Raw genomic sequence first — 72,089 nt, forward strand, 5'->3', positions numbered from 1 at the left:
TGTTCATTTAAATGCTAGTACATTATTACCTTCCAACAAAATGGAGTATTAAATTAATAAACTGTATCTCTGAACTGCAGCTAATTTAGAATAAACGTTGCTCCAATAAAGAAGCTCAGAGCGTCCCACTTTTCCTGCTGATACTTTGACTTTTTTTTTATTTTGTAAAATCAGCAAACTGACATACAAATATTAGATTTTCACCATATCCTATCTCGGGCGCTGTTGCACAATGTAATCATTATGTTGCATAACTTAAAATAATTCCTGCAGCGTAAGTATTCAAAGCAGTGCCTCTGTCGCTTTCTGCTTATTTTCATACAAAGCAGGGATTTTCATTAGGCTGCAAGGAAACCTGAAGATTGATGTTCATTTAAAAATGTTACACTGCAATATGACTAGGCAACAAAATGGTTAATTTTCCAATTTACATACTGTATATGTTAGAATAATGACCTGTTTCTGAATAATTAACAAAATGAAGTGGAAGAGTTCAGGAAGCAGAAGAAATTATTTTTTCTGCCTTGCAGTTCTGGGATGTTCCTGGGATTTGGTTCCCAATTTTTGGGCTGTTCCCAAAAATACAAATCTTAATTTATTTTTTATTATTTTTTTTATGAAGATGTCTGAAAGAAGAACATTGATTAGTGAGGGGATCCACAAAGACTCCATTCAGTCCCTTTATTGACGTAGTGCTGTTCTGGTTGATGGGTGGCATCAACATATGTGCATTTGCAACACATGGGAACATGGAATACGAAACAAAAAGCAAATAGCTTTTTTTTAATTTTATTTTTTTCAATTTTAAAACAAGATGGCTAATCAGGGGAGGATAACTGCTGACGAACGCTGGAAAGCCAGATTTGCTTCCAGACCATTAACGATTGAAGACATGACCCACAGCTTGGGATGAGGTTTAAAAATAAAGGTATAATAAACTCTGTTAATAAAAATTTGCCAGTGAATGAAAATTTGTGCCACTTGTTAATATGGACGACTGGTTGACAGTAACACGGCCCAGATTTTTATTTGACTTTATTTTCTTTTTGGCAGCTAAATCATCACTGAAACAATAACTATGTATGAATGTTTCCATTTAGACAGGTATATAATAGGACTGTCTTGAAGTCTTCAAATAATGAAAAAAAAAATGTTTATATTGTTTATTTGATTAATAAAGCAGATATTATTAGCGTGCTATAAGCATTCCCCTCTTGAAGAGTGAGACTCGTGTCCATTAGAGATGTACCTGCATGAATCGAAATAAAATAAACATTAATGGATGGAGTTTTGCTTTTAAACATGTTCGGTTGTGTTATTATCCTGTAAGGAGGAATAATAACAGTTTGTAGTTTTTACAAACATGCTATTTTTTGTCTTGACCTTTCCTCTGCAATAATGAATGAAGCACTGGATTAGGATTTGCTCAGATTAAGAGATTTAAAAATGGTGTAGAAGTTGCATGTTAGACTGGAATACCATCACATTATTTCACTTCAATCGAAAATAAAATTCACATTACATAAATTCATGGCGCTCAAAGCGATAAATCTGAAGTATTTCTGCTATTTGTGATGTGAATGGCTTACAACTATTTTTCTTTTATTTAAATATTAAGTAAGACAAAATAAAAACTTATTTTAGAGAAAAAAAAAAAAGTCTTACAGAACAATGTGACGTGGCTGAGGTGTTAAGAAAGCCCAGATTGCAGTGATGGTGTCTCCTCCATGCTGGGGTTCAGGTCAGGCCAATTTGCTGGCTTAGTCAAGCAGAGTGTTGCTCCGGTCACTAAAGCAGCCGGTGGAACTTTTGAACAAGTGACATGGCCTGCTTGGAAAATGAAACTGGCTTCTCCATAAAGCCCATCAGCAGCAGGAAGCAGGAAGTGATCTTGGTAAAGGAGACCGGACAGAGCAGACAACATGACTCCCTAAATCATCTCAGTCACACTGGACGTCTGTGCCTCTCCACTCAACATCTACACTCTGGGAACCTGGGTTTATGAATGAAATGCAAAGAGCGTTTTCATTTGAAAGGGGAATGTTGAACAACATTCCAGTTCTTTGTCTCTTTGCTTCAAGTTGCTTCTGATGTTGACTGATTCAGGCGTTGATTAACAGAAGGAATGCAACAGTTGGAGCAAATGTCTGAGAAACATCTCTTAAAATGTTTTTCTACTTAGTTGTCTGCCTTTTTCCCCTTTTACTTAATTTTCCAACAGCCAATAAAAAGCCAGCTTTGACAGACCTGTGGAGGATATCGTTGACTGTACTCTGGATGATTGTGAGGACAGCAGTCTTGGACATGATTGTGGGCCACAATCCAGTGTTCTTTGTTAAACATCCCTGGGTTTAATTAGCTGTACGCCATAATCAAAATTCACAGAAATAAACCGTCTATCTAATGTCCGAGTTTCCCAAGTGGCAGAACACATGTAACTGTGAGCTTTTCATAATTTTACGTTGGTGAAGCAAAAAATCTGATTATTTTCGGAGATACATTTAAAAGACGAAGCGTAAGAATAACAAGCAAAAATAAAAATCGAAAGGCATTTATTTTTTTTAATTATTTACTTTATTTTACTTTTTTATCATTTTATTTTGCAGGAAGAGATCGGACATGGATGATTCTTTAAAAGTAATAATGAATGGGATTGTGGCGAGAGAGAGAGAGAGAGAAATGCGAGCGTGAAACCACAGAGCCATGAATGAACCCGCACGCGGAGAAATGGCAGGAAATAGGACACGGGCTGCTTTTCCACATCGCAGCCACCAGGCGGCGGTGTTTCTTCCCTCTCCGTGTGGAATCGCTCCACTTTGGATTGTTTGATCACACGCTGGGAAGGTTTGAAGTGGCGGCTCCATGTCACACATGCGTACCGACAGAGTGAATGGCGCGCGGGAGCAGGAGTGACTCCGAGGGAGCAGAGAGAACGGAGAGCCATACCAGAGCTGATCCTCGGCAGCTGGGTAAAGCCTTCACAGGGGGTGGGAGGAGGAGAGAGAGCGGAAAAAGAGGCGCTCGTGGAGACGATGAACATGACACCCGTGGGAGGTTATTGTATTAAAACCACCGGTGTCCACTGTGTAGGACTCGCGGAGGAGTCACGGGAGATGTGAAATCGGTTCAGCTGGGGGAAAAAAGTTTTGCAGCTGTTTATTACAATGGTCATAAATGGGTCTCACCTGAACAGCTCCGCTCAGGACCCCAGTGACGCCGCGTTGAGCCGCCCGCCGTGGGTCACCACAACTTTGGGCTGCTTTCTCATCTTCACCATCGTGGTCGACATCCTGGGGAACCTGCTGGTCATCTTCTCCGTGTTTCGAAACAAGAAGCTCAGGAACGCAGGTGAGCTTCAGCAAGTGTGGGAATCAATAAGTGGAGAGGGGGAGAAAAAAGTGACGGTATGTTGAGCGCGCGTGGCGCCCATGAGCGGCTCGCGCGTGATTACTCAGCTGCGACACAAACAAAACAAGCGTCAGCATTTCAAAGCGATGGTCGTGGCGCGAGCCCACTCCACCAGACCACGTTTATTAATTAGAAACCAAGTTTATTACGCAGGCGCTGGAGGTGATAGAAATGTTAAGCGTCAGTTTGGTGAACACAAACTTCAGCTCGTGACATGCAGCCGACATTGTTTACTTCGTAACCTCCACGTATTTATTTAATTTAATTTTACGTTATATTTATTTAGCAGCTTGTTATGTTTTCCATTTATTTTCATATCTTAAAAAAACAAAAAACAAACAAAAAAACAATGAATACCGATCCAGAATCGCACAGCGATTAAACTGTGGATTAAAGACCTGTCCTGTTTACTCCACAGTTTACAGCTAGCAGAAATGAAACTGTCATCAGCTCGCTTCGAGGCTGGTAACATTTCAGCGACCTCCACAAAGTTCCAGACAGGTAACAGCCGAAAGGACGTATTTTTAAATGTTTTTTTTTATTTTTATTTTTTTTTTACGATTCTTGACAGTCTGAAACCGCAGGGAATGCCTCGCGCTGCACCAAACGCCCCCAGGCTTCCTATTTATTGCGCATTTAAATACACCATCTCACTGTGAGGATCATGGTGATGTGAACTAGATTGTGCGCGCTTTGTGAGCCACCCTGGTTGGACTGGGGCAGTGGAGGCGGTAAGGCATTTAACAGTCAGAAGACAGAGCGCTGTTGAGAAAACCCAAGAGGCTCCTGTCGTACTCAGGTCTGCTCACTCTGACCGGCAGCCGCGCTCATCACCGCTGGCAATGAGAAACATGCAACCTGTAATTTGAGTACATTTATTCGTTCTTAAAAGCCCCCTGTTAAGAAATAAATATCTTTGTTAAAGAAATGAACCTGCAGATTTTTATTTTTATGTATTTATAGATGGTCAGGTTTTTAATAAGTTCTTATCGGTAATTCAAGACTTAAACATGCTGTAACTTACAGACTCATTTCCTTTTTTCTATATTCAAAATGACTAAGGCAAGAAACACGTAAGGTATATGTGTGCAGATTTATGTAAAAGAGGCGGAGAACACTTGCTGGTAGGGCTGGATGATATGGCTGAAAAACTTAAAACGATATAAATGTTTCATATCTGTCTATATCGATAATTATTGATTATTGTTTTATTTTAAATATTTGAAATACTGCCAAACTGGTGACATGACGTTTCCTGTTTAATCTACAGTTTTCACTCCAAGCTGTTTTTCTTAAGAAGTTATGAGGCACAGTGGCAACCTTAAACACTACATTACTCAGCAAGTTGTTGCTAGGTAACCAATGAATGAGTTAGTTAGTTAGCTGATGCCACCCACCTTTGTTAGCTGCCCATGGGAGGTTGAGGGTCTAAAGCCTTTCCTCTGCTAACATCTCCCAGAATGCTGTGCGATTCCGGATCGGAGGATATTCTATATATTGAATATCATCACCTTCCTAAAATAGCAGCGGTTTAATGGTTGGTAGCACTGTGGCCTTGCAGCAAGAAGGTCCTGGGTTTGATTCCCGGCCTGGGGTCTTTCTGCATGTTCTCCCTGTGCATGTTGGGTTCTCTCTGGGTACTCCGGCTTCCTCCCACAGTTCAAAAACATGACTGGTCTGGTTGTTTGTCCTGTCTGTCTCTGTGTTGCCCTGCAATGGACTGGCGACCTGTCCAGGGTGTAATGTGTAATGTCTCGCTAGAGATAGGCCCCCGCCTGGCCCCAATGGGATAACGGTGTAACGAAGATGGATGAAAGAAAGAGGTGGTGATTTTTTTTTTGCTTTTGACAAAAAATGACTTGGGCCATTATTTTAGGAAGGTGATGATATTGAATATTCCATCAGATGTATTACCCATCGATGCTGATCCCATGTCTATTGCGATATGCACTGCTAATGAGTTATTGTCCAGTTGTCAATTTCTACCTAATTGGTTAGGAATGATCTCACATGCAGTTGTATGGACTAGATGTGGAAATGGAGAAGAACGTCTCTGGATAAATGAATTCCGTTGCTAAGTGCGGTAGAGCATCAGTGATACTCTGGGCCCATTTCTCTTCAAGTCCATTAGCAAAAGGTGGTTGTTCATAGTATTGACAATAGAAAAATGAACAGAACCTGGCAATGTCTGAATACTGAGTGTTATAATTTGAACATTGATATGCACTGTTGCTTTACTTTGTGATGATCAGCCACTAGTGAAGTCCTAAAAGAGATGCTGGTTGTTCTCTGTTTCTTTTGCTTGCATCTAGAGGTAGTTGTGTTATGGAAAGTGAGTGAAAAACATGTCCGTGTAATGCATGGTAATTTTTGGAACAAAGGACAGCACAAGAGATGGGGCAACTTTAAGAAACTGCATCTTAAAAAAATGTTCCCTTCATTATGGTTAATTACATGTAAGGAGGTCATAATCCAGCACCAGGAATTTAATCAAGCATGTACGTTAGCCTGAGTTATTCCAAGACTTCAGTGTCTACTTTGAGTAAACTTTCCAGTTCATTAAACAAACTATTTTCACTTGTTATCCTGAGTGTGGGTCCAATATTTAAGGATATTAAAAAAGAAATGCCGCTTTGTAGCATTCTTCAAATAGCATCCATGAATATTGACAAGGGTTGGGTAAAGTCCAGACAGTTGCTCAAGATCATGCTTTTGGTTCACTGTCGCTCCTCTCCCTTCAGAGCTCTAAAGATGTGCATGCCTAACTTGAATCTGTTCTGATTTTGAACTCAAACAGCTGCTGGCAAATTGTATGTGGATTGGCAGAAGTATCGACTGACATAAACTCATCGCCGCTCGCAGGAATCTGATGCTTGTTTGACCAAATGTTTGACTCCACAGCAAAAAAAAATAAAAAAAAATAAAAAAAATCTCTGGACTGTATTTTAGCCGTTTCATTTTACAGCCAAGAGAAATTTAATTTCCCTTTGGCGAGTCTCTGTTATGGCTAAACAAGTAGGCATACATTTTCTTGGCATGTGCTAAATGTTTTTAGAAACTGCGGGGCAGTCTGAGTAGAAGGGGATAAATTAAACAGCAAGTAATGAAACGTACACGGTAGAAAAACCTGGCAGGCATCATAAGACGCATGCAGCAGCAGCAGCAGCAGCAGCAGCGCTGCCGTCTATGCATGGCCAAATCCTCTGTCGGCGCATGAAACAGCCCATGATAGAGTGAGCAGGGAGCCAACAACACATGGCGATTACTCTCAGCTGCACGAGTGAGCACAATCATCATTGTGGCCTCAACTCACTGCCAATAAATAATCTTAAATGTACCGTTTCTGCTTGTGACGTGGGAGGTTTTGCTTTTGTGCTGGAGCTGACGTGAATCAGGCCAACACAGACTCGTCTTTGCTGATATCGGAGCAGCAGAGTTTGGATGATCTGAGAAAACCAAATCTGACAGCTGGGTGTGAGTGCTGACATGCCACCTTGCTGGGCTTTTTCCTTCCATCCCACAAGACTTGAATGATAGGTGTCATCATCTGGTATTTCAGTGGACAGTGAAACAGAGCAGACTTTTTTTTAGCATAGTACAAGCTGCCTCACTGAGCGTGGTTGTCAGTTGTTTCTTTATAATGGAATCATATATTTTTAAAACACATTTGCTTGCTTGTCCTCCGCTGGAGTAAAGGAATGAAACAGGAGTTAGTGACAGCCGTGATGTCAAGTGTCTAGCCAAGGAACCAAGAGATTCAGAACATCAGAAGCGATGGTGGCTACCTGTTCAGAATTCACATGGGACAAAAAGTAAACATTACTGCATGGAGCAGTTGGTAGCGTTGTTGCCTTGCAGCTAGAAAGTCTTGGGTTAAAGTTCCAGTGTGGAGTTTGGATGTTCTTCTTGTGACTGCATGGGTTCTTCCCGGGTTCTCCAGCTTCCTCCCACAGTTCAAAAACATGACCTTTAAGCTAACAGGTCTGTCTAGGTTGTCCTTAGTGTGTGTGACTGTTTGCTCCTCAGTAGAAAAATACACAATGGAGGAAATGAATAAGAGACACCAGTGGTTAATTTATATCTCCACTCTTAAAACTGTTGCATGTAACTTTTATTTAAAAAAAATGTTGTTTTGCATGTTTATTAAAATAGCCACATTGTTGTAACAGTATGTTATGTGACAAATAAAAAATAGAGCTCCTCCACCTCCTTCGAGTTCTACGATAGCTGTCTGAAGAAATGCAACGCTCCCAGTCAGCAAAATCCAATCAGAGCCAGGAGGAGAGTCTTAGTGCTGTCAATCATCCTCAGATATGAGGATTTGCTAATGGTAGAGTGTAGTAGTGTGGCAGAGAAAAGGGAAGAGCATGACTGGTGCATACACAAGAATGATTGACAGCAGTAAGATCCTTCGTCTGGATATGATTGTTTCTGACTTAGTGCTGTATTTCTGGTATTAACTGGGAGAAAGCAGAGGACTTTGATTTTTTCACAGATGATCTGTGTCATATTATCAAGTCACAACATGGGGACAGTTTTAGCAAATATGTAAAAAACAACAAAAAACTTTTTTTTTTAATGAAAGTTACATATTACAGCTTTAACTTTTGTACTTCATTAAATAGTTTGGTTTTGCTTTCAGAAGCGTGATTATCCATCAGTCTTCTTGAGAAGGCTGCCAGCTCTGTGAATGCGTCTTTTTGTCTGTTTGGTTTCTTAACCTCTGAAATGATAGAGAACAATGAAGTTTTTTTTTTTACATTTTTCTAAAAATGCAAAGTAATCACCTCCAGCAATCAGCTTACCAAGTATTCTACGTATTCTCTTTTATCAGTGTTCTCTCCAACACCTTAAACCAGTCTAGCCAGTCTTCAGCGCCAACACAGAAGCTGTTTCACCGGGACATCATTCACCATTCTCTAGATGTCTTTTTCTTTATCGTTTATGGGCATGTTTTGAATATTCCAGTGGTTCAAATGTTTTTGAGGTAGCCAAACTGAGCAGTCACATGCTTCTCTTTTATTCTCCCTCCTGATGTTTGGCTCAGATTTGATTGGATCAACTTGACCTGCTCTTTATGCCTGGATATGTCCTTCATAAAACTGCTGTGGTTCATAAAAAATGTTTCTTGATTGTGGCGCTGTTACTCAAATGGAGCAGTACGGGACAGTTCAAACAGTGACTCATCTAATCATCTACAATCTGTAGTGACAGGTGGAGAAAAGCCTCACAGACCTGATACCTCTGTGCCCAAAGCTTTGCCTCCGCAAAAACTAAACCAGAAGTTCCATACTGCACTGTCTGTTTTGAAATAAGATTCTGTGTTCATTTTGCTTTGGTGCTGCGTGATTTGGCTATGCGCCACTACAATAATATTTCACCTTTTAGTCTCGGTTTTGTAATTATTGGCAATTAATATTTCGCGGCGTTACTGTAGCATTAGGACGTATCTGCGTATGTCACTAATTAAAAGGAATGTTTTAGCTTTGTGAATACGCTTCAGCTGTGTTGTGAGCAGAAATCGGCTCAGCCTCATGGAGCTTAATAAAGAGAAAAGAAAACAAATCCACGTATATTATAGAGCAGATGTTGATTTCACAGCTTCCTGTTTAATTTAGGATCCTTATGCTGTGAGAAAGTGTGAGCCTTTGGTCTGAGCCTCGCCAGGGTTGGAATCGTCTCTCACTGTAAGACATGAAATGGGTCTTGGATTTTATTTGTCCTTTCAAACTTGTTTACTTATACTTTTTCATATTTGGCCCCATTATAACCACAAATGTTTGTACATTTAATTGGGATTTTATGTGAGAGATCAGAGAAGTGCACAATTGTGACTTGGAAGGAAAATGATACATGATTTTTAGACATGGTATTACAAAGACAGATCTAAGAAGTGAAGTGAGGATTTGTAATCAGTCATCTGTACTCTGACACCCCTCAATAAAATCCAGGACAACTAATTTTCTTCAGTTGCCACCTAGTTAGGGAATTAAATACATTGTAGAACAACCATGTGCTTAAATGAGCAGAAAAATATATATATACTGTAGAGAATTCCAGTTCCTAGTCCTGGGAATTCTGAATTGATTCAAAATGCTCAAAAATTGATTATAAAAATGTTCAAGTACATCTTTCCTGCTCCTCTCTGCAAGTATACTGTACATCACATTACGTGTACACTCAGCCACCATAGAAAGTCATCCCACTCGCCATATGTATTTTGAATAATTCTTTGATATTATTTTATTTAAAGGGGCAGCATTATGTGTTTTCCAGGCATGTGCTGCCATTTTATAGCACAATCAAGTATCTATGTTACCTTCAGTTATTATAAAAATGTCATGATCCTGGGTTGTTTTGAGTTTTCTTTTTTGTAATTTGATTACTTAGCCATCTTGTGTCATCCTTTCTCTGTTATTGGTTCCAGCTGTTTGTAAATTCCTTGTTTGCCACTGTGTGTATATACTCCTACCTGTTGTTACTGTTTCCCTGCTGGATCCTTGCGTTGTCTACTGTGTCATTTCCTGTCCTGTCCTGTTTCTAGACCCCTGTTTGGACTTACATTAAATCATTATGTGACTTCCATACTCCTGCCTGTGATTTGATCCACTGCTCACGTCACAAAATGTGACAAAAATGCAAAATGGCTTACCTCACTTTGAAATTGGGCTTCTGTCTCTTTAAAAACTTGTGCTCTTTCTGAAACTCCGCCTTCAGGAAGTCATCATAACATGGGTCCTCTGTTAGCCCTTTTTCAACAATTTTACCAGCGTTGCACTGAGAAGTAGCTCGTATAATGAGTAAGTTGATGCACAGTTTCATCCGGTGTTTGCTAATTGTTGCTGGCAATTTTGATTCATGGCAAACACCTTAAGCTTCAATAACTTTACCTCTACTGTTTTTAAGCATTTGTCAACTTGAGCCATCCTCTTTCATCTTCCATAATCATATTGTTACTGAGGCTAGCTTCAGCACTTCCTGTTTGAATGGCAATCTGTTGTTCATTGTAAACCATAACATTCTTTCCTCCCCCACACCCCACATAAACAAAATGTACAAAACCCAGAAGGTCAAAGTGCTATTTTAAAGTTCTAAAAAGGTGACAGCTTGGAAAAGCTGCACTGCATGAGGTGTTCTCTGCTAGCCGTATCGGTTGTCAGTTGGCTGAATAATGTGCTGCTGCTTTTGATGACAGCGACGGCTCTTTGCAAGCCCTGCAGAACAGCCCAAAGCTTCAGTTTCACTAAAACTGAGGGAAAGTTCCTATGAGTGACCAATGCTGGCCTAGAACCAGAGACCTTTATATGATGTAACAAATAAAAAAAATCTTTTTTCCCCTTACCAGTTCATCAACCAGATTGCCTACTTAGTACATTGTTTTTTGCAAACTGAAACTTCAAGAAGGGAAAACAAAAGATGGTCAACATACGTTTGAACCCATTTCCCCACCTTTGCTTCCATAGAACGTCTGTGATTATTAGCATTTTCATGGACGTCTGATGTGCAGGAGTTCAGTTGTGAAAGATTTCAAATATTGATTTTGTGCCTGCCTTGTGCTTGACAGTTGATGTGATGTTTGCATTGGCTGTATTATAGCAAGTGTGACCGGTGGACTTCTGCGTTGTGTGTTGATAGGATAAACCATAAAACACAGAGTCTGGGTTTGGAGGCGGACTCCGTTTATTCAGCCTGTCAATCGGGAGATATTAGCATTAGCACGTAGCATGTGCTCCAGTTCTCCAACCCGATCTATACAAAATAATAATGTTAGCATGCATCAAATCTTATAAATGCATAATAGCAACTCGAATGAAAATATTAAAACACCTAACATTAATACAGAAGGAAAAAAATAAACATTTGGACAATATAAATGAAAGGATTACAATAGATTATAAAACTTGCCTCTTCCCAGTGGAACGAGTAACAAAAGGGAAGAGGAAATGAACAACTTAACATTTATAATGGTGCTGGAGGACCCCAAACAAAAGAAGAAGAAAGTAGGGCGGAGCTGGAGGACCAAACCCCTCACAGCAGACACAGAGGAACACAAAGACAGACAAGTATAAGAGGACAAATAAATTAAAGAAAACATTTTGTGAAAATATACAACTAACAATATAGACCCAGTTACACAAGATTAACAGTATTAGTATAATAAAAGTACCATTAGAGTCAACATCGATTCTTATCAGTGACTTTTAAGATGTTGGTTAAGCAATGCCCAGGATGTGTGCACTAGTCATCTTCTGTGAGTTCTTTGTCTTGATGTCGATAACTAGACAATCGTGACTATTTTGGTGGTTATGCATAGAGCATGTGCAGCATATAAATGTTATTTTATTTTGAAACGTGAAAATGTGTTGAAAATCGTACAGCTTCCAGGTTAAATATATATGCATGGAGGAGATCTGCAAAGTTTCTGCATTATAAATGAAGCACTTTCAGCATAGGCAGAGTTCAAGTGGACCTGGGAGAGTGAAACAGAGTATGTATGTACAGTACCTTGCAAAGTATTTCCACCTTACAAATTCTAATGTATTTCCTTGACATTTTTTATGACGGAGAAACCCTACGTAGTACATTGTGCAGTAAAAGAAACATGATGCTTGTTTTTCATGTTATTTTACAAATAAAAATGTGGAAAGCATGCCATGTATTTGTATTTATGCTTCCTGACTTTAAGCATTGTATCTGTAAAGAGTGTTATTCTTCTTTACATGGTCAGGATGAGAGATTGCTATAAAGTCAAGGACTCAATTCAAGTGATTGTTTGCTGTCTTCATTCAGTAAAAACTGTTCTTCCAGTAATTTTTGCATTTTGTGGTGTACAAAAAGTAATGTCCTACAATATTTGTGGAATTTCTAAATATTCAGTTTTATCCTCGACCTCGGTCTTGGTCTTGGTCTCGGCAGAGTCGGTCTCGACTCCATCCCTATTTATTTTTCCATGATTGCCTTGGATTTAGGTGCTTCCATGTTCCTTAACTCTTTCTCACCTCAGTTTAAAATGTCCGATTGGATATTTTTGCTTATTTTCATTGTACGCAGTTCTTTAAACGTCCTTTGAGTAAATGTATTTTACCATTTATCCATAACAACTGGAACTTTCAATGTCCAGATTAATTTCACTCCCTGCTACAGCAGATGTGAAATTACCTTAATAACCACTTATTGGCTGGAAAGTGCAACGTCTTCCCTTTCAGAAACCATTTGAATTTTTCAGATAGCGCCAAGTGTGGCGGAATTACGGTACTGCAAATTTGGCTGTGTCATCGGCACTATGTTTGTATGTGGAAGGGTTAAAGCTGATGCTGTTTGTTCACTGATGTCACTCCCAACCTTCTGAGGCCTCTAAAGGTGGACATATACTATCATTAAATTAAGTGGTCCATATTTTTAACAAGGCGACGTTTGAAGGCAATTGCTTGCATAAAATTTTGCGAAGAGCATCAATTTTCTTCTTCTCTATTACACCCCGTTGTGTCGGCCTTTCAGATAAAATTGCAATAAAACATATTGAAATTTCTAGTTGTGAAGTTGAAAAATAATGGAAAAGTTCAAGAGAAATTATTAATATTGGAAGCATATAGCTAAACAAACGTAGGTGTTTTCTCTTTTCCAATATGTTATGATTATATATGAACTATATTGCTGGGGCAGTCTCATATTTCATGCAGCTGATGGGGAAATTTTAATTCTGATAACTCAGGAAGCCTGTGTAAAGGTTATGTAAACCTTATTCTTGGTTCATATTTGTCTCAGTGTCTCATGTTTACAGTTCTGTATGAGAGATATGTGAAGGTGCAGGAGTCATAGCTGCTCAGCGGGTCACAGCCGTGACGACCATGATAAACATCAGACTGGCACAGTGTGGACGAGCAGCTTAACGTTACGTGAAAAGCAATGAAAAAATTCATTGGGAGAAAAACAGTCAGTAATTAGGGAACCATAGTGGCTGGGGGTCATGACTTTGGATTTAATTAATAGCTTGTCCGAGCTGAATAACAGGACAATGAGTGTAACACGATAAGGATCTCTTTTCTTTTCTCAGGGCACTTAACTCCTCAGCTAACGTCTGAGCCGCAGCCTGGACATGGTAAAACAGAGCGCTAGAGGCCTACCCAAAGGCTCCTCCTCAGCTGGTAATTTATGGACAGCATAAGCGCTTTCTCACTGTGCCCTAAAACATGTCTTAGCCTTCATACTGTTTCGATAATCACATCTTGTAGATCTTCTTGATTTGCTGTCAGGAGCCTTTCTCGCTCTTACAAAGGATTAACTCTTAAACATCTGATCACATCAACTTAAAATATGATTACCTTGCACATATTTTATTTGGCGCTGGGATCAGATTTATATTGCTCTGCTTTAGGCCTGTCACGAAAACAAATTTTGCTGAGTGATTAATTGTCTCAAAAATTATTGCGATAAACTATAATATTGTTTGAAGACCTTATTTTCAAAAGAAAACTTAACACTGGAACTGATAAACAAAATAAAACAACCAAAAACAAAAATAAAATGGATTCTCAGTCTCCATTAACAAAAATGTACTTGAATAAAAACTAAACAACATGAAGCCAAAGTGGAAATAAATACTGCATTCAACCTAAAGACTGCAGATTATGAAGTCTGTACATAATATTACCCTTCAGTAATAATTAGATTTAAATAGAGAAAATGGGCACATCTGACTACCTGATGCAATAGTTCACACTACACAATTTTTTGCCTTGATTTTCCCCTTACGACAATCTTAGAATGTTGGTCGTTCTAAGATTGTCGCTTGCAATTTTGTAACCGATTATCCTGTAGTGTGTGGTGTGTTACGGTAGATCGTCGTGGCCGCTCCAATCTAAATCAGGGGTTTTCCCCGACTGGGAGCTTAACGCAGCCTGTTGAATGTGACAGGTAGCCGAAATTGCTACCGCAGTTGATAAACCCGGTAACTTTTCAGTTGCTCTTCATCAACGTGACATAAATAGGTGATAATGATTTTCATTCAGTCAGGACTGACACTAACCACATGCATTGCAGGTAGATTGTAGTAAAGCATTGATTAATGTCTGGTTTTAAAATTAGTTCACTGGACTTGTAGCCATTATTTTGTGCCCATTGTTGGACACCACACGGCAGGAACGAACCGATCGAACCGTTGTACCTAGCATTTCTGTCGGCTAATGTGTGGTCTCTCACGTTTTGAAAATGGGCCGACAACGCTAAGATCATGTAGTGTGAACTGGGCATTACATTAAGGAAATGAGGAAGGGAGGGTCAGTGGAGAGCACCGGAGTTGAGCCTTTTTTCATTCAGTGTCATGAACAGAAAGAGAAAAAGGCCGGAAGAAATGATAAAGCCGATAATTAAAATGAGGTTGATAGTTTTAATTTATCGTACGATTAATTGATTTATCGTTTATGGCGACAGGCCTACTCTGCTTGTTGTTAGTGTTCTCAGACACAATGTATGAGGTGAAGGCAGGTGGTTGTGTTTCTAATCTAAAAGATAAACATACAGGAGAAGTAACTGACGTGTGGGCGTGCGTGTGTGTGTGTGTCTGCGTGTGGGGGCGTGCGTGCGTGTGTGTGATAAGTCTAGTACTCTGGAAGCAAATATCGTGGGATACCATGGTTCATGTTTTAGGATTCTTGATGTCAGGACAAGCAATATTCTAGGATAAGTTTTAAAAGAAAAATCTAACCAACAATCACTAATTATATACAGATGTTCCTTTTTGTTGGAACCAGTAGGAGTCCAGACTTGGCTATGAATACAGTAACTGTAATAATTGCTTTGGGCAATTACTGATGAAACTAGTAATTTAGATCAACATTACCAAGTCGGGGCACTGCCTGATTATCAGGAAAATAATAGCCAAATAGATCTGTCTCCGTTATTGTCTAAATATTTGCCTTATAAGGCGTTGGTTTTAAAAGAAGAGATAAAGGCATAAGTCCCACACCACACACTCTTTGAACAGCAAATATTATACCTAAAATAAATACAAAGAAGTTCTCTCACTCAGATGTGATTTTATTAACAAAGTAATTCAACCTTATAGTTAAACACTCTAATCATCAAACTCGTTATGCTGGTAAGAAAAAGATAAAAGTTTGATGAAACTAAGACAACTAACGGCTAGATTTAAAAGTGTAGAAATAGAGCCAATAAAATGATGTAATGAAATCAGTCCAGTATGGATTATGAATATTGAGAAGCCAGATTTATTTAAAGACCAGTGACTGTATTGAAGAGTTTCACTGATGAGCAAATTAGCTTTTAAGCTAAATAAGATCAGTTGGAGTAATTGCCATACTTGGTATGTATTCCAAATACCATTTCACAATGCAAAAAGACAGAACTTTATTTTGAGAAATGTCCATATTTTTAATTTTTGAGTGAATTACAAATCAATAACCTTATCAAGAGTTAATTTCTGCAACTATTTATAAAGAATATAATGTTTTGCTGTTTGAATAATCTTTTTTTCAGTTCAAAGCACCATAAATGACGAGATAAATTGTTTACGAGCATCAGCGGTTCACCTACAGTTGATGGCACAAACATGAAGAAGCTACTGTATGTTTTAGCTACTATTTTCTTTAAGAAAACAGGATATTTTAGAATGATTTCAGGACTCTGTTTCTCTACTTTGTGGAAAAAATGGGAAGGAAATTACCCATAAAAGAGACAAGCTCAACTTACCGTTCTGTCAGTGATTAAAACAATCATTGGGATACAGTTTGAACAGTCTGAATATTTGGTGGCTTTAGCAGCATCACTCTTCTATTTGGAACGGGCTCTAAGTATCAAGTAATGCAATAAAAATCCAAATTTATAATCCTCAGCTGTTATTTCCGTCCAGAACACAACCTGTTGTGAACAAAGTTCCAAAGGACGAGCTGAGTGTAGGCATTCAGCTGGCTCTGTGTGACTCTGGAACCAGGAGACAATTAGCTGTCCAGCCAATGACTTGCAGTATTGTCAGTTAGCACACATTAGCTTAAAACATGGTTGTGTCAGCTCTGGTCAGCATGCCATCAGAACTTGGTCAAGTCAAGTTTTTCTGTATAGCGCATTGCAGCAACAAAACAGTTGAAAGTGCTTATAGCATAAAAATGTCACACAGACACCCATTATGAAACAAGGAAACTTAAAATTTAGTCATATTCCATCATCAAAATCATCAAGAAAATACACATAAAAAATGTTGATCAATGTTGCCCTTTGCTAGTAATCAAAGACAACTTTAAATCGGTGTGTTTTGAGCCTTGATTTTAAGGAATCAACAGCCAGTGTCATGTTGTGGACAGCAATCTTGGGAAACCTGTAATTTCAAGGTTCCTTCTGCAGGATTCTGAATAAAACCAGGATCCAGGATGAAGAAAGGTTTATTTCTTCAGCTGTGAAGTATAGATAGCTACTGGATGCACAAAACAGCAACTAATATATCCTTTGGATTCAAACTCCTGGACATGGCAACAAATGTCTTCTCTCTGCCAGTAGGAGAAAGTGGAAGGTTGTGTGTTTTGTCCTTGCAAGAAAAGAAGTTTATTGCCATGTTTTATGCAGAAATGCGCTTGGACAGCAATGTCGATATTTCTCTTCAGCTAGCCCGCTTCCTCTATTTGGTTTTTGTCTTTGCAGGAGACATGGACACTTTTGCGGAATCTTTAGCTAACACAGTGAGGAATTATGTCAATTTGTACAGTTCTTCACTAAATAGCTACAATAATAATAAGACTGTAAAATGGTTGAAACCTCCTGACTGGAAATTGTAACGTCATTTCCCACTAAGGAAGTTTAGTCCAGGATTAAACTCAGGGGTCCTGAGTTTCTTTTGTGAAACTTGTCCTCTGGACCCAGAGTGGGCTAAGAAACTTCATTGTTGAATCACATAGTTAGGCCTGTCACGATAGCAAATTTTGCTGAGCGATTAATTGTCTCAAAAATTATTGCGATAAACGATAATATTGTTTGAAGACCTTTTTACACTGATTTAATGGAAATGACATAATAATCCATGCGATTTCTTGCCAAAGATAGATACACTTTATTTTCAAAAGAACACTAAACACTGGAACTGATAAACAAAATAAACAAAACAACCAAAAACGAAAATAAAATGGATTCTCAGTCTCCATTAACAAAAAACGCACTTGAAAAAAAAAAACTAAACAACATAAAGTAAAAGTGGAAATAAATACTGCATTCAACCAAAAGAATGCAGATTATGAAGTCTGTATATTATGTTGCCCTTCAGTAATAATTAGATTTAAATAGAGAAGATGGGCACATCGACTACCTGATGCAATAATTCACACTACATGATTTTTTGCTCCTATTTTTCCCCTTACAACAATCTTAAAACGTTGATCTTTCTAAGATTGTGTGGTGTGTTAAGGTAGATCGTCCTCCGATCTAAATCAGGGGTTTTCCCCGACTGGGAGCTTTAACGCAGCCTGTTGAATGTGACAGGCAGCCCTCCGCACTTTCTGAGGGGAAATTACGTCGGGGAATCCCAAACAGCTGATACTGCGCAACCCGAAGTCCAGCGGACATTGGAGATGATATGTGGAAACAACATTAATGTTAATTCAACATGCAAAGAATATAGAAATGACAAGAGGAGGAGTTGGAGCGAAATTGCTACCACAGTTGATAAACCCGGTAACTTTTCAGCTGTTCTTCGTTAACGTGACGTAAATAGGTTATAATGATTTTCATTCAGTCAGGACTGACACTAGCCACATGCATTGCAGGTAGATTGTAGTAAAGCATTGATTAATGCCTGGTTTTAAAATTAGTTAACTGGACTTGTAGCCATTATTTTGTGCCCATTGTTGGACACCACACGGCAGGAACGAACCCGATCGAACCGTTATACCTAGGATTTCTGTCGGCTCATGTGTGGTCTGTCAGGTTTTGAAAATGGGCCGACAATCGGCCGACAGCTCTAAGATCGTGTAGTGTGCGCTGGGCTTTACACTAAGGAAATGAGGAAGGGAGGATCAGTGGAGAGCACCGGAGTTGAGCCTTTTTTTCATTCAGTGTCATCAACAGAAAGAGAAAAAGGTCAGAAGAGACGATAATGCCGATAATTAAAATGACGTCGATAGTTTTAATTTATCGTACGATTAATCGATTTATCGTTTATCACGACAGGCCTACACATAGTTATACCAGATTTATACCAGCTAGTCAGTTCTTCATGGCTTGAGTCACACAGCACTTTCAACAGCTGTACATTGCATAAATAGAAATATATAAGTATAAAATATAAATATATTTGTAAATGTGCATGCCTTCTAATTGAATTTCTTTTAATGGTGTTATGAATTGTTATCCATTTTTGATTTTGTTATTTAAAGTACAAGATTTACTCATTGGTTTGTCATCACTATTTTAGAAAAAAACACCAGTATTTGTGCCATATGTGTGTAAGTGGGTTCACAATTTTCCACTAATGAGCAGCTATGTGGACCCCTTTCCGAAAAGGTATTATTTGTCATCACACATAATCTAGAAAATACGTTTTTCCAATTTACCCTTGAGTTACAGAAAAGCTGATAGGCACATCGTTTACTGGCAGATTTTTCACACACTGTACTGGAAGTTTGACAGATGTCCTTCTGAATTTTTTTTTCTTTTTCATTATATGCCTTTGTCATTCACTCAAGAAAGTATCATTGCCTTTCTTCATAATAATATAATGTGTTGTATTACATCACAGAGTTGGGATTGAATCAAAGCATTAATATTTATCTTTTTATTTTGATAAATTAAAACAAATGAAACCAATCCTTGCCTCTTATTTACTGGATTGTTAGTGGTGCATCAATACAAAACATATTGGCTATTAGTAGAAAATGTAGGGGCACAATAATGCTCCCTCTGGCCAATACTGAGCGACTATGACAGCTACACGTAATATTCCGAGGAATCATGAAGAGTAAAATATGTGAATGTGTTTGCTCAGATTGTTATAAAACTCTTATAAAACAATAAAGAATGGCCCCATAAGCCCTTCACATGTTTTACAGCTCCTAATCTCTGTTGTCTCATCCTTTTCATCGCTGGTCTTCTTTGCACATGATGGTAGGTTCCGTGATTATTACAAACAACAGCTATAACCAACGCTTGTATCGGGTCAGGGTGGTGTCGAAGTCAGCCAGTTTCTGTAGTTTTTCCGGTTGCCATGCCTGAACGTTTGTGGAAAAATTGCTCCTCTAACCAAAGGGTCTAACCATGTCATTTGCTTGTAGAAAAAGTTATTTAAAAAATTGATGGATGTTGTTTGATGTCAGTTATGATTACTCTAGTTTTCTGATTTTTTTCCTCAATGCGGTGACCTTATCTGTGTTTTTTGCATTTTCATTTTCAAAAGATTGTTTATTGAACATGAATAGTCTCGTTTTGGAAAGTTCAGAACCTTTGAGCAAGTATTAAGCATATTTTTCAGTAAGCCCACATTTCTGATATTTTTTATTGGTCTGACGTAGTATTGTAAGTTTAAAGGTCATGTTTTCATTAACTGTAAATGTAAAATTATCATAATAAACAGAAATCAAGGCTTTCAAACTTCTGTGTAATTAATTCATTAGTGATAAAGTTCCTGAAATAAATGGACTTTTCATTAATATTATAGTTTATTAGAATATTAGTGAATTTATTGTTTTGGTCTTCCCATCAGGGGTGGTCACTTAGGGCACTGAAGTCCATTCCAAATTCAAAATTTGTAAGATGACTACCATTCAAGTGGGAATGACAAAAGAACATGGCTTTTATGTGTGTTGGCCTCCCTAAGCCTGGGAATGGATTCAGAGAAATAGCTGCTTAACTTAAATTGCTGATATTTACAGTCAGAGCAATATTTAAAGTGCTTAAATCATCAGGGATTGATAATTCGCCTGGCTGCACAATATAATTTTATTGTTTTTAATTACTATTCCGATAAAATTGTGAGGTAAAATAAATCCTCCAGCGTCCCCACTGAGTCTGGGTCACCAAGTCTCCATAGCAACCATTTATTTTAAGGCAAACTGTACACACAGATGTATATTTTCCATTCAACAACTGCACTATTACAGTAACAATGCAGCAGAATCTATTAAAGTTAAAGAAGAGTTGCAATTAAAAATACATTTTATAGAAGCAAAGTCTCACAAGTCCAAAAGATGTCAGTGCCTGATTGGACCTTTAAATGTTGATTTCAAAAGATCAACATTTCTCCCTACTTCCCCAGAGAAGTCTTAGACTTTCAGCTTGTCATTTCCTGGATTATGTCATTGTTGCCTATCATTTTCATTGGCTATTTTTTAAAAATTTTGTTAAATAAAAAAACACAGTTTTTATACATTATATTTTTTATATTATTTATGTATACAGTATTAACCAAGTCTTACTTGTTAGTTCCCCACCTTTTTAATTCCACTTCTTCCCAAGCTTTACCCATCCTGGTACAATCGATGCCTGATGTTGTTTTTTTTTCTCTCTCTCTTCTCACTTAAATCTGACCTTCCAGGCTTCATATTCCACGACACCCTGTCTGTTTGTATCACTTTGATTCAACACCCCCACTGTTCTCTGAGGATTTTAGGTTGTCAGGCTACATACCTGTGGAGGAATTCTGCCAATAGCGTTTTGCATCAAGCAAGTCAGGCAAGAAGACATTTTTTTGTAACAAACCCTGTGGATTCCAGATTAAAGAATGGCCTGGTGGGCAGAGAGAATCAAGGTTCTTTATTAGTGTGAAACAGTGACCCCCCTTGATGTGGTCAAATCTAACAAGAGCAGGTGTTTAGCATTGCGGAGACCCCCTGTTTCTCGTTTCGCATGCTCACCGATCAAAGAGTGCTTTGTCTTGAGGCCAGAATAAAAAAAAAATAGTGTTAGTGCTACAAGTGCATTTCAGTAAATGTGTTATTTTTATAAATTTTTGTCAATGTATTTCTGAAAGTCATTTAAAATAATGAAACTCATCTTACAGGGCTTCATTTCAAATTGTTAATTTCAATGTTTATTACAATCTGCTAGGTTTCCTCATACAGACACTTTTTACGCTACTTTGAATAATTGATTGTCCGTACTGTACACTTTGATAACTAGAATCCGTTGGAATGTATGGGATTGAATTAAAATGATTTTTTTGTAAAGTGCCTGGAGACGACAGTCGCAGTGCATTGGCCCAAAGAAATAAACTGAATTGAATTGAACTGAATTATGGCCTACAGTTAACGAAACCCCAAAGTTCAGTTTCTCAAAACAAAAAACAAAAACACATGAATGTTGTGCTTCTACAATATTCATGTAGAAACCATAATCACGGAGAAGACTGCTAACTTGCCAGTTGATCAACAAGTAATCACTGACACTGATAAGGAGAGTGAGTGAGAAAGGTAACTGCTAAAGAAGCTGGATGTTTAGAGTGCTGTAGTGAACATTTTAACTTTAATGTCCAGTGGAAGGAAGAAATGTGGTAAAAGAGGGAATAACAGCAACAAATGGATTAGATTAAAAAGGCATTGGATACACACATGTAGGTGACTGAGAAAGAAACTCCAGTAATTTACACAAACTGAGAGCATAAACTGAAATGTACAGTCTAGGTTGATATTCCTATAATTAAAATATGATCTACTGTATATTTGTATTCATGTATATTGTTTTGCTCTTATTTAATATTAGGGCTGATACAATAACAAATGTTGCTGGATGATGAATTGTGATAGAAGTTATTGCTCTTCACAATAACATTGTGGCATGGAAACCATGTTTCAGGTTACATAATAGTAATGGTGTAATAAAGCCACTACGCTCTCACCAAAGATCAATAAACATTCATTTCTAACAAGCATTTAATCGGAACTGGGAGACATTTTAAATATTCAAAATAAAAAAGCAAACCAACAGGAATAGGAAATAAACGGAATTATGAAATCTCTGTAAACAAAATTGTCCTTCAAGAAAAGAGCTAGTTGAGACCAAAGCACCAGACTGAAGACTTTTATCATCCAGTGTTTGGTAGAAAGAAAGAAAAGAGAAAAACTCTAAATCATGCAAATGATTGAGGAAGTTATTGAGCTTCTTTTCATTTATCACATGATTATTTGATTTATTGCTTACTGTGACAGGCCTAACAGCAACATGCAATTTCAAATTTTGTAGTTTTGAATTTGAAATCAAAAGAATAAACAGAACTTGACTGCCATGTTTAATAACTGGAATACATTGGAACATATGTAATCGACTCAATCTATCTGTTCAGATTAAATTGATGTTTGTGTAAAACACGTGAGCATTTTGTGAAGGGCCTTCAGACAACATCTGTTATACAAGTACAGTAATTATACAGTGTACAAATAAACTGAACTGACCTGACACTCAATTTTAATAATATTTATTGAGATGCTCCGTACATGAGATCACGTTGCTTCCATTCGCAATTCAAGTCCCGTCTCAAACAAACTCCATTTGTTGCCCGCCCCCTCACGTTTCCCTGTGCTATTTTTAATCATTCATTATATTATTAAGTGAAAACTTCTTTGTGCTTGGAGTTAGCTTGAGATGACGTCCCTGTGGACCATTAGGGCAGTGAGATCAAGTAAAGCCTTTTGCTTATTCAAGGGGAACTGTGCATAACACATACATACTGTAAAGTGCCTGCAGCGCAGTTTTAACTATTTGATTGTTACACACATGCAGGGATTTGGAGGACAGAGATGATGGCAAGTGAAAAGGGAGGAACCCAATTTTTTGGAGAAAGAAAACATACAAAAAGAAACGCATCCTTCTGCTTCCAAGGTGACCTTGGAGGAAGCTCTTTGGTCCACCACTGCTGGTCTACAGTAGAGACGAAGGTTGGACTCTGCAGCTTCTAGCTGTGAATGTGTCAGACCTCATGACTGTTAAAATGCAACAGTAATGACGAAATGTAAAAAAACAAAAAGAAGAAGAGGTACAGTTCAAAAAATAGAATCAAATACTTTGTTTAATCAAAATAAACCAAAAAACGCCACAAAAGGGAATCACTACTTAAGTTTTAGGTTTTTTTGTCATTAATAGGGTTTTAAAAAAATGTCCAGAGTTGAGTCATTGGACTGAAAGGCAAACAGCACAATCAGGAAGCCTCAGCAGTCTGCATGAGGCAGCGCAGTGATTCACTGTAACAGGATGTAATGATGATTATTATGGCAGACACATGAATGCCATTTGATGCAGCCTTGTGAACACGGCCTCACACAGCCTTATCAGGCCACTCTCTCGGTTCAGCGCTGCAGTTTATCATACTACACTAACTCGCATATACACGCACTCCAGATGAGTGCACCATTAAAAATTAACTATTTCACAAAGTGCACAGTAAAGACATGGGGGCAGGGGGAGCGTTACGTTCCAGGGGTTAGACGGGGCCACGCTGTCCGTACAAATTATGGATGAAGTTCATACTAAGGCGCTTCTAAAATTGGAAAGCAGTTCTTAGGTTGGTACTGTTGACTAAATTTGGATCAGAAGTGGTACTATTTAAGGAAAGGGTGAGCTCTGTCAAGACTTGTTGGAAATTTAAACCTGTTGAAGTATTAAAGGCTTTATTTAGCTGCATGAAGTAAAAATATGAAAGAACATGCTCTATTGTTTTATGTTTGGTGAAGAAATTGCCTGGTCTTTACCATGTGGTAAAATCATTTTTTTGTTTTAACTCTAATTTACAAAATATGAAGCTAATCCCACCATCTACGCAGATCCTACCGATCTGTGTATCGGTGTATAAATGTGTGTGTGTTTGTGAGTGCGACTGGGTGAATGTGACTCTAGTGTAAAGCGCTTTGAGTGGTCAAAATGACTGGAAAAGCGCTATAAAGGTTCAGTCCATTTACCATTTATCTATTATTGAATAAAGATGAAACCAAAGCACAACAATAAAACTAAATACACCTCATGATTCAAATGCTTTTGATTTTCCTTTTAGTAGTAATAACTTGAAGTAGTTTCTATATAACTTCATTTGTTTACTCCACTTTGGCTGGATTCAGAACTGCAGCCATTTCACTTGCAAGGACCACGCCACAAAGATATAGCTTTAAAGATTTATTGTTGAAGGGATGGAGGGATGAAGGGATGAGGATGAAGGGATGAGGGATGAACCATCCAGACGAAACATGCAGTACAAAGAAGCAAAACATTGTTATGAATGAAGACAGATGAAATGAAAGAGTTAAAGGGTAAGGGAGGATGGGGTTGACATGGGGGTAACAGACTGAGATGAGTGGGTGAGCAGAGTATAAGAAGAAAAATTAGAGGTGTGGTTTGGGCGTGGCCCTGCTCCTGAACTGAAGTTAACACATTAACTCCATTTGTTTCTGGACAGATCTCCTTTACGTGTAGTGATTTTTTTTAATATTATTCCTCAAGTTTATGTATACAAATATGACAAATAATGTTTTGGAAATGTAAAGATGCCATGGTGCAGGCTCCCAGTTGCAACATTTTTTATTTGAAAATTACATTTTTAATGGACCTGACCCAGAACTTTGTCATCACCATCTGACAAAAATAATATAAAATTATTTTTTAATGACCCTATTAGCGATATTCTTACTCAGTTTTTCAGACAAATACTTCTCAAGAAACAAAAGAAATATTATTTAAAACAAAAAACAACATAAAGAGTTGACAGTGCATGACAGAGTTGACACAGAACTGAAGGTGGTGACAAACTAGTGAGTAAAAAGAAATACTTGATACATGTGAAGTAATGACATTTATGTAAAAGACATTAAACCTACTATAAAGTTTAAAATAAAAAAATATTCAGCAAACACCAGGGATACATATATTGTTGTGCTCACATGGTCCAGGTCAGTTTAGTCAGATATTTGAAAAAATTATATTTTATTCAAACTTGGTGCTTTATCCATAGGACCTGTTTTGTCCCTCTTCTCAAGAATCACTATTTGAAGCAGACTGAGAACTTTGACTACACCTGTGATTCTCTTCTCTTTCAGCCATTTTGTTGTAGATATGCTGCTTTTGTTAACTTTGACCTGTTGAGGATTCTGTTCACACCAAGCTTTAGCTGTTAAACCGACGCCTCTCACATTTTACTGGGGAATACTTTGGTCTACAGAAAAGTTACCTGTCCCTGACAACTGAAATTAGCTGAAAAATAACAAATTATAAATACATTTATGAATAGAAGAAGGTCTTGAAACATCTAAAATAATAATAATAATAATAATAATATTATTATTATTATTATTGTTAGTGGATCATTTTCAAGTATATTTTAACTTTAAATGCCAAATTTAAAACTTTACTTAGACTAAAATATACTGGAAGAAACAAAATGTGTTAAATTCCCATTTCTGTTTCTGTCAAAATAAATGTAGCTATGTAAAAATTTACAAAATTTTCTGACTGATAAAAATCTTAAACCTTTGGTTTTAAAGTGGTAAATATCCCTCAATTTATATATTAAGATTATAGCAAAGTATTTCTTTATTTTAATGCATTAAAACCATGTTGTCCACTATGTAGATTATTTCTTATTCTGAAGGTTGTGTACGACTACAGATTGGACACAACACTAAGGTTTGTTTTTCTGGAGGGCTTTAGGAGAGCAACAGTTTGGGAACAGTCGTGTTTTGACAGTGCAGTTGCCGTGGCAAAGGTGTAGGATAATCCCAAAGAGGCGGATTATTTTCCTCTTTATTTTCTGTTTTCGTGTGTCTGTCAAGTTTGTGAAGTAATTAGCAGAATCCACTGCATCCCTCTAATGAGCAAGAGCTCGGCTTCCTCAGCACAGTATGCATTTTTTTTAATAACCCATTAACATGCTCCCTGTGATTATTATCTGAATGAGTGTGTTTTGTCACACTCTCGGACATAACCACTCAGCATTTGGGTTTGCTCCAGCGTTCTTTGGGAGTTGTCCAAAAGCAATAGAGAATTAGGCGGTTCATGTTCCTGTCCATGCTGTTTTGAGCAGCGAGAGCCTCATTTTCTCTAATATTTGCAGGACACATCCACATGGCATGCAGCATGATGGAGAAGTAATGCACCATTTTGTGAGAAATATTACACTGTAACAACTCATTTTCAGATCAGTGTATGAATAAAAAAGCTGCTGTTTTGACAGCTTTACTTTGCAATAAGTCAATAATTTCTCATTTGAAACACTAGATGAGATTAGATTTTTGCTTTTCTGTGGTTGTTTTTCAGATTGTTGCAGATAAAGACAGTCAGGTTCAGTAATCTCACTGAATTATTCTAATGCGGTACATAAGATCACAGTGATTGTTGTAGCTCTTTGGTTCTATGTGGCTCCTAAAAAGATGACATTTGACCACTTGTGGAGAGTAACCTGTTGCTCTCCAACATGACCTTGTAAACAGAATCATTAGCCCATACCTCTGGTTGTAGCACTACTGAAGCTAATAGTAGTGTTTTATAATCCTAACGTCATTAAGGGTGTAACTTATTTGCCAATTTGATTCTTAAAGACGCTCACCCCTAGAGTGTTGAACATTATTAAACATTTGCATCAGGCACACCTGATGTTCAAGCTGTGTCTGTAAAATATCTCACACTACTAAGGTAGTTGGTAGCTACCTTAGTAGCTACCAACTATGTTCCAAATAAGCACTCTACATCCTGACTGGAGCACTGGTGCAGTGGGACTTTGGCTATGCTGCCATTCCTTAGTACACCAGGTGTGTCATTGAAAAAGAATTTCAATGAAAACCTTGCAGGTTAAAGCAAAGTATTTCTTTATTTTAATGCAATAAAACCATGTTATCCACTATGTAGATTATTTCTATATAACAGAAATAATCTACATAGTGGATTCTATTTTGTTAGACCATCTTCCACCTCAGTCATGAACTCTTCTCCATCTACAGTACAAGTTGGTCTTCAACCAAATCAGGAGATGCTGCTGCTCCCTTTGCCTCCCCCCATGTCTATCTTTAGTAGTCAGGTGAAGAGGCAGCTGGACAGACTGAACCGGAACAAGGCTGTAGGTCCAGATAGTGTCAACCAAAGAGTCTGCAACATCTCTTCAACCTTAGCCTGACCCACGAGAAGGTTCTGTTGATGTGGAAGACATCTAGTCTGGTTCTGGTACCAAAGAAACTCACCTTCTGTGGGAAACTCCAGGAGACACAGGTGGAGGCCTCAACAATCATGGGAGGGAGAAGTTTCTGGAGATGATGATGGTCACAAACAGACCATGGTTTATGTCTAACCTGGTGGTCAGCAACACAGGAGCAACACAGGCTACTCTACTCTCACCATTCCTTATCACTGTGTATACTTTAGACTTCCAGCACAAGTTCAACTTCTGTCCTCTACAGAAATACTCAGATTACTCTGCAGAGATGATCAAGAAGCTGCGTACTGAGAGTTGGTGGACCACTGTGTGGCATGCTGTGGGAACAATCTCATCTTGAACATGAACAAAATAAATGAGATTCAGCTCATCAATCTTGCATTTTGCCTTTCTTCCATGTACTTGAACAGACAATGCGTACATTTAGCTATTTTGACCATGAAAATCTTTAAATCATACAGAAAACACAGTTATAGAGCAGTCAATTGAAAAACTCAATTTTCTCCTTGTTAGTACCTATTTCAGTTGACAAGATGATGGGTGAGGCACTGCTTGACTTGCCTCCCCTGACTGCATGTCACTGCTTGGCAGTGACACTTGACTGTTGTCATTAGGGTCAAATGTTGCTCTCACAGGTACTATCACTATCACCAAATCAGTCCTGCACAGTTCCAAAGCCATAGTTTACACCATCATCCTGCTCTGTCTTTTGTCTGCTGGATGACTCATTAGCTTTGGCCATGCTCTGGACTCCTTCGCTGGTTGCTATTATTTTGAAAATAATAGATCAAATATCTCCTCAGTCACAGTGAGTGAGGAACATTTCTATGTTTTAGAAAATGACTTACACTTATATTCAGAGAATAGTGAGAAAGTACAAATGCTTATAATCAACTCCCCTGGGCCCTTGATTAGATGGATATAATTTTTGGAATGTAAAAGTTGAGTTTGTGACTTTGCTCTGAAAATGCTTGGCATTGCTGTGTATCTCAGAACCTGCTCTGCTCCTCCGTGGTAAAGTAGATCTCCAATGCGGCAGCAGCAGATGGTGTCATTTAACGCTGTACTTGGAAAGAAATAAGGTGCAACTTGGTCAGACAATATGTCATTCACCCCTGTCAGTCGAACGCGACAATTTTACCTGAATCATCATGTGAAGGTGCTAAGTTACTGATGTCTCCACTCAGGTGGGTTTGTTATGGCTTGTGTGTGCTTTACTAAGTGTGCAACGGCCACTGTCTAAATCAATTTGAGTGTAAAGCTAAGAACATATTTGCAAAGTGGGCCAGTTCACCAGCTACTCCCTCCTGTGCAGTTAAGGGTCAAGGGAAGGATTAATGACTAATGAATTAACCTGAGGCCTCGTGCATATATGTGTGTGCTTACAAAATAAGCAACCTGGGACTTTTGACCAGAATTGAGAAGTTTCTGGCAATAACAATGCTGAGTGTCTAAACTGAGTCTTGTGGAGGCTGTTTTAGTCACAAGAATTTACTCTGTAAAACTGTTGTGGAAAATGTCCAAATAATCAAAAGCATACAAGGGATCTCCAAGATTAAAGGCCATTCCCTTTCTTATCGGATTACAAGGATGTGAAATAATTTAGGCATGTTTTACATAGTAAAAGAGCGGCTGTTTGAATAGTTCATACAACTAAATTGTTTTAAATTTTTAGTTCTATTCCTTTTCCAAGTAGAGGTTCTGCTTTTTGAGGAAAAGTTGTAAAACAAGTAAAAAAAATTAGTTGATTGATTATATTGGAAGGATTACTTCACATCCTTCCCACCTATAAAGATGTAAAGTTGTCTGATTATTTTTCGATGCAAGACTTAGAGATTCAAAGTTTAAGTTAAACTTTAAAGTAAAACTTTTATATAAAGCTTTCTATGATGGTATACTCCTCACAAGAATTATTTCATATTTGAAATATTTTTATTTTTAATTTTTGTAACATTTGTAGAACAATTTGTAGAACATTTTTTAAAACAATGAAATGACAATTTTACAACAGGAATGGAACAATGTAAAGGCCCATTATGTGTGTGTGGGGGGGTGGGCATGGGTGGGTGCGCTTTGGTGTGTGTGTGTGTGGATCCTCCTCACCCACAGTTCAAAATAGATCAAGCAGATGGCTTAGAGCCAGTTTCTAAATGTGACTGATGTGTGTCTAACTTTTGGAAAAATACTTACTCTCTTTATAAAATTACTTTTATTAATTTATTAGTTCACGAGTATTCTCATAGGTAAAATTTCAAATTTTTGCATTTATGTATGAGTTGAAAAACAGGACAAATACAAAACTTAAATTTATACACATTTATTGACTTACTAGTTTAGATGTCTACACAATCATTTTTAATTGACAGTAATCTCACCCCATACATAACTACTTGTGTTTCCATAGCAACTAAAACAAACAAGAACCTGACACAGGTTGTTTGACATCATCATGTTGATGAGAACCTCTATGTTCTCATCAGTGATGTCATAAATGTTCAAAGAGATACAAGAAATCTCAGTTTGCTTTTCAACTTGGTTGGAGGTAGATAGATCCCAGAGAGACGACTTCAAACTGACTTTACAAACCATTTTAACTGAACACCAAGTCAAGAGGATTTTTACTTTTGGTTGTCAGTTTTCTTTTGGCTTGTCGTGACACCAGTGGAGCCATGGAGAAAGAAGGAGACCATCTCTGGTTCATCAACTCTGATCATGATGAGTTTCATTTTATCTGTGCTGTAAACTAATAGCTGTGTCCCAGTTTGTGAGTTATTGTAACCATAAAGTGAAAACTTCACATCTTGTCTAGTATTGCTTTGCTCATAGAAAAACATTTTTTGACAATTTGAAACATTTAAAACGTTTCTCTTTCCTTTTTCTTGTTTATTGTAGATGCTTTCTGTCATTTCTGACATATTTGTGAGTAGTGTAAATTTGACTCGTAGCTTTAAATGTTAAAATAAGTAATATATAATTATATAAAAATAATAAAAAATAAATAACAAATAAATAGTAATAACAAATAAAAAAAATAAAATGAAATACTAAAGTATGAAATAAAGTATTAAAGTATTCTTTCAAAAAGCAAAAGAAATTTAAATGACATCCCAACAGAACCTTAAAGCTGTTTGCTGAGTCTTTATAGTGACCAAGTAATACATTTCCACCTGCCAGTAAAAGTCCTTAAACAGTCTTTCATAAAAACAGCCACAACCTTTTGTTCTGTCTGCTCTGCTCGTTGTGGTGCTCAGTTTTCTCACTTGAATATTTGGCATCACTTCTGAATGTGATTTTTATCAATGTGCTTATGCGTTCAGCACATACAGACTGGCTGCCCAATAACAAATCTGCCAGCTGCACATGGACTGCCGGGGACGTGACACGCCCACGTGGACTGGTGCAGATGATGAAAATTGTGTGACACTGGCCTTGCAGTTGAGCAGACAGATGAAGATTAGTCAGCTTTTAAAGCCCCAGCTGTGTCATTGGCATTTGTTTCTTTGTGTCTCTTTATATATCTGACATCTAAAAATAAAAAAAATGATTTTGAATTAATGTGTTAAAACTTAGGATGAAATTTAGATAGTTAAAAAATACTTTAATAACATATTGACATGACAAACAGAAGCAACAGCAAAATAATTTTTTTTCTAAATTAATTTAAAAAATTGAGAAGAAATTGAGACAAAATCTATTCTGAGATAAAGTTGAGAAGCCACAATACAAAAGTAAAATACATTTTCAAAAGGGAATCTGAATCTTACCATGCTAGAATTGATCTGATACCGATAACGACTTGGTATGGATATTATTGATATTTTTGATCGGCCTGCCCACCTCTAACAGTAGCCCTGTCTTAGAAACATGAGGATTTCCTACAGGTAGAATATCTTGCTGTCAAGAAAAAAACATATACACAAAGGTTGCCAACATTATTGGGGAGTGAGTTATTTTGTTATGATAACAATACATATGAAAATCATAAAATACTAATTAATTCGCTTTGACTTTTCCTAAATGATTCCTATCAGTACTGGAGGAAAGAAATAGAGAAAATCCTGATCAGGTCATTTTTACTACATTGTCTATGTTTTCACTAACCAGCTTTTTCAAAATGCAGTGGTCACCCATGTGTTTAAAATGATGCTTATTTTCTGTGTGTAGGGGTACAGGGGTGTGTGTGTGTGGGGGTGTGTGTGTGTGTGTGTGTTTCCTTTCAGAGTTCAAAACTTCCTGAGAACTGCAATTATTTAGACTCTGTTCAAAAGAGTTTAATCCTTTAGCCAGTGGAGTCATATTTCTATATGAAATATTTGAGAAAACAACCACAGTCGAAACAAGAAGAAAGAAAAGTTGATGTTGGATTAGTGGGAAACTGACACAAAATAAGGTTTTAAAGAAGGAAACTAAAAAATTGTCCATCTCATAAACTCGGATTGTTTGGGGAAAGAATTGTGTGATAAGCTTTTATGAAAAGAAATGTATTTCATATGTTCAAAGCCATCATTCACATAAAGTGCACCATATCATCTAAAAGAAGACATTAGAGAGGGCAGAAATTATGGTTTTAGAAAATATTTGTATGCTTTTAAGAGTTTATGATATGATTGTACAGGTCAACTGGGGTCAACTGTACAGTAGAAATAACTACTGCAGAATCTTAATAATCATCATAAAGCTGTTAAAACAGCATTCTGGCCTCAGTTTCCCACTGGAACAGCAAAAACCTCCAACAACATAGAGATGATTGTTAGGCTAGGACAGTTACATAACTTATTAATTCCCTCAGCCGAAGCTGTTTCCCGTCTTGCTTTCTGCATCTTATTCTCTTCAGCAGCAAGATAACAAAATCTTCTCACATCTTCCGGGCTTTAATTTTAGATATCAGCCTTTTTGGAACATGAACCACCTCAGTAAATACTACGATGTCCAAGTACCACCAAATTGACAGGCAGTTTAATACAAAAGATCTTGGACTAGTTTTACTGCTGAGGTTATTCAAAAGGATGAAAAAGAAAAGAATGAGCGATGTTCTATTGGTGTGGTTACGGTTGTTTGGAGGAGTTGAATTTTTGAAAAAGGAAAAATAGGGCGCAGTCTGTTTTGTAACATCAAATTTTAAAACCTATAAATGTTAAATGTATAAAAATAATCGGAATCTGCCTCTCTATTTGTTTTCCAAAGTGGCTGGATGATTTGAAAGCACTTTGTGTGTTTGTAGCCCGATCTCTTAAAAATAAATAGTGAGTGTGTTACGCCAACCCGAGAACGAAATGGTGTTGGAGCAAACAAGTCAATGCATTTGACCTCCCAAAAGGGAAAACTTGCAGCAGTCTTACAGGCTTGGCGTTGACATACATCAACTTCTCTACCTGCTCATGTCTGTTTTTCGCCCACTTCTCTTGCTCTGCAAAAACACATTGTGTGTGCCGCTACAGCCACCAACCAGTGCGATGGTACAACTGCATTCTACAATAACACCAAAAGTTTACAATAGCGACAGTTTTAACAATACACTTAAAGCCCTACAAGTCCACTAAATAACATAAACTGGATCTGCAGTATCTGACGGACTAAGGAACTACTGCCTTACGTAGAAAACAGAATCTGTTTTCTGGATTACAAATTCATTCAACAAGTCCATGTAGATATGACGAGTGATTGCTTATTGGCTGCACTGAAAATCAGAGTAAGCACTTTGGCTTCAAAGAGTATCTATGCAGGAAACATGGGAGTTCTAAAACAAAAGGTTTAGTGGTCTTAATTTAATTATATGGAAGTTTCACTGATGAAATTGAAGTGACTTTTGAGAAAAGTGGTAGAGTGTACAAGTTTTTTTTCTTCAAACCACTTCTTCATTCTTCATTCAAAACTTTTGTGTATGTCAACATGTGACAGGTTCATTCTAAACTGTAAATGAGTGAAATAAACAAATAAAAAATTAAGTAAATAAATAAGCAGACTGTAAACAGCCATCTGTATTGTTCCCACATTCACATTCTGACAGAGGTAAACTCGTCGCCACCGGCGCTTGTTCTTTGTTCACCGTTGAATACTGTGCTTCTTTCTAGTTGAAACAACCAATTTGCTCAAATGACTTCTGTTTGTTTGCTAATTAGCTTTGATTTTTATCTTGTAAAGAGTTTATGTGAAAATTTCTGGTAGAGCTCCGGTGCTTTGGGACAACACTTTCACAACCGTGGAGCTGAGAGCTTGCAGCTTCAGAACGTAGATATTTCCTCTCTAATCTCAGTGAATTATGTTATCAGAGCAAAAATTCAAGCTGGTAGAACAGGTAGTTCTTCATTATTTGTATAAAAAAATAAAAATAAAATGATTTCACAGAATTCCTAAAACCCGGCCACAAATGTGTCACATGAAATAAGCTGAACCCTGAAGTCATGATGCAGCTGTATTCAAAAAGTAGAGCAAACTGCATGTATACATTCACGTACACACCATACATCAGCTGTGAAGCATAATAAGCTCAGTTCCTACGTGTATGAAATGCTTCCCACAACCGTGGCAGAGAATATTAATAATGAAAAGGGACACTTTCAACTTCAGGTATAAATATTTATACTTTTTACCTCTTTACTCTTGCAAACTTGCACACCTTGGCACGGTTTGTTTTCATCTCTGCAGTAAACTGAGGTACATTTCCAAACCAGTGTGCAGGAACCACAGTGATCATCACGGAGTTAGACCCGTTCCAATTTTCAAATCTTCCACACCCTTAAATATTTTTGAAATTTTGAAGCTGAGTTCTTAGTTGTACTTTAACAATGATAACCCCAGTAACCTTGAAGCGTGTTGAGTGTGCTCATTTCATAATGAGCAGCAGTAACTCCTCATTAAATACTTACTTTCAAGGGACCTAAATGGCATAGATGGGATCAATCCAATCTTCTGACAGGATCAAGCTGCTTTGTAATTGCAAATGGGAATCCAGCCACCACGTAATTGGTTGCTTTTTGTGTGTGTGTGTGACTGGGTATTAAATGCCTACGGGAGCCCGTTTGCCAATGTGAAGTGCGGGTTATATGTTCTTCACTCAGTGGGTTACGTATCATTTTATCATTTGGTCATTTAGTTAATTTGATAAATATTGAAAGTGATTTGATATCAGTCTAAGTGTGAATCGCAGAATGGACAGGGAGCCAACACAAAGGAGGGGAAATGGTTTGTTAAAGGTGCTTAAAAATTTGGAAGCAAAACACAAAAGCTAGCCTGGGGTAAAACTTTAAATTGACATGATTAGCACCTGTTCTCTTTGCTTCAGATTAATCAGTTTTATCCAGTGAGTTGTAGTAGGTGACCTGCCACCATATGACCACAGAACCTCTAACCCTAACCCTAGTTTTGAGCATTTCAATGTTCAACTTGAGGACATTAAGTTCACTAGTTCATTTCCAGGTCGTCTTAAAGAAAATACATTACAGCCCACTTAAATAGAATGGAATTCATTTTAATTGCAGGAAATAGAGGACATTTGGTTTAAAAGATGCACATTTAACCGAAATTACGACATTGTGTATTTAAGTAGGAAATTTTAGGAACATTCTCACACAATAAAACAATAACTTTCTTTCAGGCAAAAGGGTCATCAAAGATCAGCAGCTTCTCCCCTGAAAATTTTTTTTTATTTCTGTGGCTTATCCTTTTACCTAAAGTGTAATTACTTGAACACTTTCAAATGAAAAAATACCGTTTGAACAATATCTCCGCTCCATTTTAATTGTCCGATGTTGTGTCTGCTGTTTTGTCTGGCCACTGCTTTGCATGCACAGTTTGTTTTCAGGAGCCATAAAGTTTGATTATTATGGAGCACTTCTTCCTGCACTCGAGGGCATTGAGGCTAAAGTTGGTGAACGAAAGTCTTTGTATGCTGATATGTATCTTTGACTATTTATAAGCAAGGTTATTTTTCCTACTCGTCATAGTTTTATCGTTGTTTTCTTTCGGAAGCAGCCACATTTTGAGCGATCCTGGCAGGAGATGTCATGTCCCATAAGCCCAAACCTTCTGTGAGAACGTCAGACTTCAGTCTATCATTTCACCCATCAGAAGGTGTGGTGTTGTTGTTTGAAGCCCAGGGGCTGCATGTCATTGACCCTCTAACCTGCTGACAAATTTAGCAAAGAATCAAATGTTTTCAGTATTCTTCATGTGACCATCAGCAGACAGAAATGATTTTGTTCTGCTCAGTAGCTCTCTGTATGCAGAGCCTCATCTACATACTCTTGCATAGACGTGACTTATGCTGTCTCATAAATTATCACTTGAAATGAAGTGATAAGTCCATTTTGTCTGTGGATCATATTCATTTGTTAGTTTAACTTTGGTGGGCTACAAATTAATACCGCAAACAGCAAATTTTAGATATGAAGCTGCAACATTAAATTTTACTCTGGGGGGGAAAAAAGTAGATCTCTGTTTTTTTTAGTTTTTTTAAGTTAAATCACAATTTAGATTTGGAGTTCTTTAACCAACTGAGTTTTTTAGGAGGCAGAAAAACTCCTAAAAGGAAGTGCGTGAAAAACCGCAGCTCTTTCACGCACTTCTCTCATTCACACGCATACAGAGTTTAGATGAAAAAAACAAAAGATAGATTGCAAAACGAATTATAGTCAATGAAATCTGTTTTTCATCTGCAGGTTTAGGATGTATTTTATCACGAGTTTCCAGCTGTTGTCAGTGCTTTTTCTACATACAAAGTAATCAGATGCCATCAGTTTTTTTTGTAAATGTTTAAGGAATCTGAACAGATTCTTTATTTTCATAGTCCGCGCCAATTAAACTTTCTTTTGTCTTAATATTTTTCTTTATTTGCTTGCCGCTGCCATATTTTAGTTAACTTTGTACTCTGCTTTTTTTGTTTCAAATGTATGCATGGCTCAGTATGTTCCACATAGGCATTGAGATAATGCTGTGATTTAAGGAAAAAAATCACAGCATTTTGTGTTTGTGACGCGTTTAAAGCAAAACCTGTTTGTCCTCGTTGAACTTCAAGTCAGCTGCCCTGTATCTGGGTCAGCCCATCAGCCCCCCGCCACACACGGCCCTTCGCTGCCTTTCAGAGAGCTACTCAGCAAGCGTTGTATCACCTGTGGAATACATGATGGGAAGCATGGAGGACAGAAATCTAAGGTTTGCTTATGGGAGCGTGGTGGGGGGCTAGAGAACACTTAAAAAATCACATTTTACAAGGTAAATTTTTCCCTCATTGTGTTAGACGCTCGCACAAAGGAAAGAGACAAATTGCTTGACGTTATGTCAATGATTGCAGTTTCTTTATGCACAGGTCATTCTGCAGCCATTTCAACTGATTGCAGTTGTATTTCGTTTTACAAAGTTTTTAAGGTAAAAATAGAAAAAATAAATACATTTTTGTAAATGTATGTCTGTGATTTATAATTTAGAGTGCAGCAAGACTTCAGACAGGTTGTTGCCGTGACGACTTTAAGCAACTGCCGATCGGGGGTCAACTACTCTCACAGTCGTTACGTCGTTCCTGCTAAATAAACTTTGTCTGATATTGCGAACCCAACAGTGTCCAAAACATATTAGGTTTTATGAAGTGAAGTAAAGTCAGTGACTCGATGCAACCTGCTAAGTTTTTTTTATTTTTACAAATTCAAATAAAACAAACTTGATGTACTGTTTGATAAGTAAGATTCATTGGAATGTATTTATGATTGGATTGAAAGGACTTTTTTATAAAGTGCCTTATGATGTGAATTATATAAACTTTATATAAATGCACTAAAATTAACTAAATTGGTGCTGGTCATTTTAGTTCTTCATTATTTTTATGTATTACTTTTCATTATTTTATATTTTGGTCATTTCGTACCAACCATTCATCAAGTCATAACATGTAAACGGACGTTTCTAATGGATTGTCCTTTAACATCTGATTTAAAGTTATTTACTGTAATCTGTTCCTAAGTCCAATAAACAATAGAGTTGTTTTGGTTTAATTAGTGGTCATAATCTTGATATTCAAATTGATCAAAACTAAAATAAATGGAGTCAGAGCGGAATATAAATGCTTCAGAAAAGTATATGCAATAAAATTCAATTACATGTGAGATATAAACATTTTCATGATGATTCGTTTCCATAACTAGTCATGAATACGTTATTATGGAGAAATAAACTGATAAGCTATATATGATATAGACACAAAATAGTTTTTACAGGTACAAAAGGAATGTAGAAAGGACTGAAATGGCCTAAGACATTGGAGGGCAAACTTTAAGACTTTTATATGGACAGTGTCTGTATAAATACATAAACTTTGTTTTTGCATAGGGTTGTGTTTATCCAATTTTGGGTTTAAGGAAAACACATACAATTTACAAAGCAAAGTGTGTGTGGGGGGCAGAGGGGCAGTTTAAGTTGTGACTACAAAATAAGTGAACAAACATAAAATCCTTTCTACCATTAGTGTCATTCTTAGACTTAGACTTAGACTTAGACTTGTACTTTATTGATCCCTTGGGAAGACTCCCTCAGCAAATTGAAGTTACCAGCAGCTCCCAGGCAAAAAACAAAGATAACACACTTAAATACTAAGGTACACACTAAATGTGAGTAACCAAAACCTTAAATTATGCAAGAAAAACCTTAAATTATGCAAAAAACAAGAAATAAGAATATAGAATATAAGAATATAAATGAATATAAATACAACACAAAAAAAAATATAAGAATTTGGCGGATAGATTGACCAGTGATATCGTATATATCGTTTGATATGATATCGTTTCCATGAAATGTCCGCAGGAAATTGCCTGCAAGACAATCCGGCGTACTTTAAATTGTGACAAGTCAACAGAGTGCTGAGCAATAAGAAGACACCTGAATACCTAAAGGCCAAAATCTAAAAGACCAGTGAAACACCCTGTGGTGTGGAGTGGTGACTGCCAATCAAGAAACATAGGCATGCCTAGAATAAGACATTTTACTGGACGATAAATTGTCCCAGAACTTATTGCGATAAATGATAATATTGGTGTTTTGAGAACATTTTCAAGTAATACAATAGTAATAATGGCATAACAATGCAAGAACACATTCTTAAAGATCAATAAACATTTAAATTCTAATTAACATTTAAACGCTGGAACTGGAAGACATTTGGAATATCCAAAATAAATAAACAATAGAAATAACAAATAAAATAAAGCACAAAGCCTCTGTAAACAAAATTATCTTTCAAAAAAAGGGAAAGTTGAGACCAAAACACCAGACTGAAGACTTTTATCATTCAGTTTTTGGTAAAAAGAGAAAAATGATAAATCAAGCAAATAAAAATTATTGAGTTTTTTTTACTTTATCGTGCAATTAATTGATTTATTGTTTACTGTGACAGGCCTAAGCATGCCCATTGCACACATGTTTTTTAACATAGAATATTCAATTTATAGTCATTTTATTCATACATACAACTGTAATTATTTTTAAGGAAAAGAAAAAAATAAATAAAACTTTATTAATGTCTTGATCTCAGGAAATGACTGCCATTTGGTGGTAATCAGGAGAATATGTCACAAATTGTTTGCTCCATTTTTAACATTGAAATCTGAATTTCAGTTTTAAGTGTTTTATTTTCATTAGCATTTATTTAAGCAAGCGAGTTATTACAAACAAATTCTTATTTACAATAAGTAAATAAAAAACATAGCAACATTGCTGAGGTCATAAAACAAAACAAAAAATAACAGTGAGACAAAGACCTAGGATAAATTTGACATTAATCATTCCAGCTGAATCATGTGCAGGTTTCAGACAGAACCTTCTTTAACTGCATCATTTGAACTGCTGGTCAAAGGACTGCAGCCAAGGTTGATCCAACTTGGTCATGTTGCTGCTTGCTACAGTAATGAACTATTTACTAGCAAGTTTGTGAATCTGTACCTAGTAACATATTGTCAATATATCATATTATACAGTCTCTATTAAAATTAAAAGGCTATTATAGTGTTTTGATACTAAAAAGCTGTATTAAATCCTGCCAATAAACACTAGCTTGGTTCTTGACACACAAAGATGACAAAACCATTGCAGGCAGGCTACTGGTGCCTTAGCCTGCCTGCAATGGTTTAAAACTCCTAAAATAAATGAAGGGTGAAATCAAAAAAGACACATACAGTAACTCTATGCAACCATGTCCCGTGTTGTAGTCTTCACACCCACACACTGTCTATCCATTCTCTACCCCTAGGTAAAACATCCTCAGACATCCTTTATTCAGTGAAAAAGAAGAAACAAGGGAAATACCAGCAGGGGAACCGATTTCTACTGAGAAACTAATGACATACTTGGAAGTCTTATGACAGTGCTTGAGATAAACTGCATTGTTTTGTGCATATATGCTTTCTTTATTAATATTCTGTCCAGTTGTATTGCATTTTTTAGGAAGTGTCCCTAAATAACTTTTTAGATAGTTGCCAGTTGTACTCCTCTACCAGAGTACAAAAGTTTTAAACCATCCCCTGTTTCATTTCCTATTTTGACTTCAGTGAACAAGTAGTTATTAAGGTTGTCCTGATGTAGTATTCAGTGTCAGTAGTATCCAGTATTCATGAAGATATTTTGGCATTTTTTAAAAACTTGCCTGATTCTGTCATGATTCACAAAAACCTAAGATCCTCACAGTTTCTGTTTCCTCTGTCCAATCCAACCAGGCCGTGTCTACTTATTGTGCAGACTGTACTTAAAATACTGGGAAGGTATTATCCCAGTATGTCAATTTTTCACCTAACAGCTCTTTGGGAATCAGTTTGTTGGTACTGGAATATTAAGTTTTGTGTTGACCATAAGATCAACAAAAGAAACATGGGACTGCAGAACGTTTTCATTGACAGGTTCAGGTTCAAGTTGGCTGTACATGATCACAAACAATAGTCCAGTAGGCTGACTGTTGACGACAGGTTCCCAGTTTGTACTAAGGCACCAAAAGTGTACGAAGAAAGAACCACTGGATTCACATACTCATGTTGTTTACGTAAAATTCTGACTCTGCTAGATAATTGTTGGATCACCAGCTATGCATAAAAACAACATCATTATTAAAATACACATTTAAGATTTAGAAAATTAATAAACTCCTGGTTTGAACAAGACACATGGAATGTGGTGGAAGTGCAGAGGCAGCTGGGTTGTAGGGATTGTGTTGGATAGGTTTTAAGACGAGTCTTGAATGTGGTTAGTGAGGAAACTCTACAAAGAGCCAGAGGGAGTGCATTCCAGAGTGGAGGAACAATCCGGCTGAAAGATCTTAGAGCCATGGTGGAAAGCTGTTGTGGTTTCTGATATGGGCAACTGCCCAGGGCGCCCCTTTCCCTTGGTCCTTAGATGCCTCTCCTGTCAACAACTTCATGGAGGAGGTGGGGTCTGGGAGGAGTGGATGGAAGTGTGGGAGAGGCCCCAGAATATATTGGTATATACTGTATACTTTCCCAATATATGGGATAAGTGCATATTGCTTTAAGCTCTAGAGATATTTGGGGACACGTTTTATGGAGGACTCTGCATGTTAAAGGTTTTTCCCTTTAACATGCAAGACAAATTTACAGCATATCTGAAGGACTCTAATGGAAGTACTATTAAATAATTTAAATAAAACGGGAACCTTGTGAATCAGAACGGAACAAGTCTGGGATAATCAGCGTCGTAGCTGCACAGCGCCAGAAACATAACTTGTTTTTAACACCTTGTTTTGAGGGGAACTTAGCAAAACAGCTCCAGATGGGGTTTTCTGCTGTCCTACTTTCCATCTTCTGTTCTGAATCACAGATGGCAGAAAGATGGCACAATCAGGTACTTTGCGTTAAAGTCCTACAAATAAAGTGTGATGGTGTAGCAAGGCGCTCACTGGGGAGCAGCTGGAGCACTGTAAATCCTAGCAACACCAGGAGCTACGACTCCTAGGGGAAAAAAAGTACAGTATCCTGCACTAAAGGACCTTATGTTGATTAAAATGAATGTGACAAATATTACAGTCTGGCAAACTTAAATCTTACAACGGCATCCGGGTGTTTAACGAGGAGATTAGAGTTGCAGAAATAACACGTTTTCACACTTGCTCTGAAAAATGGCTTCATTTTCATATCAAATCCCGATGCCAGTGCAAGACATATAAAGACTGTGTAATCAGATTGACAACATGACATTGGACAAGTTGTCTGGGGGGGTTTATCAGAAAGAAGTGACTGGACCTGTCAGGCTGTGTCACGCCACCAGCTGTGAGGGCCTGGCTGACATCCAGTGTGACACCACCCGTGGTCTTTTGTCATCTCTGCTCCCCGAACGCTGCAGAGTAAATGTGGCGGACAGGTATTTTCACAACACATGATCCTCAAAATTGCCATAGCCGCTGTGTTAAAAAATATAAAAGGCCCGGATTTTTGGAGATTGGCATGCCTCTGTGAAATGTTTTTGGGTTTTAGGATAGTTGGGCAGATTGGTGGTAAACGTCACTGGATGTGAGATGGTGCTTATTAAGTCACAACCCAGGGCCAAAACGGAAAGGGCTTTCTAATATTATCGAGTAGGAAAAAGGGAGCTTATTTATGTCTATGAATAAAGCAAAACAGTGAGCTTTGGAATTGCAGTTGTGGAAGCATTTTTCTTTGTCATGGAATAAAAATGCTCCCTCCTTCCTTTGAACTTAGCTGGACAAAGGACGTTGTGTGTCAGTTTTGAGTATCTCTAAGGAATCTCCTACCAATGGGGAAACATTCTCAGCCTGATAAGATAATTACACAGGACCAGAGGAGGGTGGGGAAAAACCTTGAATTGAAACATGGAAACAAAAAGGAAAATTACACTTCCATGGCCATTTGTTAATGACTGTTTGTTGTATAATTGTTATTTATTTAAACTTAGACTTATTGTGGTTAATTAGAAGTTGGGTTGAGCAAAACACAGAGGCTGAAGACTTAAGATTGAAATTGAGGTTCATCTTCCAACAGAACCATAACACTAGACCTGATAGTTTTAGTTAAAAGCAGATTTAGATTACAGCATATTGAGGTGTTAGAATGGCCCAGTCAAGAAAAGAATGAGCAAAATAAATTCAATCATGTATAGACCTACCCAGAAATAGACCTGCAGATGCAACGACAGTGAAAAGTCATTCTACAAAGTAGAATTTGTAGAATTTGTAGAATGTGTGGCCAGGATGCCAATCCTGGCCACACTTTTCAGATCTATATTCAAAATATCTTTTGTTAAAGTTTTGAAATTGACCTATCTTTTCTTTTTTCACTTTGACTGCTATGTGCTGCTTTGAGTCACCTTGATAATATTGTAATAAAATATTGAGCTTATGGTTGTAAAATGACTAAATGTAAAAACTTTCAAGAAGTACGGATGTGTTTGCAAAGGTAAAATAGCTAGCAGCAGTTAGTTCTAGAGGACAGAAGGCACCAAGGACCAGTTTATAAAACCTTTTCTTCCTGGTTCCAAATGAAGGGAGGATCTCCTATTTTTCTCTACCAGGAAGGGCTAAAAAAATGTTTTATCTAGTAAAGAAGATGGATATTGACAGATTATGTCTTATGTCTATATTAATGGATTGTACTCTGTGAGCTTTTGTGTTCATTCCACTCTCTTGAAATAGCTTCAGTGCGACATGCAAGGGGATTAGTTATGCTGACCATCCACTGCTGTCACAGTCTGTATTCATAAACACAACACCAGCAAACCCAGTAGTGATTTGGGAATGTAATCACTGCCTCTTCATTAAGGCTTCATTTTCTTCAGGCTTTTTTATTGGTTTTCTCTCTCAGTGGTTATATTTGCATTTTATTTTTAAGTTTTAGCAATGTAGTTGTGAAGCTGTCTTCATGTTGTGTGTTTCTCTGGAAGACAACCAGGAACCATCACAAACCTCCTCTAACCCGTGACATGGTAGATGTTCAGAGCTCATAAACTTCCATAGCACACCCCTACACACGAACACACACACACACACACCCCACACACACACACAGACAAATAATTACAAACTGTATTTCCTCCCATTCCTAGGGGACTCATCTTTATTTAATACTTTCCTGTTAGCTATCATGGCTCCCGCTGCTCAACTCATTACTTCCATCAGTCTGGGGATCTCAGAGTTCTGATTCCTGGGATCATGTTCTCTGTTTCAGAAACTTATAAATTTACAAGAACGCCCCAGACCAACACAAACCCTCTGACACAAAACAGGCAGGGTGTGGATTTTTCTTTTATTTCATTAACAATTACAAACCTATGATTGTAATTGTATATATATATATATATATATATATACTGTATATATACTGTATATATATTCCTACAGAAATTAAGAGACCACTTAAGATGATCAGTTTTTCTGATTTTACTTTTTATAGGTAAATGTTTGAGTAAAATGAAAGTTGTTCTTTTATTCTATGAACTACTCAGACGTTCCAAGCAAAAATTTTGTACTGTATTACTTCTCATTTCTAGTGTTCTTTATATTCCTGTTAGAAGACGGAAATGCATTTTTTAACACTTGGTTGGTAAATACTGTAGCAGAAAGGTGTAACTCACTAACTCCAGCTTTGCCTTATCGACTTACGTCACACGTCTTAACCTGCTGATATTTTTTATAAGCACATCTAATGTTGTAACAATACGTTGTCACTGGGATCATTTCGCCAGTGTTGTGGTTGTCTAAACCCAGTTGTTCTCCACTAGTGGTTTAATGATGCAACACTTGGTGAACTCTTCTCCACAGAACTGACATCAGAAGATCAAAAAACAGACTCACTGTGAACGATGGGCCGCTCCATCCCAGCCTACCCTGTCCTAACTTTTCTCCCTAACGATCTGCTTAAAGCACAGAAATCAGAGACAATATGCGGCTGAGCAAGCTTTCATTCTTCTGCTACAAATGAGGTTTTAACTTGCCTTAGGACAGCTGTGTTACCTTTTGACAGGTCTACCATCTCAGTCAAACTCGCAACCTTCCCCCGTCCCCTGAGGGGGTCACATCAGGCCCCGGCCAGACACTTTTTACTGAAAGAGAAAGCCCATCTGGAGCTTGGCATCCCACCTGCTTGGCTTCATGAAACACCGATAAGAAACCCCTTAAAGTACTGATAAGTATCTCTGCCTTAATCACCTCAGGGATGGATTATTGCTTCTCTGTCGGCCAGTCTCTGCTGTATAATCTACAGCTGATACAAAATTCTGCAGTCAGCCTCCTAACTAATATCAGAAGAAGACACAGAAGCAAGGTTCTCCCATGCCAGTTAATCTCCTCTGGCTTTCTGAAGAAACATAGTTAGAGTTTCATTTGTTTTCATTCTTTGTTTTTGAAGCTTCGCTCTCAAGTTGTATCAGCTCTTTGGCCATTTTTTGAGTTTCATTCACTTTAGTTTTATTTATGTAGCAGCACTTCACAATGCGTCTTGTCAAGACACTTAAAAAAAGTAAATTCAATCCAATCTTACAGACAAGTACATCCATTCAGCTGATCCTATTTATCAAATAATGCATCAAGTTCAGTTTATAATTCAAATTAGTAAAACCTTGTATTTCTAAGGAAACACAGCAGACTGCATCAAGTGGAAAATAATAAAGGGCAACTCCGAACAAATGTATTTTTTGCAGGAACTCAGTGTTTCAGAACTTTTCCAGTTTTCCAGATTAGAGAATGTTGCTTCTCCATGTCTGGATCTGGTTCTGGGGATGTAAACAACAACAGCAACAGATCTTCATAGTCATGTAGAACATAAAAGTATATTATAACCCACAGCGTAGTGTACTAATACTGTAGTGCTGTGCATTGGTCACCACTCTTTGTAATATACTGTAGATATTAACAGATTTCACCTTGACATAAAAACATAGACATTTATTTCAGAAATCCCCAGAATAACACACATTTTTTCACTAAACATGGTGCCATTGTAATGTGATATCAGATAATGAGGTCCAGTCATGCTCTCAGATGCCTTTTTACACATTAAAAGGACGGTTCTGGTTTTTTGTTCATGACGGGAGGCATTTCAGTCATATACGTTTGAAGCTCTACTTCCTTGTTTCATTGCCCTCTTGTTGTTTTATCTGTTTTTAATTTGCACTGTTGTATTTTGCCTTTTATTTCCTTGTAAGTGTTTAGGGCTTTGTTTGAAAGCTCTTTACAAGTAGTTATCATTATTATTTGGTTGAATGTCACAGTGATTCAAGGCAAACTTATTCAAACCAGCGCCACCTGATGACGACCTGCAGCACTTGTAGAGATGTCAGAATCCCGGGTGACATGTTGAAGACAGTCAGCACACCCTTTGTTGAATTTAAACAACTGAATATGAGATTAAGCTACACAACATGTGCCAGACTATTGGTTGCTTTTCAAATGACAGTATGCCAAGTAGCATTGCGGTATTTCAGCTTGCCAAGCTGCATTTTCATTCTTATATTTTAGATATGCTTTATCTAAAATCACTAAACACTTGGTGTTAACTGCACATCTGCTGAGCTCCTTTGGTGACCAAAAATGGGAGAAATCTTTTGGTGCAAAACATTCTTCATAATTTTTAAGCACATCTTTTGAGCCACCACAAACACAAACTGGTTAGATCAGATGAGGTGATGAGCTGAGATAACTGTATGGAGCTTGACAGGGAAACTGGTTTTACAACCAGATCGTTCACACCAAACACACACGGCCACTGCAGCATGATTAAAAGATATTTCAAACAGAGACTATTAGAACATTCATGCTTTCTGATCCAGTTTAGAAAATTGTTGATTTTGTCTTTTCTAAGTTCATTTGTAAAATAAAGACGATTACCAGAGTTCATCCAGAAGTTACAGGTCCTTTTAAATTCGAGCATTTGATTTCCCTTCGAATGAAATGAACAGGACAATACATTGTTTATTTGTGTACACCCAACAAATAGAGATGTTAGCACTTTGGACCTTCACAGCTCTGAGCTCTCACCTATTTCTAACACACAAATCTGATCTTCAAAACTCCAAGCCAATATTGAATTGGTTGAGATTAGGCAAATGCAGCTTATGACTGTGTTTTTGTGTTTTTTTTTTCTATTATTTCTTGTATCTGGCTTTAAGTAATTAGGTCTGCTTAAAAATGGGAATTGTATTGTTTTTAAGTTGGAGGCATAACAATAAATGAAAATTATTTATTATTATTATTATTATTTGTGACTATTTCCATTTTAGTGGAAGTCAGGATTTGATCAAAATTAGGATTAATCCTGCAGCTTTGACAGCGAGCAAAGGGGTAACAACTCAGTCAGTCATCTGAGGAAACCGAGGCAGCGCATTTTGAAGGACAGTAGTCAGAGTGTGGCTGAAACCTCTGAAACTTGTCAGAGGTTTGAAAATTTCCACTGCTTGGGGAGAAAAATCTGGACGGCTCTCAAAGTGAAACAAGAGTCCGATACTGATTCCGACTTTCCTGCAGAGGAAAGCGCTTTAAAAGAAACAAGAGGACGAAGGTCTTACCTGTGCTTGTTTGTTTTTCGTCTTTATTAATGTCGAGGTTCAAAGGCGTTGTGACGTTTTTTAACTGATGGCTGATTAGATCATTTTATTAACCACAAATAGGTATTCATTATAATTTTCATTAAATATGGATCTTTATCTTTTAGGAGCAGTGACCGATTATAGCCATTGTTTTTTCTTGTCCCTGTGATTTTGATGACAGCACAATAAAAAAGATGACCTGCATGACTGGGACACTATGAGAAATAATGTGATGATGTAGAAAATGAGCTAAAAACATCTGGAAATAATTAATTGGATAATCAGAACAAAGATAGAGGATTTGTTTTCAAATAAAAAGGCTTGTGGAAGGAGAAAACCTGAGATAAAGAGTCAGGCCTTAACCGAGGTCAGAAATGAGCAAATGAACAAATAAAAAGTGAGAAGAAAACAATCTTTCTGAATGATAACCTAACCTAACACTAACTGAATTCTGTATCTGATTGCAGCCTGTTCACTTTACTGCAGCAGCTATGAGAAGAGCAAGATGACTGACCTTTTGTGACCTTAAGGTCCAGGTCCTTTTATTTATTTTTCTTCAAAAATCTGTCAAAAAAGTTTGCCAAAATTTGCTGAAAAGCTTGTAAATTAACTTGCTAATATTGTATTATCTTTCTATTTATAAGATGATTCTGAACTGTGTACATATGCCGTGAGGAAATCAAGGCTCACAATGTTATTATTGTAGATTTAATGATATAAAATGGGGCGGGGGGAAGAATCTAGCTGACCTAAATGGACTGTATATCTTTTTGGCTTACCGGCCGTGTCAAAATTCATTGCGAGCCACAGTGGCAAAAAGGCTCAGATGAGCTTCACTTGTACCTAAATCCTAACTGGAATTGGATAAAAGTGCAGGATTGCAGAAATGGAAAAGGGACACAGCGCTGGGCCATATCTATCCTCAAGCCAAATGAAAACTCAGAATGATGCGTCAATCACAGAACTGACCACAGTGACAGAGAGAGTCTGAGAGTGAGAGAGCCCAGCAGTCCCAAAGGCGTTTCACCTTGACAAGGTCAACACAGTGTAAAACCTTCTGTATCAGCGCTTCCACAGAGACAAACAGACACGGGAGGGGCGGGGTGCACCTTAATCATGACCTTTTGTGTGTCGCTTCAGTTTTCACTGAATGGAGAAATTCGTTTTTATTCAGACAGTGATTGTAAAACTTCAAATCCTTTAACCACCTGCAAAGTCATGTCTAATCTACGGATGCACCGATCCACTTTTTTCAATTCCGATACTGATACCGATATTCATATCGGTATCACAGCTGTGTCAAACTCACAGCTGAAGGGTTTCTGTATCTTATGTTTTCTCCTACATATAATGTTGTTTTTAAGTTATTTAAGTGCCCAAAGGCCTGTATTATTATTATTATTATTATTATTATTGTTGTTTTCAGCAACAATACCGATTGTACCGATATTCATATCGGTATCAGTAACTGAGGTTTAGTATCATCCGATACCGATTGAAAAGCAGAACTGAATTGTCCTAAAGCATTTGTTTCTTTTTTAAACACACATTTAAATACAGCAATAGCATCAAAAGCTAGATCCAACAAATAAAAACAAAACAACTTCAATTTGTTCAGTCAGTGCAATTAGGAGTAGAACAGCCAATGAAAAATAAATAAGTTATTTACAACAGGTTGATAAAACATGTAAAAATAAACTGCAACAAACCTTTCAAATGGTTCGGAAAGTGCAATTAGGAATTCTAAATATAATGCAAAATAAATAAGAAAGCATGACATCACTCAGAACACAAAGCATAGAATTAAATTGAATAGATCTGCCCTTATGGATAGGGCACATTGTCACCAATCTAGAATTTTTTTTTTCAATATTGGGACTGATCTAGATATTAATATCAGCATGGTGGATCTCTAATCTATTTCCCAGGTATTTGGTCAAACGGTTGGTTTTTCCAGTTACCACATTTTATGTTTTTGTCTACTTGTGAGCTGATGAGTAACATTAAGGCTTCACTTGCAAAGGATTGTTTTGAGTTATTCCCTGCACCTGTAGCCGTAGGTTCACTTGACTGACATCACCTGTAACTTAAATAAAAACAAAACATTCCACTTTATGCAAGTTTTTGAAAAATCAGACATTTAAATGGGATTTTCTGGGATTTTCAAAGACCCTCTAAAGTTTAGAGAAACTGATCAACTTTAAAAAAAAAAAAACTACAATTATTCACCATGTTGTGCAGGAAAAAGAAAATATGCTAAACGGGACTCTGCAGGTATCTTTGGTAAACTATTCACCAACTTTTACTTCACTAAAATAGATGCATGACAGCATATACACACGTGTAGACTATATATACAAATATAAATATATTCTGTTGAGCTGCAACAGCAGCTGCTTGTTACAACAGCAGCTGCTCCAAACTCAGTAGAGGTCAACTGAATGATACCTATAAAAAAAACTAAACACAATTAATGTTATGTATTTTTGGAAATGACAGGCTATGCAGCTGACCTGTGGTTTGATATTTAAGCTCAGGTGATAGTGGCACATGCAGCCTGCGAGACGGGCCGTGCTTCTGATACATAAATCAGCCCAAAAATGAAACATCTTCTCATGCAGCAGTTCAATTGCAGTAAAAATGATTTCCATCTGACGTGCATTAATGCATCTTAATGTCTATGGCTGTGGGGTTTTTCACATTTGAATCATTGAATCCAGGCCCGGCATTACACCCCGTGATGATATGCTAAACATCTTCCACTGACAGACAGGAAAAAGACATGAAAATGCTGTTTAGTTCGATGGAGAGATACTGTCAGCATGTCATGACATGCCTCTCCATGACCAAATATTAACTTTTAATTATTGTTTGTTTTTAAAAGAGGTGTGTGCTCGCTGTCATCTTTGTAATAAAGTGTCCTCTGCCAAAAAGCAAATGCAGTCGGTTCCTCCTTTCAGGAAAAACAACAGAGAACAAAAGGAACATCTGTGGATCGTCCCGGCCTCGCATGCACACAGTGCAGCTTTTACTGACAAGTATGGGTGTGCATTATTTAGCAATAGGCAACACTCCTTTTTCGGTATTGACCAGCCGATGTTAACTCTGCAAATAACGATGGGCATGCTTTCATTTGTAATTCTTTTAAAATGTTCTTCCTTTTTGTGCTCAGATATCAGCTACATCAAGTCTGCTCCTTCTGACTCATTCAGCTTTTTAGAAACAAGCCCAGATGAATGTCTTCTGAGGGAATGAACTGATTGCCATGCTTGAACTTCAATGACCCAGTTTAGAATAAGCTTCATTTAATACAGGATCCATATTTACTTTTGTGCTATTTTGTTTGAATTATTTTTTTATTGAAATAAAAACTTAAAAAGTGCTGAGTGAACCAAATAGCCGATTGCAAAGTAGTTTTGAAATATCAAACTCAAAGTGAAACTGATGTTTTCCTATTAGCTCAGTAAGTGTTGCTAATGCAGACATTTTCAGAGAATGCTAAGAAGATTTCTACTGAATGTTAATGTCTCTTAATTGGTTTTAAAATATTTGATTGATTTGAAAATAAACGTGTGAGTCGGTTATTTATTTAAGTAATTTAAATAAATAAAGCAGACATTATTTATTTAAGCAGACATTAAGTATATAATGTCTTAAATGTGAAGATCGGCTTCACATTTAAGCATGGGCCGATGACACAGTTAAGGAAATTATGGCCAATTTATTGTCTGACTGATTTATCAGTTCATCTTTAGAAAATAAGCTGTGTTATTTCTTTGTGTCCCTCAACAAGTTCATACTTTGGCAGAAGTAGAAAGGAAATTCAAAAAGTTAAACGAGATTGAAATATCTACCTTATAATATCTACCTTGTTCAGACAGTTTAAGTAGAAGGCAGAAAGGCAACCATTTTGTAGAATTTAAAGCATTTTTAAGTGTGTGTGTGTGTGTGTGTGTGACTTATCACCTTTCGTTTCACTTGTAGGAAACATCTTTGTGGTTAGCCTGGCTGTGGCGGACCTCGTGGTGGCCATCTACCCATACCCTCTGGTCCTCACCTCCATTTTCCACAATGGCTGGAACCTGGGTAACGTCCACTGCCAGATCAGCGGCTTCCTCATGGGTGTCAGCGTCATTGGCTCCATCTTCAACATCACCGGCATCGCCATCAACAGATACTGCTACATCTGTCACAGCCTCAAATACGACAAACTTTACAGTGACAAGAACTCCGTGTGCTATGTGATTCTAATATGGGCACTGACTGTGGTGGCTATTGTGCCCAACCTGTTTGTGGGTTCACTCCACTACGATCGGCGGGTTTACTCCTGCACCTTCAAGCAGTCAGCCAGCTCGGCGTACACGATCGCAGTGGTGTTTTTCCACTTCATTCTACCCATCATGATTGTCACCTACTGCTACTTGCGCATTTGGATATTGGTTATACAGGTACGGCGACGGGTCAAGCCAGACAATCGGCCCAAATTGACGCCGAACGATGTCCGGAACTTCGTCACAATGTTTGTGGTGTTTGTGCTCTTTGCCGTTTGCTGGGCGCCGCTCAACTTCATCGGCCTGGCTGTAGCAATCAAACCGGAGGTCGTCGTTCCCCTCATCCCCGAGTGGTTATTTGTGGCCAGCTACTTCATGGCTTACTTCAACAGCTGCCTTAACGCCATTGTATACGGCGTGCTGAACCAGAACTTCCGGCGGGAGTACAAGCGCATTGTGGTGTCGGTGTGTACAGCTCGCATCTTCTTCCAGGACAGCTCCAACGACGCAGCGGAGAGACTCAAAAGTAAACCGTCGCCGCTCATGACCAACAATAACCAGGTCAAGGTGGACTCTGTCTGAACCAGAACTCACAGACTAGATTTTTTTATGCTGGAATTGAGAGTTTCTCTATTTTTTAAGGCTGACTGACAAAAAAAACCCAACCCAAATATAAACATAAAACAGCTTCTGTCCTCTGGGCTCTTAAGACGTTCACACTGTACGGTGCTATCTGACCTCGGAACAATCACAGTAAAAACAGATGTTTCTATATTCTTTCTCTTTGTAACAAGCACTTTGTTTGACTCTACAGTACACGTAGTAAATTAAATGAGTAATGTCTGCTTTGTTTTCATGTTTGCATTGATGATATTAATGTAGACTTCAATTATTTTTGTGAATCTCAAAATTATACATACCACTGGCAGATTTAGATAAAGGAAGTCATTTTCATTTAACCAGCAAGAACAGGCATATTTTAAAAAAAATGATATAACATTAGAATGAGTATACATATGTAATTTTTTTTTTTTTTTTACAAAACATTCTTAATAGTGGATAGAAAAAATGCTTTATTGGCATAACAGGAATCAACCCCTCCACAAAGTTTTTTTTTCTTTTTTCCACACTGAATGTCAAAGCTTGGGGATTTCTAATCTTTCAAGTCTGAGATTATGGAACTGAAATACCAAGATGATGTACATGTTAACTTGGGTGCCGACAAATGAGGATAAAATCCCAAAAGATTCATATCCAATTTAGGTGTAAGGTGACCCTTTTATTTTACTACCATGTTTCCTCTGGAATCACTGATTTGTTGAAGTGACCCAGTCAGAGTCCCAGCTTGATCCGGACTGAGACTCGGTGGAGGAAGCTAAAGTCCAGGGAGTCTTCAGCGACTCGGAACTAATCATTAACGTTAGTCAAAATAGCAGTGGAAACATGACTCTGACTGTTCTGATTACAGCAAATATCCCAATAAAATATGAACAGAGATAGATAATCCTATTTTTCAAACTGAGAATTGAGAAATTTTTGCCCTATTTTAGTGTGAAAATACGTAAGTCTCTGCCAGTGGTATAAAGGATTTGTCTCATAAATAAACTATATATATATATAAAAAACAGGGGGTCATCAAAAAGTAATAATTAAGGCCAACAACTTTTTACTTTTTGTTGAACATATAATAATGGAGTTAGCGAGTTTAACAACAATATTTGTGACACTGTAACACTACTTGAGTACCGGCTGTATGAGTTGCTGCTATCTTATTATGCCGTACAATATTGTCCTTATTCTTTAGGTGGAATATTACAATTAGTAAGAGGGAACTTTCTCTCCATCCTGTGAAGTCATTATACTGTATGCATGGATATAAAAACGTGTTCATATGCAAAATAAAATCTAATATTGATCTTTGATTGATGGATTTGCTGTACTCTGTGCTCGCTTCACTCTTCCAAGAAGGCATTCTGTTTTGCTATTTTGGTTTTTTTTTGTGATCAACTTAAACTGCCAAAATGTTTCAGGAAACATCTGACAAGAAGAGTTTTACCATAACAGGACAGAGTTGTTCACTAAAAACATTTCTTGTAATTTTGCCACCATCTACTGATGACCTGACATGTTTGCTTCTACAGATTTTCTGTCCTTGCCATTTGTCTGATAAAGTTGCAGTAGCAATAAGTGGACGCATCCGTTCCAGTAGCACTTTCCATTCCAATTGACAGTTTTACAGCCTAACAAAGTAACCTAATATTTGCTGATGATTTGCTTATCAATTAATCAGTGAACTGGTTTATGCTGCCGTCCAGAGTATGGTCATCTGGCTGCAGAGGACTCGAGGACCTTCGTGCCAGAATGACCTTTTACACAGGTTATCATGTGACTTTTATCTTGTAGGGCTGCAATTAATGATTATTTTAGTAATCAATTATTCTAGCAATTCTTCTGACCTTTAATTGGATAAAAGAAATTGCACATTCATCAGATTTTTCATTCAATCTCTTGACCCTGTAATAAGCAAACATTTTTAACGTACTAAAAGCAATAACAGCGTTCCTTTGTACTCTTGATCATTTGTAGCAAAAGATGCATCGTTGCTTTTAACACTTCTAATGTCAATATGTGAAAAGTTGAACTTTTTCTGCTTAACTAACATCAATACAAATACAGTGCAGGAATTAGCTGATTGATAACTGGATAGTAAAAGGTGCTTTATACAATTTCTTACGTTTTGAACCAGGTGAAGCTATCACTACGCCACTTGAGGAATTCTGCGTAAAACATTACATACAAAGGTTTTCTTATCTTGAATTGAAATGTGTATTTATTTATTTGTACAGTTTTGGCTTAATTATTTGAGTGTGTATACTCCAGTTAATGACTAATCAGTTTCTAAATTTGTTATTTACTTCAATTATCCGCACTTAATCCGATCAATCGCTTCAGCCTTTTGCCACATGTACCTCTTGTCAAATTACAAAGTTCCTCCTCAGTTTTGCTTTTTCTATAAACAATCAACACCAGAATGCTTGACTTAAACTTATTTTACATTTGAACAACCTTTCCAGGCAAGGCGATTTCATCTAAAATGGTCAAATGATCCATTAAAGTAAATGATTTGATGTTATGAACCTCCTCACCGGCTGTTATTTTATGTGCCATGCAGTTCTCTCAGTAGAAACACACACCCGTTCAGGGTCAGTTTATGTAAAGTGTTGGTGGGCACTAGTATCCTTCAGATAGTGAAGGACTCTCCAGTGCACAGGAGGCACCAGCTCTATAGGATTACTGTACATTAGGTCTGTGATGTGTGTGACATTTTTTTTTTTTTTTTTTTTTGCGTAGGCAACACTGGTTGTTGTAACACACAGAAAGGCGCCAGGCAACACAGCGGAGAGAACAGCTCAACAATGCATTGGAAATCCACTCGGTTTACGTAACGCCTCTGACCATCATCCTCTAAGCAGGAGCTGAAAGAGCTCCCTGTGGACTCCCCCCTCCCCCACCCCCAACCATTTAATCCCAAGAGCTGTGTTTGATAGGGAAACAGAGGAGGTTGGTGATGAGCAAATGTAAAAATCCCAGGGATTTAATCTGCCCCCAAACGTTGTCATACTGTAATCTGGGGCCAAAGACTTTTTATAGCCCAGGGAGTACAACAAATGAAAGAGAAAAGGCAGATGTTTTATATCCACTGATTTAGAGTTCATTCATGATTCATTTAATACTTTTAAGAAAAGGATTAAAGAAAAAAAAAAAACCCTGATGAATCCGTGGTCAAATATGATTCACAAAACATGCAATTCTGCAGCTCATAGAATAATCCCTTCTTCAAATAGAGTCTAATTGCAAAACATTCTCTGAAGATTTGAATCAATGTGTCCCTTATTTTACAGAATTTATCTCGACCAAATGAAAAAACAAAAAAAGGTGTTGCTTCAAAATCCTGTAGTACCAGGCGCTGTTTCTAAACCTTTGGGTCAGGCCTACAGGTTTGGGTTTCGTCCATCAGTATGTCCTTTTGGAACCACAATATTTCAACAAGATCGCTGGCTGGCTGGTTTGTTTGTGATCAAAACTGATCAAAAATAAAGTGTCTATGAAAGCAATTTTTCAAAATATAAAAGTGTGCAATTGTTTTCAGAAGAATCAAGAGTACACTGATCAGGAGTGAGTGCAAATAAAAAGACTTGGTTAGTTTGAACTTCTGGAATGTATGGTCTATGGGAGAAGTGATAGACATTCCTTACTCTTAATAGCAAAATATTCATAAGCAGTAGCTTTGAAGCCTCTTACAAGTCAAGTTTAGTGTCAGTATTTGAGCAGAACACACTATTTTAAAACCATCTGTGATTTCCTTCTTTTACCTCTGGAATATTACCAAAATTTGAAAGGTCCTGTCCAGGAGTGATACTGAAAAACTAGCCATTGTTAAATTCAAACATGTTTGTAAAGCACATTTAAAGCTGCTGGAGGACTTAAGAATTATTTTCTCCACTTTTCTTCATTCTCTTATTGGTTACATCACATTATTTAATATCACATTTGGTTTTTACTTTATGTTTTACTTTCTCTTTTACTCTCTGTCGAGGCTAGATGTGGTTTGATGTTCTGTTTAGCTCTGATATCTTCCTGTTGGGGATGATACACCGTCTCAGTGTTTAACCTCATCTCTGTCCTAGTCAAAGCTCTTGGCTGAGCCTTTGCTGCTACTAACTGAATGTGCTCTTTCACTCTGTAGACTTGAAGACCAGTTCTAGAGCCTCACCTGGTGATCTGTTTCTCTCATTGATGAAGCCACTAAAGGAGCTACTACTGCTATTAACGTTTTTTATTTTTCCTTAACATAGAAACCTTGTGTTTTTGTTCTCTTTCTCTGCTCTGTCTTCTCAAACCTCCAGCTGGTTGTGGCAGATTGATTCTCGTTCTGGTTCTGCTGCAGGTTTCTTCCTGTTAAAGGGGAGTTTTTCCCCTCCACTGTTGCCATATGCAGGCTCAGTTTGAGGGATTGCTGCGACGACACAATACAAGCGATTGTCCACCTTGCAAGAGGAGTGAATGCTGCAAGTCTTTCACTCAATACAACCTGCGGGGTTGTCCTTTCTTGTAAAACTCTTTAACCATTTTAAATTCTAAACTGATTTGGATTTAATTGAAATAAATAAGCTAAATTGAATTTAAACTCAGTTGTATTTTACAGTTCATGCCCTTTAGAATTACGCCACTATTTAGGGAACTTTGCTAATGAATGGGGCCTCAGAGCTGGTGGTTATCGCCGTGGGAACCAGAGGTCCAACTGTTTTTCCGGTGTGATTCCTGAATTATTTACGCCTTCTCAGATTTCCCTGGAAGAATTAACATTGGTACAGTTTGATGTGGTTTATAAATAATTTCAGTGCAGAGTGTAAACATGAGGTTGTGTGTTTCCTCTAAATTTGGCAACATTCTGCTAGAAGCTTTCAGCAGGGCTGTTCTGCAGTGTAAAGTAACTGACCAAAATGAATGTGGGGCATAATAAAATAATAGTTTTTTGAAGTACAAATGCAAAATGTTGTGCTTTGAAAGTTTTGCCTCATCTGTGTTTACTGTGACAATTCCTGTTGAGTTGAAGCCCACGGTGCAGAGAGATCAGATGCATGTTTTTAGTTTTTTATTGCAATAATTGTAAAAAGCTTTCTTTTGTATTTCATATCAGAGAAAAATCTGTATTTTTACGTTGGTGCAAAATCATCATTATCATGTTCATGGGCTAACATGGTCTTAGCGTACTTAAGACGGGGTTAATGCTTTTATCAGCAGACTGATTGTCACAAAAGAAGAGAAAATGTTCTTCAAATTGTCTTTGCAAAGCATTCCTCCAAACAAAAACAGTTATTCCTTTGCATCAAAATGACTTCACATGCGATTTTGCACCTCATGGAGCAGTTTTCCAGATCATCAAACACTTGAAGCTGAGAAGCTTAATTTGCGTTGTAGACGGCTGCAGCACATTCATAACTGCTAAAAAGACCCAAGAGTTTCTGCTCCTGAGGAATTCACTACTGACTGGCAACCAGCAAAAAAAGCTTCATCAACATTGGAAGTGAGGGCAAGTGCATGAAGAGAGGCGAAACATTTCCCCAACCTTTTGACAAGAGGAGCCGTCAAGTATAATTTATCCTGAGAGAAAAAGGTAAATGATGGGAGTCAGGTTCCTTTTTCTACACTGCTGTGATGTCAGCAGTGGAGCATCCATACAGCTCAAACTAGAAGTTTGCAATGTTTTGCCTCCAGCCATTAGGGACTGAAACTGCAGGAAACTGGCATAACTACATGATCAAAATATGCACTAACTTAACCCACTCTAGTTCCAGCAGCAAGAAGAGGAGGAGTTTGAGGAAGGAAACTCTGTGATGTCATAGGTGCATTGTAACAAAGAACGGAACAAAACTTGTCCTGTTTACAACACTGCTGCGTCAGGAGAGAGGAATCTCTCTTGCACCGTCATTCATAAAGGCGACATCAAGGATAAAAGCTTTTTACCAGGAGCTCAGGGTCCAAAGTTTCAGGTTCCTGTTACATCCAGCAACTAATCCCAGCCGAAGGTACGGTCCTGCGTACGCCTCTGGATTCAGCTGTACATTGAAATTGGTGTTTGTAGCCTGACAGTTTTCTTATTACTCCTTGGAACATTTTTAATGTTTTATTTGTACATCAAATGTTGACGAATGTAAAATATTTCGAGTACAAACTGAATGTCGTTCAATTTATACTAGTTATTCTTTTTTTTTAAATTAAGTATTTATTACTTGATGCACATTATCTGTTCTAGTTTGCTTTATGTATCGCTGAAAAAAATGACAACGATTGACAAAGATAGAGAACAGTGTCGCTTTATGTTCCCATTTTTCTCTCCCAGAGAATTAATCCGCAGGTGAATCACCCGGGCTTTGAATGTTCCCTAGAGGTGCACAACACTGCACTCGGCTGTCTGGGAACTGCATGGCACAGAGGAGATTATAATGATCTCACCAGCAGTCGAGTTACATAAACTGACATGGTAATGGTATGTCCTGAAAGAGAGAGAGACCATTAGCAGCCTTGGGGTTCTCCTGTTGTAACGACAGAACAGACGAGCGTGACACATGTAAAAAATGGCAGCTATCCTTTTACACTTTACTCGACAAATTTGTAAGCGCTTTCCGACTTCAGCATTTTCTTGTAAAAATGCTGAGCTGCGTGTCAACGAGCCACATTAGAAGAGTTTCTTACCTTGGATTAGTAGAAGGAACAAATTCCTGCACTCTTTTTTTTCTGCCTCTTTTACTCGTTTTCTGTCACTCTGTTTTTTTTTTTTTCTTTCTGAGCTTACATGTACCCGTTAACACATTTCCCAGAAGGACAAGTCAGCTCTGGTTACTGACTGACCACGCAAAAAAAATGATACGGAAGCTCTTCAGAGCGCTGAGAAGCAGATAAAAAAGTGAAGTCTGAAAGAGCACTTAGAAGCTAAAAGTCCAGATGTTTGCAATAAGGTTAAAACTAATGTCAAATAAACTAATCCAAATATCAGTTTTGCCAGACCGTTTTTCTGCCCTAGAAAGCTACATGGTTTAATCCAGTAGTGTCCAAAGTGCGGCCCGGGGGCCATTTCCGGCCCTCGGAACAATTCTGAACAGCCCTTGATAATAGTCTATGCAGTTGACACACAAAGTCTTCATCCAGGCTTTTACTTTGAATTTAATGCCTTTTAATGGTAAAAGGAGACAAAAAAAACAAACCATGCAAACTGGGCATTTTAGATGAATAAACTCATCAAAATGAAGCTGGGCTGAGCCATAAGTATATTTATTATTTAAAAAGTGTTTTTAATGAGGTAATAACATTATAACATGATGTGAAGCTCCAAAAAGTCAATTTTACATAACACTGCCCCTTTAAAAAAATATGTCTGCAGAAACATCTCAAACAGAAGTCTAAATAATTATGTCTGCTGACAAAATTGTCCTTGCCAGCAAAAAACAGCAAACACTAATGAGTTTTTTAAACAAACAAATGGACGGCATATGCTTTTTACTCAACACACAGCTTTATTAACTGGCACCACTTACCATTTCATGCTAAAACAGGTTACATTCTGCATTAACATTAAGGTATCAGTTCAGCACATGCAAATTTAAGACATTACAGATGCATTTGTGATAATGCAGAGCAGATTTGGATTGGGTTTATTTTCAGTGCAAAGAAGACAGAAACAGAAAGGGACGGGAGGAAAAGACAGCAAGACGAGTGGGGCAAAAAGTTTAAAGGGAAAGCAGGAGGAGAGCTTAAAGGTGAGAAAGAAGGAGAAAGAGAATACAAGATATAATCCTACAAGTCTGCTTCCACACCTGCAGAAAGAGAGGAAAAACACAGAGAACTGAGAAACAACCTAATAATAATGACAAACTCACTGGGCTGATGGATGACAAAAGATGTTTTGTAGTTTGTTGCATTTCTATTGGAAGCATTCTAGCACACTTATATATATATATATATATATATATATATATATATATTTTTTTTTTTTTTTTTACTTGACGGTCTGGTCTATCTGTGACTTTTGTCCATAAACAGGAACAAGGTGTGCAGACAATCTGGAAATGACATCACCAATTAAACAGCAGCTCTCTAATCCAGCACAGTGGGGTAAGTAAGGTTCATACATACATTTAGAGAACCCCCTCCCCCTGCCATAATTATGGATTATTACAAATAATCCATAATTACAATGGTAAGCTTTCACTTTTCAATAATTAACCCTGCTGTAACTCTTAGTGCAATTAACTGTATTCAGCATCTCCTTAAAACTGGTTGTGATTGGAGCACAAGAACAGAAGATAAGCCAACTGCTGCTGCGTTTCTTTGACAAAATGAGGGCTTTTGTATTTTTAACCTTTCCTTCCCTCTGCCTTCAGTGGCAAGCAGCTGTAAAATTACCAGCTGTTTACCTCTCCAACAAATTAACAATGTTTAGTGAACAGAAGAGAGAGAACAGATTTTTTTGTTTTGTTTTCCTTTCAGGTTAAAGTAATTATTAAAATCAAGGGAAACAAGTGTTACAGGGCCAGCTCTGCTCCTACAACAAGAATATTATGTGTAAAAGTGACTTAATCTTTAGTTGCTCACTGCATTGTTTACATTGAAGTGCACTCATATTCCAGGTACAGTTGGGTTATTTGGGTCACCCATAAGTCTCTGTGTGTGTGTGTGTGGGTGGGTGTGTGTGTGTGCAGGCTAAGGCTGTGGACAGTTTTGATGTATGAGTTTAAACCTGTAGATGCCTGACAGTTCAGAAACCTGCTGCTGTAACAAAAAAAAAAAAAGTTCTTTTGTCGTGTTAGGATCACGTCAGAAGCAGCGCGGCTCTTTATGCATTGCAGTTTTTTAAGCCCGTTTTAAGTCCGATTATATCATCAGGAGCAAACGGAGCCGGTAGCAGCGAATCTTACGCAGACCTCAGTGTTACATAATCCACATAACAGATGCTCCTACTGTGGAGATACAGGGTGTTACATTGTAACATCGCTAGGTCGTCATCACTCAACATAAAACGTACATGTCAGGAGACTAGAGATATTCAGAATTCACCTCTTCATTATGCTTAAAGGGGGGGAGGCTCTGCTCTTTTTCACTTTTTTTTGTGACAGGAGATTAGACTGAGCTGGTTTGAAACGGGCCTCGCTGCCTGGGTGGGTTTTTAACGGTCGGGTGAATCCAGGAGTACGTTTCTCTGCCGTGTGTTTGGAGCGGACACCGTCTCACCGCTCTAGACATCAGTGACTGAGATCGTACAGTTGTTCTGATTAATCAGGTCAGGGATCATCCACTGGCAGGTTGACGGATACAAAGAAAAGCTAAAACAAATACATACACAGAGCAGCAGGATGAGTGATATTAGTTGAGATTTTTTGGGGGGGTAAAAGTTTGTGTTAAACCTGTGATTTGCATATTTTCAGCTTTCTGTAAAGGAAAATGATTATTTTGGTGTTTAATGCAGTTAATCTTCCCACATGTGTTAATCACTCGTATTTGAAAAAAAAAACAGGCTTTGGGTGACCCTTCGAAAGAGGCCCGAGGAGACAAGCAGACGCCTTCAACTGTCTGTTTAAGAGCATACAAAAACCATAAAATTAGCATCTCCATGGAAACGGCAGCTGGAATGTGGGAGTCGGCGAGATTTATAACAGGACTTCGGTGCGGGGGATATTCGTGCAGGACTGGGGGTTTCCCTCCTGTTTGCTTAGATAAAAAACAGACACCTTTGCTATAAATCAGGAAGTCCCAACTTTCTCTGGGGGCCTGAGGGAGTTCTGATTGGTCGAACAATAGAATGCCTTCTTTGCATATATTAAATAGGGAAACGCCTCTTTAGTTAAAATTTCAGGTCAGCACCGGAGAGTCTCAGAGTTTTTTTTCCATCCAACCCAAAAAGTGAAACTTTACAATGATAAGGAGGAAGTTTTGATTTATTTTGGCTCTATGGTTTTATCTATCGACAGCACCACTGCTCGATTTAGAAACTAAACAGTCTTTATACCAACCAGATGTAACATTGTTATGATATAAGAGCTTCCTGAGAATTTGTTCTTTTTTTACTACCTCCATAACGATGTCACTAAATCCATCAGGATTTAGCCAACGTCCCGATGCTGTGGGGTATATCTCAGTTAAAAGCTGACGCCGTAATGAAATCACTGGATACTGTTACCTGTTAGACTGACTTTGCTGACCCAACAGTTCACTCTGATTTCTTAGAATAAGGGACCTTGCTGAGTATTAAGGGGTGGGCCATGTGGTGTCACATCTCCATGTCAATAAATTAGCCATTTCAATTGTGTTATCCCGACATGAACAACACAACTTCATTTTATTATATTTGTTGTAGTTGTATAATATCTGAGTTTCCCTTCAGCTGTTGGCTACAGAGAACAGGACCATTCACTCTTAGATTTCTGTTTACCCAGAACACATCGCTGGTGACCTACCAGCCAAAGAAAGGAAACTATTGTCCTCAGGAGGACATTACAAAACCTGCGCCCCAAAACACAAATCAAGAAATGCAACAGTACAACAGAGCTGGATAAGTAGCAGACGAAGCCAGTTAGAACTGGCAAAAAATAATATAAGGAAAAACAATTAAATTTTTGTAAAGGGGCAGTATTGTGGGTTTTCCAGCCACATAAAATCAATTTATAACACAATCAAGCAACCATTTTACCTCCAGTTGTTAAAAAAAATGTGTATATCAAATATGACTTGACAAATTAAAAATTTGACTTAATAAATTATACACCTTGAAATAGGGTTTGTGTTGCTTTAAGAAAATCCTTTCCAACATTTCACCTCCAGGAAGTCATCACAACATCCCTCCTCCTAATCCTTTAACAGCATTTATGCACTGAGAAGTAGCTCATATACTGAGCCCATCAGATGCACAGTCCCACCAGGGGTTTGCTAATTGCTACTGGCTAGTCTATGGTAGCTGAGGCGGAAGCTCAGAAACTTGGAAGCTGCAGCTCTGTGGAGGAGCTGTGTCCTTGAAGATGGCGCTAAGTTCCACCAGGTGTTTTGCACAGCTGAATGGTTTCCATGGCGATTAAAGGATTTCTCTAACATGCATTAAAGAATCAAGGCAACACTACAAATATGTAGAAGATATAGCAAAGAAGATATAGCAAAGTTTGTTTGTACCTTTATAAAATGTAAAAATAAGAAAAGGTTCTGGGGCTATGAAGGCGGTGTACATTAGATAGTAATAAGCAAACTGCTCTCACCTTTGTGAATAGAGACATGCTTGGCTTCTGTATTGACAGATCCAAGAAAATTAAAAAGGAGGACCATATAATGAAAATAAGTGGATAGTTATTTTTAGCCCTTCAGTGACACATTCAGACCATCCAATCCATCCTTTCGACAGACAGATGATGGTGTCTGAATGTGAAATTAGTCGGAGCCTCGACTGTGGCTTGTTGGGCTTTTTTTTTTTTTTTTTTTACTTTTAATGACTGTGCTAATTAACAACTCTTCCTCAGCTCTGGGATAAAATGGGGAAAGAGATGATGGATAGGCTTTGAGACAAAGAGAGGGAATCCAGAAAGACGGACACGCGCACAGGAAGCCCCTGCTAACGGACGCGGTCGGCTCTCCGTTCCAGTCGGGGGCCTTTCAGCAAAGGTCCAGGCAGATAAACTTCCTCCTAATGAGGGAGCAAGACGGCTGTTGGACATGCTGAGAAGCTATTATTAGTTCTTACTTGGCTTGCTGGAGGAAAATGGATTCGCTATGACTAAGCATGTCTCTTCTTGAAACATATCCAGACGTCCACATGTTAATTTGTAATGCACCTTAGAAATCTTATTTTTCTCTCTGTAGAACGCCTGGATGTCAAAATGACAGGACAGAATTTTGCGGTCTTCCCTTTGACACGGTGCATTTTAAAATCTGTACTTTGCCTCATCACTTTTGTACTATTCATGACACAATAAATGGTTGACTGTGTGACTCGTTGCCAGAGCATAATTATATCCCAAACATCTGATGGAGACAGCAAACCAGTAATTATTAGAAACAGCAAACACTGGTGGTTTTAAAAGTTTTTCCTGAATTTATTTTGACTTTTAGTTCTCAACACTTGCCATCTTTTTCCATCAGTGTTCAACTTAAATCTGAGTGAGCCCTTCATCCTTTTGTTGACAAAAGAAAAAAAAAGATGAACCTGGTAGGTGAAAAAATACTAGGATCAAAAACTGTAGCATCTGAACCTCGCAACAGGGACTATCAGAGCTTTAGCAGTTTGAGGTAAGGTTGTTTTGCATGTAAAAATGCTCTCTTGTACCAACCAGTATTTGACAAAATACATTAGGATATTGATTTTTAACTCATGGTTTTATTGAACAAAGCCTAACAGTGAAAGTAGTGATGTATTGCACTAATTTGCAGTTACAGCACTGAAAATATTTGAGCCACATTTGGTTATGTCTGCTAATGTCTGCTCTCTAGAAAAAAAAAAGAAAATCTTGCATGCTTTATATTTTCACAGAAATTATATAGAGCTTTTCCAATCATTTTGACCACTGAGAGCCATTTACACTAGAGTCACATTCACACAAATACACACACTGATAGGCAGATCAGTAGGCAACTTTGGGGTTAAGTGCCTTGCCCAGGGGAACATCAACATGTGAAGTAATGTGAGGAAGCTGAAATCAAACATACAACCTTTCCGATCACAAGACGGCTACTCAACACTGTAAAACAAACAAACAAACAAAAACCTTCTGTAACATTGTTAAAGTCTCTATTTTATTGTAAATTAGAGAAGTTGTTTTTTTTTTGTTTGTTTTTACAGTGTACACATAAAGCCACAGTCGCCCCTCTGTGTAATTTGGAGAGTTTTATGTTTGGATGTTGTCCAAGTTCAATATTGAAATGATTCCTCTGTTTGACTCAACTTACTGATACAGAAAAGCTGCGATGGACTGGTGACCTGTCCCACCTCTCACCAGTTGACCTGTGGAGATAGGCACCAGCATCCTTCATAACCCCACTGGGAATAAGTGTGTTGGATAATGGATGGAGACACAAAAGTCTTTTCTTTTTTTAAGTAATTTCAAATTTGGATATTATAAACTGTGATTCCCCCCTTAAATTACACATTTTCTCCTTTGTCTTAAACACTAATTGTTTACTTATGACCTTGGAAAGAATTAGAGCCATCTGTAATTTCTCTACCTGTCCACGTGACCCCGCCTCTCGCCCGAAACGTTCGCTGGAGATAGACACCAGTTCCCCTCCTGACCCCATTAGGAACAAGGGTGTTAGAAAATGGATGGATGGATGTAATTTCTCTAGGAAAGGTTTGGTCAGAACCCTGAACTAAATCTGAGGAGTCACCAGCAGAGCTGAGGACAAGAGCTGTCCTCACAGCTGAATAGATTTAAAGAAAATTTGCAGGTAGAATAAACCGTTTCTGCCAACTGTTGGGGTGGGAAGCTGACAGACTCATCCCAAAGGAAGCTCAGTGCTGTGATTGAATCAAATGGAGCTTCAATGCAGCTGGAACAGATTTATTAGGTTTAGTGCAGGAAAATCTCACAAATGTGGAAAAGGTTTTGAAATTATTTATATTGATGTCGGTTGTTTTTCTTTTCTTTTCACAAAACACTGCATTGTAACAGGAGTGTGTAGGCTATTTAGAGCAGCTGTACCTGTGTATGTACTGTATCCATTCCATCTCCCAGAGGAGCACATGACATTTGGATCTACAAGTTAAGCAATTTGCAAACCTCATCAGGCAAGGTAGACCGAAATAAATCACTTAACACTTCACCAAGAAACAATGGTTTAAGAGTTCAGGTCCACATGACACACTCAGTGCTTCTTTCGGCAGATAAAGCTGCTAAATCTGCAGTAACATTGTTAAAAATGCAGTGATGCAATGTTTTCTGGATGAACTATTTCAAATATTAGCAGTGACTTTTCTAACAGTAATCAGATTGTTGGTCATGTTCAAAGAGCCATTTCTCTCTTGGTTGACATGAGGGGACTCCCCTCAGTCACATGGCAAAAATCAGTGCAGTCATTGTTGTACCAAATAACTCCAGCCTGCCCTTAAAGTGTTCGTTAATTCTCACAGTTGTTATTTTAAATGAGGTTTACTTGCTATTTTTAATCTAGTGCTCTAATCCGTGTGACTTTAAATAAAACTAGTCTTCTTAGAAATGGTCAGTGTATTTGTAACTGCAGCTGAAAAGTCCCTAAACATAAAGGCTACAAGTGCAGCGGCTCCATGTGAAACTGAAAAGGCCAAATGCCTTTATTTAATAATCATATGACAAGTGAATTGTATTTTTAATTCTCTGATTAGACCTGAACTTGAAACAAAAAAAGCAATAATCAGTTTTTTTATCTCCACTATATTAACATTTTAATTTCTAAGTTCTCCTTCAGCCTGATAAATGAAGGACACTCAGCACAGACTTCAGACAATCATTCACCTTAATTATAACATCTAATTCCAAATTAGTTTATGTTTCCATTACTTGTAAAGACAAAAATGTCTGCACAGTGACACTGTTGCCTTGCGGCAAGAAGGTCCTGGGTTCGAATCCCGGCCTGGGGACTTTCTGCACAAATCATTGTTGACAAGTTCACTTGCGATTGGTTAATTAATCCCTGGTGACAAAAAGCTGCTCGCTGACAATGACTGCCATTAGTTTTAGTTAAGTAGTGAACATAACAAGCTAAATCTTAAACGTATGTCTGAAATCTAAAAGAAAAAGGGATGCGGTTGTCATGACGTGTTTGGACCCAAATGCAGCAGGCAAGAGAAGTAGTGAAGATGTGGAAATTTTGTGAAAAAAACAGAAGCCAACTTACAAAACATACAAAAATCCAGACAAACTCCAAAGTAATCCAAAAAAGGCTAAGCAGGAGACAAGAGGACATCACAAGGTAGAGACTGGAGTTGACAAGACGGACTGTAGAGCAATAACTCACCATGAGCTGCTTAAGTCCTGGGAGGTTGAGTGCTGGAAATAAAGACCTGGGCTGATGAGTTAAGTGATCGTGAGTGGAGGGACCAGGAGCCAGACTGAGGGGAGAGAGAAAGAAGGTGGCACAGGGGGCGAGGGAGATAACACACAAATACAAACACTAAGGAATAACTAGACCTCATGAAATGAAACCTAAAGAAACTAGAGTAACAAAAAAATAACTCTAAGAAATAAACATTACTAAAAACACCATGAGGAGCTGAATTAAAGGAAAACAGGAACTAGGCTGATCTAACCAAAAAAGAACAAGGAAATACAGAAATAAACAAAACTCAACCAAAGACCCCAGATTCCTGACAGCAGTGCTTTGCTACTAATTGTCAAAACTACGACAACTACAGTATATAACAAGGTCCAAGGATATCACAATTCCAAGGTCAGGAAAAGGTTTTCATTAAAATAAAAACAGAGAGGGAGAGGAAAGTAGCTCAGTTATGCTAGCTTGACTCTCATAACCTTAACATTTAGAAGTGCTGCAGAACTGAGTGTGTTTCGGTTCAGTTAAAAAAAACACACAACCACTCTCTGACAGATCAGTAGAGCAGGTGTTTAATTTAGCTAATCAACCAGCGCTGCATTCATATGATCACTTATTAATAATTGAAAAATAAACATCAAACCTGGAAACATAAAACTGGATTGTACTGAATGTTCTGTTCTTTGTGAGGAAATGTTGGCATATTTTTTGGGCGTTGAATACGAGTGGCTTGGATTTGTTGCTCAACGGCTTCTTTGCATTATTTTCTTAGTTTTATTCTCCAGTCAATGAGAGAGCTGTGATCCTCAAAATCTGAACTAGAATTAGTTTTTTTTTTGTCACTCTATCAATGCTGTTTGACAGTCAAATAATAAATGCTATCAATATCCCTTACATCTAAAAGTCATAATAATTGAAGGTGCTGAGAAAAATGTACATTTTAGACTCATGCATAAACTTTTAGCAACCTCATAAGCTCACTTCATACTAACTCAGCATCTTTCTTCCTCTCTTTGTTTCTTTTTTTTCCACACATCATGTGCCAACTAATCTTATCAGAATTCACACAGATATTCTCTGGAGCTATATTATGTTGACAGCTTTAATCCATTTGTTATTTGACAACTCTGCTACTCTTAAAGCAACCAAGTAGACCTAGCTGTGTCTGAATCACGATTAAAGTGTAGTAAAAAAAAAAAATCAACACAGATGGGAGGTGAGTACAGAGTGATGTGTGTGTGTGTGTGTGTGTGTGTTCAGTTGGTTCCTGCATGGTTGGCATATTCTCAGTTGGATGAGTGGACATTTATGTGATGTCAGCACACATTAACCCATCTGAAAATACATGGGAAACAACCAGAGACACATGTGCCCGGTTCCCACCAGCTCAAAGTAACAAGCTTCTGAATGGAAAGGCTGGCTGAACGGATCCTAAAATAGAAATGGGTAGTGAAGAGTGGGGGGGGGTGTCCAGGCACTCTGGGTTTTTAAAAGAAACACGTGAAAATACATGTTATTGCATATTCCATTTGCATTTTGCTGTTTAAAAATGTACATAATGCTACAGAATAAAGATCAAACGCCATGCTGCTTGGCCATTTGCTAATCGGCATACTAAATGTAATTTTTAACAAATGGTAAAGAAAACACAACCAGAGTCTACATCCACATCGTTTTTAGAATTTGCTGTGTTTCCAAGTCTTGTTTATAAGCCTGACGGGCCGTCAGGCTTATAAACACTAGGGCAGCGGTTTTCAAAGTGTGAGGCGCGCCTCCCCTAGGGGGCGCCAGAGCACTTTAGGGGAGGCGCGGTGTGAGGGAAAAAATAAACCGGAAAAGAAGCTATCTGCTTGCTGTCTACTGATGTGAGAGAAAGAATGGACAAATTTTTAGTAAAGAAAAAGGCAGGGGAGACAAGCTCTGGCGTAAGTAGAAAAAAGAGGAAGTATGACCACAACTACTTAAAGTTTGGATTTTCCTGGACTGCTCCCGATGATGCTCCAAGGCCGCAATGTGTAATCTGCAAGGAGGTTCTGGCTAATGATAGCATGAGACCCTGTAAGCTCCGGCGTCACATTGAAACAAAGCACCCAAGTTTAGTGACCAAGCCGCGGGAGTTTTTTGAGAGGAAGCTGAAGGGGCTGTGCACACAGAAAAAAACAAATGAAAAAAAAAAGAGTTTGGGGTTGTTCTTATCATTAGAAAAATGAAAAAAGGGCGTATTTGCCATACAAAGGCTCTGATAAAATAATTAAAATGGGAGGAAATGTTTTAAAATGTTCATGTGTTAAATTTCATTCAGATAAAGTGTCATTTTAAAAGATGAGATGGTTCTAAAATAAAAGCAATTAGAAGGTGTTTTGTAGTGGCATTTGTTTGTGTGTGGGTTGATTATTTGGGGAGGGGGGGGGGGGGGGGGGGGGGGGCGCAGCAGGCATTGTGCTCCTTGGAGGGGGGCTCACCCTTTCATACTTTGAAAACCCCAGCACTAGGGGAAACCATGAGCACTGATTTTATTCCAGAGTATATTGTTCTATACATATTGGAAATATACATATTTCAGGGGAACTGAAAAAAAAACTGTTCTGTTCCTTGGTATGCAACTCTGGAATTTAATGCTGACTAATGTAATATTTAATGATAGTGAAACAGACCTGGTTACAGGATCACAAGAAACTCGAGGAGTGACAGACAACAAATCGTGGTTTCTTCCGTCCATCCATCCATTTTCTGTTCACCCTTGTCCCTAATGGGGTCAGGAGGGTTGCTGGTGCCTATCTCCAGCTACATTCCAGGCGGGAGGCGGGTTCACCCTGGACAGGTTACCAGTCTGTCGCAGGGCAACACAAAGATATACAGGACAAACAACCATTCACACACACACACCCCTAGGGAGAATTTAGATAGACCAATTAACCTAACAGTCATGTTTTTGGACTGTGGGAGGAAGCCAGAGTACCCGGAGAGAATCCACGCATGCACAGAGAGAACATGCAAACTCCATGCAGAAAGACCCCGGCCGGGAATCGAACCCAGGACCTTCTTGCTGCAAGGGAACAGTGCTACCAACTGCGCCACAGTGCAGCCCGGTTCCTTCTGTATTTATTTAATTTGTAGACGATAATGAAGAAAAACACAAATCAGATGTCTTCTGGTTTTGTCTAGTTCTGTCTTCTACGGCTGTAAGAAAACGACAGTAAAAAAAACAACTAACTTGCCACAAGAGGGCTTGAAACAGCAACCGCTGAAGGCATTAAAGTTGTATTAACAACCAAAATAATAAAGTTTTATAGTAAAATTTAATAAAATATACTAAACAAGCTTCCATCCGGTGTATATCAAAAGAGGAAAAAGTTACAAAGGAAATGTAACAAAATATCAGCAACTGTGTAGAATGTAACTTACCTCACAAAGCTTACGGAGTTGCGAGGGAGAGGAAGTTACGTTTACACAAGTAGAACAGTGCACAGAAAGCTCGACCTTCAAAATAAAAGCTCAAAAGATAAAGCTCACATATTTTAAATGAATAAATAAACGAATAGAGGTGTAAACTTGTTATTTAACAAAGTGCATTTTTAACTTTTACAATAGCAAATTTTTGTTAACTGTAAACGTTCCTGGCTTTGAACTGGATAATATCCAGGGATGTCAGTGACCTCGGACCACTTTTGTCAGTAACAGTAATCTATCTCGTTATTTCAAATCCAGTAGTCAGACTACAGTTACTTATTGAAATCACGTAGCGTTACTATTTTCTTTTGTAGTTTAATTTTAATTCCTCTACCGGTCTTGGGGAGTGACCACCGTTTCTATGCGACGGTTACCAGACAGAAACATTAACAATGGAGGGAGATGCGCATTTTGTTGCTGGAAAAACAGAAACTATTTTGAGTTTCGCTCACCAAGTCCGATTTTTATAAGCAGCTTGGGGCTTGTTTTTTTCTAAAGTCGCTTGCAGATTTAATGAGTCGCAGGTTGCGCTTTTTAGGCTTGCAAATAAGCCCAAAAACATAAACCCCAGAATTTGTCTGACAGACTGTCTCTCTCTGTCCATCATTTCCCGGATGATCCATCCTTCTGTGTCTTTGTTAATATCAAGTTAATATATTACCTGTGAATGACGTCGAGCTTCGCTTTGCGATCCAGAAAACTGAAAACATCGAGACTAATATGAACAGCGCAATAAACGTGAAAACAGCCCCGAATGAACGAGTCCGTAAAGTTGTGCAACTAAAAGCCATTATAATTATTAATATTAAGATAAGCGTCACAAATCAATGCAGTGGGACATCTGAATTGTTCAGCGGTAGGAGGAGCGCTGTGCGCTGCGGTCTGACAGCAAACGCAGGGACGTAACGCAGAACCTGGACGCTGGGGCAGGGAGGGGGGTTACAATCCTATTTATAGTTTTCCAGACAATACTGGAACACAGAAAAACATGCACAAATTACTAAAGTTTTTTTGTACTGTTGTAACCATTAAACAATCTCCCCTTCAGTTCAACCATATAAGTCGAGACACATTGTTGATGTTACCATAATAAAATAACTTGCAATTAATTAAGTTTTGGCAAAGATCAATGTAATTTTCACAGCTGTTAGCAGCTGCTGAAAGTAACTAAAAAAGTTACTTTTTCAAAAATAACTATGCCATCACCATGTCTTTTTTGTTGTTGTTGTTTTTATTTAATTTCTAAAACCTGTTTTGTTTTTTGTTTTTTTAATCTAAATCATGTGCTGAGTCCCTCCATAAGAGTAGCGGTGGTGTTGCTGCACCTAAATGTGGAACCTAAATAGACTAAAGCGAACTCGTTTTTCTGCTGAATTAACCGTCTCTCAAGTGGCCGGGAGTGAATATGCGGGTCTGGATGTCTGATGGACGCTCTAGGTGAGCTTTTCCTCACATTAAGCGATTGACTCAGCTGGCTCTGTTCTTTTAATTACCACTGCAACCCCGCAGAACTGTTTAGCAGACTATCCTGCTCCAGTCCTCTGTTCGGTGCGATGGAACTGGCAGCCCCGCTCTGTGTCTCTTACTCGTTCGCTAAAATCTCTCACCAAAGGCAGCGAAGGCTGCTGAGGCCCTCTGGGCTTTGTCAGCCAGTTACTGGCTCCCACGTTACACGCAGTCGACTGTTTTTCCGCCTGCTAAAGCCCCGTGGGCAGAGATGCTAATTTGAACAGTTTCTGGATGAGACAGCGCTGCGAGAATTGAAACTA

The 72,089-nt window shown here is 37.9% G+C and overlaps 1 protein-coding gene across 1 annotated transcript; it reads left to right on the top strand.

Moving 5' to 3' along the window:
- Positions 1–2,580: 2,580 nt before the first annotated feature.
- On the top strand, positions 2,581–53,240 carry mtnr1aa (melatonin receptor 1A a). Its single transcript, XM_032563059.1, has 2 exons — positions 2,581–3,348; positions 51,026–53,240. Exons 1-2 carry the CDS (start codon positions 3,165–3,167, stop codon positions 51,892–51,894), a joined length of 1,053 nt encoding a protein of 350 aa, XP_032418950.1. The 5' UTR covers positions 2,581–3,164; the 3' UTR covers positions 51,895–53,240.
- Positions 53,241–72,089: the final 18,849 nt, after the last annotated feature.

Source organism: Xiphophorus hellerii, chromosome 5, assembly GCF_003331165.1.
Source record: "Xiphophorus hellerii strain 12219 chromosome 5, Xiphophorus_hellerii-4.1, whole genome shotgun sequence".
Taxonomy (NCBI): domain Eukaryota; kingdom Metazoa; phylum Chordata; class Actinopteri; order Cyprinodontiformes; family Poeciliidae; genus Xiphophorus; species Xiphophorus hellerii.

Coding starts and splice junctions, on each gene's coding strand:
- mtnr1aa (XM_032563059.1), top strand. CDS start 3,165: ATGGTCATAAATGGGTCTCACCTGAACAGCTCCGCTCAGGACCCCAGT. Junction 3,349..51,025: donor CAAGAAGCTCAGGAACGCAG/GTGAGCTTCAGC, acceptor TTTCACTTGTAG/GAAACATCTTTGTGGTTAGC.